This window comes from Kogia breviceps, chromosome 17 (assembly GCF_026419965.1).
Source record: "Kogia breviceps isolate mKogBre1 chromosome 17, mKogBre1 haplotype 1, whole genome shotgun sequence".
NCBI classification, from domain to species: domain Eukaryota; kingdom Metazoa; phylum Chordata; class Mammalia; order Artiodactyla; family Physeteridae; genus Kogia; species Kogia breviceps.
This window is the reverse complement of record NC_081326.1, coordinates 36,408,840-36,480,928: the sequence shown is the minus strand read 5'-3', so window position 1 is coordinate 36,480,928 and position 72,089 is coordinate 36,408,840.

The following is a 72,089-nucleotide window of genomic DNA, read 5'->3' as shown; positions in this document are numbered from 1 at the left end:
GACTTCCACCAAAAAAAGGAAAAGTGTGATAGACTTTTTTAGACCAGCTGGGCTCTGAGTTGATTTTCTCTGCAGAGTTTGACATCGAAACAGGACAGGTACAGTTTCTTTATTAATACCTTTCTCTCTGAGTAATAAACTATAAATGAATAATGCATCTCTAAAAAGTCTACTTAGAAGACAGAAAATAATACTTTAAATTCCTAGGTCTACATGGAATTGAAATTTCCCTTAAAGTAAGCAACTGTATAAGAATACCATATATGTGTATGCAGTATTAATCTGCAGCCTGTAAAATATTGCACTTCTCTGAAAGTAACCATTCTCATGTTTAGACTTTACAGTCATTGTGTGATGTCATTGCTAGGATAATTTCACCATTAATTCAGATTCTAATGCCTTTACAATGGAAGTGTCTCCAGCAAATTACCCCTCTTCATCTTTACTTTCTTGGCCTTTAGACACAGTCTAAATATATTTTATTCCATTTCATGCATAGCCTTATATATTACACAGCTCTCCTTATACAGAATGTTATTATGTAATAAGCTGAACAGAAAGAAGCCAAGTCAGCAATTTATACCCGTTTACTGCCAGTCCAGGCTGTGAAATATGAAGAAATGCCTTTTTCTTAAGGACTGTGAAAAGCATCTTACTGCTCTTCCACTCCTAATTTCATTTTACCTTAGAATGTTATAAAAATGAATGACAGTCATTTTGAAATGGATGTCTGAGTCACTTTTCCATTGCTGTGTGCTTCGATGGGGTCTGCGTGACTGCAAGTCTGGCTCTCCCCCCTCCCCTCCAGTGTCCTCAACACATCCATACAATGAGTGGCACCGCAGAGAATGACATAATAGCTAAACATAATACTCAGAGGAACTGAAGGACTCACTAATATGACAGCTGATGAAAAGCCTTGCTTCAAACTGATTGAAGATAAGTCATGATGGTGGATGCGTAAGGAGACTGGGCATACCTAAAATCTGGGGAGAACATCACTGTCCAGGTTAGAATGGCCACATCCTGCCCTCCACCATTGCTCCCTCACAGTGACAGAAGCTCAGCTAGTCAGTCTCTGAGGGAGACCCTGTGTATTCATTTGGGACCATTCTGTGCTGTGACTAGCTTAATTCTGTGTCTCCAACCACTTCTCAGCCTGCCAAGCACTTATTTGAGGGCTGGGTCCCCCTTCCATACCTCTCGCCCATCTGTTATTGATTGTAAAGTTCCAGAGGGCAGGCTTATTCACCCACCTGAAAAGAGAGCGGAAGTGTTTGAACAACAGCGGATGTTAATGAGGATGACAAGGTTCCCTCTTCTTCCCGAGGTACAAACTGTGGAAGGGGCAGCCGGGATAGGCACAGTTTTATTCAGCAGAGGTAGATTCGAATTCCTGCTCTGGCAGTTGTTGCCTGTGTGACCTTGGGCAAATTACTTCATCTCTCTGAACCTCAGTTTCCTTCGAGGTAAAGCACTCAGATTGCCCAGGGCTGCTGAGAGGATGAAACAGACATCACACTTCGCTCAGGATCTGCCACATAAAGGTGTTCCGTAAATGGTAGCTCCACCCAAACTATGCTTAGGAGAGAATGAAGTCCAATTCCTTGCTCTTCTAATCCTGAGCGCCCGTGGTGCTCCTCTGTCTGTGGTCTCCTCTATTTCCTTTTTGCGTTGGTCTTTATTTTAATCCAATTTTCACTTTCATGCTTTGCTTATACCAATTGCTCCCCGAAGATATAATCCAAATGTAATCTAGAACAACAAATCTAATACGAAATGCGATAGGCAAATATCATCAGGTTGGGGAGAACATTACTGTTTCTCCTCTACTACATATATTTTAATATTTTTTTTTTTAGTTTATTGCAAATATTACCATATTTTTATTTGTCTCATTTATGGATGTTCCTTTGTTGCGGTGACTGCTAGGGGAAAGAGAAAGAAAAAGGGGAAATTTTCTACATACACGCACAAAGGTGGTGATATTGACCGAAGATGATGGCGAAATTTCTCGATGTGCTCACTCCGGCTCAGGCCTGCCTGCGGTGAGCCTTGGATAGAAGCGAATTCCTATGCCTGGAACCGGCCTGGCATGGGGAGTGAGGAATCCGTCCCCTCACCGGCAGTCGTACCTCGCCCAGGGACGTTCAAGAAAAACGTTGCCGCGTCCCCGGTCCGCATTATGCGGCCCGGACTGAGCAGAGAAACGTGCACCAGGAAGATTAGGTCCGGCAGAGTTCCTGCCGCCCAGCGATCCCGATGCGTCCTGCTCGCTCGACTGCCAGTTGTCCTAGAAAATATTAAAATTTAATTGATACTGTTTGTTGCCTGGATTTCTTTCACTGGGACTCTCCCTGGGGTACCAGGCAGCAGACAGAGCTAAGAGATGAGAGCCAAGGGTCCAGCCAAAGCAGGGTGTACTGGCCAAAAGACTCTAACCTGAAGTGAAAAGAGCCACAGAGATGAGTCTTAACTACAATTTAAAAAAACAAAAAATTAAAAGCAAGGGAAGCCAAAAGCAAAGTCGAAGGTATGAGAGTTGGGGGCTAATGTGCTGGTGGACATGGTAATGGGAAAGAAAGGAGGCAGAGAGTCCTGGATATGTGACTCTGCCTTTACAGAAAGCAACTTGGAGGTGGTCCTGGATGATGAGATTCCCTGTTTCCTATGTGGGTCAAAGAGGTCCTTCAGTGAAGGGAAGTGCCCGACCCTCTCGTACCTCTTGACAATCCCAGGATCTAGCACAGATGCCATGGTAGTCAGAGAAGTAGTCTACTGTGTCTTCTATCGAGTCTTCTAGCTCTGTAGATTCTATGTATTTCCAAATTGACTGCCCATGACAGCAGTTTTCTGAAAGTCCATATTTCTCAGTATTTCTTGGGAGAGTATACCTCTGTCCACAGAGAATTTGGGGAAAAACTCTTTAGATATTCTGACATCAATGGTTGTAATATTCTTGCATACAGAGTAACACTGGCCCCATTCTCCTAGATTTGTTGTAACCACTGGTGAATATCACAACATGAATGTTAAAGTGAGAATATATTTTTATATTTAACAGTAAACTGAAGTTTTACCCGTTTTCTGTGAATCACATTGTTGGTGGTATTTCCATCACTGAGTCAAGGGCATTCACACCGCATCAGGAAAGGACAAATATCAACAAGGTCACAGAAGACAGGGGTGTAATAGGGCTACATCCGCAGTCATGATAAGTTATAAACACTCTAATTGTAACCAGATGCCATTTTTTAAATGAAGAAAGAGAGGTCATTGAGAGAAAACCACTTTAGTAGGGAATAAATTTTAAATTATTTGACTAAAAATTTATCAAAGGTGGCTGTCAGTAATCAAGACAGTATGGTACTGGCACAAAAACAGAAATATAGATCAATGGAACAGGATAGAAAGCCCAGAGATAAACCCACACACATACGGTAACCTTATCTTTGATAAAGGAGGGAAGGATATACAGTGGAGAAAAGACAGCCTCTTCAATAAGTGGTGCTGGGAAAACTGGACAGCTACATGTAAAAGTATGAAATTAGAACACTCCCTAACACCACACACAAAAATAAACTCAAAATGGGTTAAAGACCTAAATATAAGGCCAGACACTATCAAACTCTTAGAGGAAAACATAGGCAGAACACTCTGTGACATAAATCACAGCAAGATCCTTTTTGACCCATCTCCTAGAGAAATGGAAATAAAAACAAAAATAAACAAATGGGACCTAATGAAACTTAAAAGCTTTTGCACATCAAAGGATATCATAAACAAGACCAAAAGACAACCCTCAGAATGGGAGAAAATATTTGCAAATGAAGCAACTGACAAAGGATTAATTTCCAAAATTTATAAGCAACTCATGAAGCTCAATAACAAAAAAACAAACAACCCAATCCAAAAATGGGCAGAAGAACTAAATAGACATTTCTCCAAAGAAGATATACAGATTGCTAACAAACACATGAAAGAATGCTCAACATCATTAATCATTAGAGAAATGCAAATCAAAACTACAGTGAGATACCATCTCACACCGGTCACATTGGCCATCATCAAAAACTCTAGAAACAATAAATGCTGGAGAGGGTGTGGAGAAAAGGGAACCCTCTTGCACTGCTGGTGGGAATGTAAATTGATACAGCCACTATGGAGAACAGTATGGAAGTTCCTTAAAAAAACTACAAATAGAACTACCATACAACCCAGCAATCCCACTACTGGGCATATACCCTGAGAAAACCATAATTCAAAAAGAGTCATGTACCAAAATGTTTATTGCAGCTCTATTTATGATAGCCAGGACATGGAAGCAACCTAAGTGTCCATCAACAGATGAATGGATAAAGAAGATGTGGCACATATATACAATGGAATATTACTCAGCCATAAAAAGAAATGAAACTGAGTTATTTATAATGAGGTGGATGGACCTGGAGTCTGTCATACAGAGTGAAGTAAGTCAGAAGGATAAAAACAAATACCGTATGCTAACACATATATATGGACTCTAAGGAAAAAAAAATGTCATGAAGAGATTAGTGGTAGGACGGGAATAAAACACAGACTTACTAGAGCATGGACTTGAGGATATGGGGAGGGGGAAGGGTAAGCTGTGACGAAGTGAGAGAGTGGCAGGGACATGTATACACTATCAAATGTAAATTAGATAGCTAGTGGGAAGCTCCCGCATAGCACAGGGAGTTCACCTCTGTGCTTTGTGACCACCTAGAGGGGTGGGATAGGGAGGGTGGGAGAGAGGGTGATGCAAGAGGGAAGAGATATGGGAACAGATGTATATGTATAACTGATTCACTTTGTTGTAACGGAAAAACTAACACACTATTGTAAAACAGTTATACTCCAATAAAGATGTTTAAAAAAAAAAAGGTGGCTGTCATTTTAACTGCCCACTTTGTCATCATCCCACATCAAACAATATCAACCATTCCTCACACTAACCATCCATTTCCACCACAACCGACAAGAACAGGGACTGAAGAACAGGAGACGCAGCCTCAAAAGTGAGGAAGTTACTTTTCCCACAATTCTGAGTCATAATGAATACACTTCATTTTTACAATAAAGGCCAGTCAGTGGCAGATCTACAGAAAGAATTGCCCTTTCTCTCTTACTTTAATTCTGGCCCCGATAGGATACTCTAACTCATATTCCAACAGAAAGGAAGGGAAAGGATCTAAACCAGCATTTAATGATCACTTAGCATGTCCAAAAGATAATTAAATATGCATATATGTTACACATACACCTATGTGTATGTATGTAGGTATATGTGTATATTCTCTGACTTAAGTTCCTTTCAAAGCTATGAGATAGATGTTATTACATTCACATTATTGATGGGAAACTGAAGCTCAGAGAGAGGCTAAGTGACTTCCCTGAGGTTACACAGCTAGTAAGGGATAGATGCATGATTTACACCCAGGGTGGTTTACTTCAAAACCTTGTCTTTCACCCTTCTTCTTACTGCCTTGTATTACCAGTAAGTGGTGAAGGTGTGATTCAAAATGGGTGCTTGAGCTCTAGATCATTTGAGAACTTCTTTGTGGGTCTGATTCCTGAGTATGATAAATATGTCTGCTATGTAAGTCTTGGACATACTGGTGTGGACACATCCTGAAAGGATTTGCCTCAATTGTTCTCTGCTGTGACCTGCTCTCTGCGTTGTCATGTGGAACTCCCATCTTGGCATGAATCAAGTACAGTTTGGACATTCTGGACTTTGCATATTTAGGGGAAAAATATCTATTTATAAAAAGTTTTTAAAATATTCTATATACAATTACAGAAGACCTAGTATTCAGATATTACTCAGAGAATAGTTTCATTCCAAACACGCTCACCTCAATTTTTAAATTTAAAAAGTTTATTATACATGGACATAACACATCTGATACAAAGCACATATATTTAATGTTAATTAAATATTTTGAAATTCTTTTCACAATAACTTAAACATTGCCCCCAGTTCTTGAAAAATGTCTTCTTTCCTCAAATCAAAGAATTCAAACTTTTTTAAAAATTAAGATGATATGTTTTTTATTTGGGTTGAATGTCTTGAAGGTGGTTTCAGCCTTCTGCAACCCATGGGTTGACAGAGTCATACTGCCTTCAAATTGGTGGTGAGAGTATTTGCTCAAACTTTGGTTTCTGAAAACATCATGTCCTTGAGTCAGTTACCCTGGTGGCACATTCATCCCAATTGTGGAAACTTAACCTGACTGAAACTCAAACAGTCTTCATGAAGGGCTATTAAAAATATGTTGTCATGGCAGAGGAGACCTTCAAGATGGCAGAGGAGTAAGACATGGAGATCACCTTCCTCCCCACAAATACATCAGAAATACATCTACGTGTGGAACAACTCCTAGAGAACACCTACTGAATGCTGGCAGAAGACCTCAGACTTCCCAAAAGTCAAGAAACTCCCCACGTACCTGGGTAGGGCAAAAGAAAAAAGAGAGACAAAAGAATAAGGACAGGATCTGCACCTCTGGGAGGGAGCTGTGAAGGAGAAAAAGTTCCCACACACTAGGAAGCCCCTTCACTGGTGGAGACACGGGGTGGGGGGTGGCAGGAGGGAAGCTTCAGAGCCACAGAGGAGAGCACAGCAACAGGTGTGCAGAGGGCAAAGCAGAGAGATTCCCGCAGAGAGAATCAGTCTGCACTCACCAGCCTGAGAGGCTTGTCTGCTCACCCGCCGGGGCGGGAGGGGACTGAGAGCTGAGGCTCAGGCTTCGGAGGTCAGATCCCAGGGAGAGGACTGGAGTTGGCTGTGTGAACACAGTCTGAAGGGGGCTAGTGTGCCACAGCTAGCTGGGAGGGAATCCAGGAAAAAGTATGGAACTGCCAAAGAAGCAAGAGACCATTGTTTCACGGTGTACAAGGAGAGGGGATTCAGAGCACCACCTAAACAAGCTCCAGAGACAGGCACAAGCCATGGCTATTAGTGCAGACACCAGAGAAGCGTGTGAGACATTAAGGCTTCTGCTGCAGCCACCAAAAAGCCTGTATGCCAGAACAGGTCACTATCCACACCTACCCTCCCAGGAGCTTGTGCAACCCGCCACTGCCAGGATGCCGTGATCCAGAGACCACTTCCATGGGAGAACACACAGTGTGCCTCAGGCTGTTGCAATGTCATGCCGGCCTCTACTACCACAGGCTCACCCAGCATTCCATACCCCTCCCTTGCCCTGGCCTGAGTGAGCCAGAGTCCCCTAATCAGTGGCTCATTTAACCCTGTCCTGTCTGAGCAAAGAACAGATGCCCTCAGGCAACCTACACACAGAGGCAGGGTCAAATTTAAAGCTGAAACCCAGGAGCTGTGAGAACAAAGAAGAGAAAGGAAAAGTTCTCCCAGCAGCCTTAGGAGCAGCAGATTAAATCTCCACAATCAACTTGATGTACCCTGCATCTGTGGAATACCTGTATAGACAACAAATCATCCCAAAATTGAGGTGGTAGACTTTGTGTGATTATGTCTGTATAGCTTTGCTTTTACCTAGGGTCCTAGGGTGCTGTCTCTCTGGTTTTTGTTTGTTTCTTTGTTTCTTTTTTTAGTATAGTTCTTAGCACTGTGATCATTGGTGGATTTGTTTTTTGGCTTGATGCTCTCTTCTTTCTTTTTTCTTTTATTACTTAATTTTTTTTAAATTTTTAATTATTTTTTAATAAATTTATTTTTTTCATTCTTTCTTTTTTTCTCCCTTGTCTTCTGAGCTGTGTGGCTGACAGGTGCTCTGGCTGGGTGTCAGCCCTGTTCCTCTGAGGTGGGAGACATGAGTTCAGGTCACTGGTCCACCAGAGACATCCTGGATCCACGAACTATCAAACAGCAAAAGCTATCCCAGAAATCTCCATCTCAATGCTAAGACCCAGCTCCACTCAATGACCAGCAAGCTACAGTGCTGGACACCCTATGCCAAACAACTAGCAGGACAGGAACACAACCCCACCCATTAGCAGAGAGGCTGCTAAAATCATAATAACGTCACAGACACCCTGAAACACACCACCAGATGCTGTCCTGCCCACCAGATAGACAAGATCCAGCCTCATCCACCAGAACACAGGCACTAGTCCCCTCCACCAGAAAGCCTACACAACCAACAGAACAAAACTGACCAACTGCGGGCAGACACCAAAAACAACGGGAACTACGAACCTGCATCCTGCTAAAAGGAGACCCCAAACACAGTAAGTTAAGCAAAATGAGAAGACAGAGAAACACACAGCAGACGAAGGAGCAAGGTAAAAACCCAGCAGATCAAACAAATGAAGAGGAAATAGGCAGTCTACCTGAAAAAGAATTCAGAGTAATGATAGTAAAGATGATCCAAAATCTTGGAAATAAAATGGAGAAAATACAAGAAACTTTTAACCAGTACCTAGAAGAACTAAAGAGCAAACCAACAATGATGAACAACACAATAAATGAAATTAAAAATTTGCTAGAAGGAATCAATAGCAGAATAACTGAGGCAGATGAATGGATAAGTAACCTGGAAGATAAAATAGTGGAAATAACTACTGCAGAGCAGAATAAAGAAAAAAGAATGAGAAAAAATGAATTGAATTGAGGATGGTGTCAGAGAACTCTGGGACAATATTAAACGTGCTGACATTTGAATAATAGGGGTCCCAGAAGAAGAAGAGAGAAAGAAAGGGACTGAGAAAATATTTGAAGAGATTATAGTTGAAAACGTCCCAAATATGGGAAAGGAAAGAGTAAATCAAGTGCAGGAAGTGCAAAGAGTCCCATAGAGGATAAATCCAAGGAGAAACACGCCAAGACACACATTAAGCAAACTATCAAAAATTAAATAAAAAGAAAAAATATTAAAAGCAGCATGGGAAAAATAATAAATAAATACAAGGGAATCCCCAAAATGTTAACAGCTTATCTTTCAGCAGAAACTCTGCAAGCCAGAAGGGAGGGTCAGGACATACTTAGAGTGATGAAAGGGAAAAACCTACAACCAAAATTACTCTACCCAGCAAGGATCTCATTCAGATTCAGTGGAGAAAATAAAACCTTTAAAGACAAGCAAAAGCTAAGAGAATTCAGCATGACCAAACCAACTTTACAACAAATGCTAAAGGAACTTCTCTAGGCAGGAAACACAAGAAAAGGAAAAGACCTACAATAACAACCCCCCAAAGTTAAGAAAATAGCAATAGAAACATACATATTGATAACTACTTTAAGTGTAAATAGATTAAATGCTCCAACCAAAAGACATAGACTGGCTGAATGGATAAAAAAACAAGACCCGTACATATGCTGTCTACAAGAGACCCACTTCAGACCTAGGGAGACATACAGACTGAAAGTGAGGGGATGGAAAAAGATATTCCATGCAAATGGAAATCAAAAGAAAGCTGGAGTAGCAATTCTCATATCACACAAGATAGACTTTAAAACAAAGACTATTACAAGAGACAAAAAGGACACTACATAATGATCAAGGGATCAATCCAAGAAGAAGATGTAACAATTTTAAATATATATGCACCCAATATAGGAGCACCACAATACATACGACAAATGCTAACAGCCATAAAAGGGGAAATCAACTGTCACACTATCATAGAAAGGGACTTTAACACTCCACTTTCACGAAGGGACACATCATCCAAAATGAAAATAAATAAGGAAACACAGCTTTAAATGACACACTAAACAGAATGGACTTAATTGATATATATAGGACATTCCATCCAAAAAGAACAGAATACACTTTCTTCTTAAGTGCTCATGGAACATTCTCCAGGATAGATCATATCTTGGGTCACAAATCAAGCATTGGTACATTTAAAAATATTGAAATATTATCAAGGATCTTTTCCAACCACAAAGCTATGAGACTAGATATCAATTACAGAAAAATATCTGTAAAAATGAAAACACATGGAGGCTAAGCAATACACTACTAAATAACCAAGAGATCATTGAAGAAATCAAAGAGGAAATAAAAATCCACCTAGAAACGAATGACAATGAAAACACAACAACCCAAAACCTATGGGATGCAGCAAAAGCAGTTCTAAGAGGGAAGTTCATAGCACTACAACCCTACCTCAAGAAACAAGAAACATCTCAAATAAAGAACCTAACCATATACCTAAAGCAATTAGAGAAAGAAGAACAAAAAAACCCCTAAGTTAGTGAAGGAAAGAACTCATAAACATCAGATCAGAAATAAATGAAAAAGTAACAAATGAAACAATAGCAAAGAACAATAAAACTAAGAGCTGGTTCTTTGAGAAGGCAAACAAAATTTATAAACCATTAGCCAGACTCATCAAGAAAAAAAGGGAGAAGACTTAAATCAATAGAATGAGAAATGAAAAAGGAGAAGTAACAACTGACACTGCAGAAACACAAAGGATCATGAGACATTACTACAAGCAATTAAATGCCAATTAAATGGACCATCTGGTAGAAATGGACAAATGCTTAGAAAAGCACAACTTTCTGAGACTGTACCAGGAAGAAATAGAAAATATAAATAGACCAATCACAAGAACTGAAACTGAGACTGATTAAAATTTCCAACAAACAAAAGCCCAGGACCAGGTGGCTTCAAATTTGCTTCAAAGGCAAATTCTATCAAACATTTACAGAAGAGCTAACACATATCTTTCTCAAACTCTTTTAAAATATAGAAGAGGGAGGAGCACTCCCAAACTCATTCTACGAAACCACCATCACCATGATACCAAAACCAAACAAAGATATCACAAAGAAAGAAAACTACAGGCGAATATCACTGATGAGCATAGGTGCAAAAATTCTCAACAAAATACTAGCAAACAGAATCCAACAGCATATTAAAAGGATCATACACAATGATCAAGTGGGGTTTATCCCAGGCATGCTAGGGTTCTTGAATATACACAAATCAATCAATGTGATACACCGTATTAACAAATTGAAGGATAAGAACCATATGATCATCTCAAGAGATACAGAAGAAGCTGTCAAAAAAATCCAACACTGATTTATGATTTAAACTCTCCAGAAAGTAGGCACAGAGAGTACTTACCTCAACATAATAAAGGCAATATATGACAAACCCACAGCCAACATCATTCTCAATGGTGAAAACTGAAACCATTTCTACTAAGACCAGGAACAAGACAAGGTTGCCCACTCTCACCATTATTATTCAACATATTTTCAGAAGTTTAGGCCACAGCAATCAGAGAAGAAAAAGAAATAAAAGGAATCCAAATCAGAAAAGAAGAAATAAATCTGTCACTGTTTGCAGATGACATGATTCTATACATAGAGAATCCTAAGGATGCCACCCGAAAACTTCTAGAGCTAATCAGTGAATTTGGTAAAGTAGCAGGAAACAAAATTAATGCACAGAAATCTCTTGCATTCCTATACAATAATGATGAAAAATCTGAAAGAGAAGTTAGAAAACACTCCCATTTACCACTGGAACAAAAAGAATAAAATACCTAGGAATAAACCTACCTAAGGAGACAAAAGACCTGTATGCACAAAACTCTAAGACACTGATAAAAGAAATTGAAAATGATACAAACAGATTGAGAGATATACCATGTTCTTCTATTGGAAGAATCAACACTGTGAAAATGACTATACTACCCAAAGCAATCTACAGATTCAATGCAATCCCTATCAAACTACCAATGGCATTTTTCACAGAACAAGAACAAAAAATTTCACAATTTGTATGGAAACACAAAAGACTGAATAGAGAAAGCAATCTTGAGAAAGAAAAATGGAACTGGAGGAATCAGGCTCACAGACTTCAGACTATACTACAAAGCTACAGTAATCAAGACAGTATGGTACTGACACAAAAACAGAAATATATATCAATGGAACAGGATAGAAAGCTTGGAGATAAAGCCACGCACATATGGTCACCTTATTTTTGATAAAGAATATGCAATGGAGAAAATAAAGCCCATTCAGTAAGTTGTGCTGGGAAAACTGGAGAGGTACATGTAAAAGAATGGAAACAGAACACTCCCTAACACCATACACAAAAATAAACTCAAAATGGATTAAACACCTAAATGTAAGGCCAGACACTATAAAACACTTAGAGGAAAACATAGACAGAACATACTATGACATAAAGTACACCAAGATTCTTTTTGACCCACCTCATAGAGAAATGGAAATAAAAACAAAAATATACAAATGGGACCTAATGAAACTTTAAAACTTTTGCACCACAAAGGAAACCATAAACAAGATGAAAAGACAACCCTCAGATTGGGAGAAAATATTTGCAAACAAAGCAACTGACAAAGGATTAATCTCCAAAATTTACAAGCAGCTCATGCAGCTCAAGATAAAAAATACAAAAAACTTTATCCAAAAATGGGCCGAAGACCTAAATAGATATTTCTCCAAAGAAGATATACAGATTGCCAACAAACACATGAAAGGATGCTCAACATAACTAATCATTAGAGAAATGTAAGTCAAAATAACAATGAGGTATGACCTCACACCAGTCAGAATGGCCATCATCAAAAAATCTACAAACAATAAATACTGGAGAGGCTATGGAGAAAGGGGAAACTTCTTGCACTGTTGGTGGGAATGTAAATTGATACAGCCATTATGGAAGACAGTATGGAGGTTCCTTAAAAAACTCAAAATGAAACTACCATACAATCCAGCAATCCCACTACTGGGCATATACCCTTTGAATATGGGAAAACCATAATTCAAAGAGTCATGTACCATAGTGTTTATTGCAGCTCTGTTTACAATAGCTAGGACATGGAAGCAACCTAAGTGTCCATCGACAGATGAATGGATAAAGAAGATTTTGCACATATATACAATGGAATATTACTCAGCCATAAAAAGAAATGAAATTGAGTTATTTGTAGTGAGGTGGATGGACCTAGAGTCTGTCATACAGAGTGAAGTAAGTCAGAAAGAGAAAAGCAAATACTATATGCTAACACATATATATGGAATCTAAAAAAAAAGAAAAAAAGTAGTTTTGAAGAACCTAGAAGCAGGACAGGAATAAAGATGCATACGTTCTCTACACAGAGGTAGAGAATGGACTTGAGGACACGGAAAGAGGGTAGGGTAATCTGGGACGAAGTGAGAGCATGTCACGGGCATATATGCACTACCAAATGTAAAATAGATAGTGAGTGGGAAGCAGCCACATAGCACAGGGAGATCAACTCAGTGCTTTGTGACCACCTAGAGGGGTGGGACTGGGAGTGTGGGAGGGAGACGTAAGAAGGATGAGTTATGTGGATATATGTATATATATATAGCTGATTCACTTTGTTATAAAGTGGAAACTAACACACCATTGTAAAGCAATTTACTCCAATAAAGTTGTTTAAAAAAAGTATGTTTTCATGGCAATCTTAACCAATGCTTTCATAAACTAATTTGTTCATAATGCAATGGCCATTTTAATACAATAGAATTTTTAGACAAAAATAATGTCTGTGATTGGGGGTCATTTGTTGGATACTTTAGAAATAAAAAGGAAACGTTTGATTTATCTGCACTTGCATCTTTCAAGTAAATATTAGTATGTTAGCTCTATATTTCACTTAGTGTATTTTATCAAAGTCTAAAATGATACTTATATGCTTAAACTCACTTATTAGTGAGCAGCTCTTTGAAAAATGCTGCCTTTATAGAAAAAAATTCTATTTTTTTAATACCAATAACATCTTTTTAAAAACAATCCCAGTTTTTAAAAAGTTTTTATTTTATTTTTTTAACATCTTTATTGGAGTATAATTGCTTTACAATGGTGTGTTAGTTTCCACTTTATAATAAAGTGAATCCTCTATACGTATACATATATCCCCATATCTCCTCCCTCTTCCATCTCCCTCCCACCCTCCCTATCCCATCCTTCTAGATGGTCACAAAGCAGCGAGCTGATCTCCCTGTGCTATGCAGCTGCTTCCCACTCGCTATCTATTTTACATTTGGTGGTATATATATGTCCAGGCCACTCTTCATTTTGTCCCAGCTTACCATTCCCCCTCCCTGTGTCCTCAAGTCCATTCTCTACCTCTCTGTCTTAATTCCTGTCCTGCCCCTAGGTTCTTCAGAACCTGTTTTTTTTTTTTTTTTTAATACTCTCTATATATGTGTTAGCGTATGGTATTTGTTTTTCTCTTTCTGACTTACTTCACTCTGTATGACAGACTCTAGGTCCATCCACCTCACTACAAATAACTCAATTTGGTTTCTTTTTATGACTGAGTAATATTCCATTGTATATATGTGCAGAATCTTCTTTATCCATTCATCTGTCGATGGACACTTAAGTTGCTTCCATGTCCTGGCCATTGTAAATAGAGCTGCAATGAACATTGTTGTGGTACATGACTTTTTTTGAATTATGGTTTTCCCAGGGTATAGGCCCAGTAGTGGGATTGCTGGGGTGTATGGTAGTTCTATTTTTAGTTTTTTAAGGAACTTCCATACTGTTCTTCATAGTGGCTCCAAGTATCAATTTACATTTCCACCAGGGTTTACTATTCTTTCAGTTTGCCAGTCTGTCTTGTTTGTGCTAAGTCAGCAGTCTTTAATTGTAAGGAGCATTTTTTAAGTTTTTTTCCCACATAGATTGGACTGAATGGAAAGTTGATAATTGTAAGTCTATGTGGACATCCCATATATTCTGACTTAAAGACCTGTGTTGAAAATGAATCTTGGAGGGTTGGCTGTACATCAGCTATATCATCAGGGAAACTGTGCTCATATGGTCAATGTTCTCGTGGATTCTAGCCTTGTTAAATGTACTCCCCCAACATTGTTTGTGGTCCCAATTTGGGACTTTTCAATCAGTTTCAATTTCCACGTCCCTCTGCATGTCCAGATTCTGGATGCGCCTTACAGAGGAAGTGCCAAAATTCCATGAGAAAAACAATCCCTATGGAAATTTTGGTTTGACCAGAAGCAGGAAGGACAGTAAACATTTTTCTTAAAATCCCATTTCTCACATTGTTGATGTCTGGAGAGTCAAGATAAGCTTTGAGCCTACTTCCAAATCTTTGGGTGCCCCTCCAAGCATGCTCTAAATGGGGTGTGAAACTTAGCTTGCTGGGGGGTGGGAATTGGACAGCAAGCAAGATGAGACAGAATTGGCAGTAGGTCTTTTCTCCGTTTAGTTTCCAGGATGATGGAGGTGAAGCTGGAGGTTTCCCATCCTTAATGCCTTATCTAGGAGACAGCTCTGTGAATACTGGCCCAAAATGTTACTTTTCTTTTTCGTAAATATTATACTTTGAGTTTTAGTGAGCCAGAGAGCACAGAAATAGTCTTTATTCTTGAAATATTTATACATAGAAACATTACTGAAATAAGAATGTATGATTCCTTGGATTACATTACAAAGTTGTGACATAATTACTTTATTTTTAGCTCTTAGTGCTTAATGGAAACACAACATAGAAGGGGCTGTTGGGGCAGAAACCAAATTGTGGAAGTGACTGTGAATGGTTAAGAAACTGTTATTGACTTCCCCAAGGTTCTACATCCTTTTGTTTCATCAAAGTATCAACTAATGTCTTAATTTTACCTGTGAATTTGGAAAAGATGTAAATCATTGCATGTTTGGCAAGTGCCTGTGATAAAGTACTATAGTAAGCTCTACAGAGATTTTTATTTAATACTTGAGTATTTCCAAACCTGAAACTATATTGTATATATCTTAGAGCTGTTAAAAATCTATCATATATATATATATATATATATATATATATATATATATATATATATATATACACACACACACACGTATGAGGAGGGTAAAATGTTCTTCCAAGTTTGGTAAAGAAAAACATCACATACATAGCTCAGTTTTAAACTGGAATATTATCCTTTATAATAGGACACATGTATTTACCTATTTTATAACCAATGTTCTTTAAGCAAAATGGAGAGAAGTACATTACTCCAGAAATGTGCAATTCTGCAAATAATGCTGGAAATGGTCATTTACTTTCTCTAAAAAACAGACTGGATTTATGAACATTTTATTTTCAATTGTCTAGAAATTCATGAGAAAAGAGAAGACTCAAGAAGGATTTGAGACATTGGACACTGTTGCATGGCAATAGTTAAGAACAAATTTCATCCACCTCTGCTAATATCCAATGCTACTCACAATTGAATTAGCAAGTGGAGTGATTGAGTAATTCAATGATAACATTTACTAAGTGTAATCTTCACAGATGCCCATGCTTAGGGCTAAAATAAAAGATAATTTCTTACCATGGGCAATGGGAAATTGAATACTGTTTTTAATTTTCTCCTACTTTTTCTACTCTTCAATCAAAAGGATAGATTTCTTTAGTGTTTCCTTAGTATGTCCAGTCTCTGGGCTTTAACTTGGTTATCTATAATACTCTCTCTTATATTTTCTCTGAATTCTCAAGTCATATTATGATAGATGATAGATAGTTAGATAGATAGATAGATAGATAGATAGATTGATTGATTGATATGTGTGTTGGGGAGAGAGAGAGAGAGAAGGAGCTGATAATATTGCATCTTAATAAATCAGGAAACAATAAAACACATAAGGTCAGTTTTTCTATGGATTTATTACCATAGTTGAAGAAGATAGTTTCTGTAAGCAGAGGCTTAAGCTTTATCTACTTAATGCTTTCACGGTAAAGTCGTTTAGGAATAGTCTGTATTGAGGTCACCTTGTCCATTACTTGAAAAGAAAAATGTTTAGAATCCAAGTAAAACTACAAAGTTTGCCTAAATATTTGATGGCAAAGTCCTGATTTTCAGAAGCAAAGAAATGCTAAAGGTACAGGTTATTGAGGAGGTCTCCTTCCCTGCAAATGCAATCACGTCAGCACCATCAGCCTGGTTTACTCAATGACTCACATAGCATTTCCCTTCTTTGTGAATATTAAATGTACCAATGTTATTTAATAAACAAGTTTGTGATCATGGACAATATGCAAGATAGAGAATAATGAACACAGAATTAATTTCTTATAGGACAAAATGAGTGCATGAGAGGTCCTATTTCTGCAGCTGGACATTAGCATGGTATATTTGGGAAGAAATCTTTCCAATCAACTATAACTTGAAATACCATGTGATTTGAGACATAAATACATAAATGCATAAACAAGATGGCCTTATAGTTTTTGAAGTGTTTTATAATCTTTAACATGCTTTCACATGTATGTGCCTCAAATGTACTAAAGGGAAGAGTAAAGTTTATAGAAAACAGAGTCTGAGAAGTAATTAACAGAGCTGGGTCTAGAGTCAAAATTTTTTTAACTAGTTATTTTCCTGTTTCCATTTCACCATAGACCTTCTCATTTGAGAATGACTAGGATAAAAACATGATTCCGAATTTCTCAAGGGCAACAGAAGCAGTATTAGCCTAAGAACTGCATATATTTTTTAAAAAAAGAAATGATTGATTCCTTTGGTTTCATAGCAGTACCACTTTTAGGTAAACCCACACAAGAGTGCACCCTTGAAGGGTTAAAAATGAGTTACTGCATTTATTCGTTTACCTTGGCATCAGTTGCAACATGACTTAAATGCAGTGACCTGTGGCAGAGAGAAATCAATAACTAGAAAGAGTTAGCTATGCCATGGCTTTAGTTTGAAAGGTCCATCATTTCATTTTTCTTTGGTATTTCATGGACTTTGTCACTCTAAATTAAAAGAAAGAAGAAATCAAAGTGGATCTTAAAGTTTAATATATATTTGAGAACTTCTTATTAGAGTAGCTAGCAGTCTTCCCTGTCTCTTGTTTTCAGTCTATTGTGTCCAGTTGTATCATGTACATTTCACAAGAACTAATTTCTGTCATTTAGGAAGAACTGTTAGGTTTATTTGCTTGGCCTTGATTAGATTAGACCTGGCCATATCGGCTAGGTCATTGTGCTTAACTCCTTATACTTATGTTTTATAACATTATAATAAAAGAATGAGCACTGCCCATCAGTGCCTGTTCACAATCATTTATCCTTAATGTGCCTGAAAGAAACAGAGAGAAATGAAAGGAGACACTTTCTCATTCATGATTCTTTTAAAAACTGTTCTCTCGTCTTCCCCTCTCCCATCCTGATATCGCATGCATGGCTTGTTCTCAGCCTGCTCTGAGACAAGCTAGGGCAGACCCTGTAATATGATTCAAATTGCAATCTCATGTCTTGCATCCCCCAAACACCTCATCTCCGATGCAACCTGGAACCTTCATTCCAGTCCCCAATTAGACTAATATATCTGCCCAGCTCCGATTGGGGGTGATGGATCGGCTGGGAAAGTGGGGGGAGACAAGGAGATTTTCTCAGCTCCTCTGCATTCCCATAGGCACGCAGCGTTTGACAGATTGAGCAGAACTGCCACGAAAGAGTCTGACACAGATGGTGTAATTAGAAAATGCGAAGTGCGAGTGTGAAATTTATCTTTGATCAGCACCTCCTTGCCAGATTGTCATCTATGTTAATATGATGATGGCTTCTTGGAGATGGATAGAAGGAAACAGCAGCCTTGAAGAGGAAAGGGAGACTGTTCACTCCATAGAGAAGATTTTATATTTACTTCTGAAATCCAATCAATTTCAACAGGCCAGAAAGAAATAGTACTTATTTAATTCATATGGAAAACGAGACTAACCTGATTCACACACTTTATTAAACCTATGATCAATGTGGTAAAACTTGAACTTTAGTTGGAAGGGAGGCGTTAATTTTTTATGTAGTAATAAATAACAAAATACAATCTATGACTGTAGGAGCTGTTAAAGACAATGTTCATCTCTGTTTATCAAGACTCTATGAAAAATGTACAGAAGAAAATCACTACATTCCATAGCATGAAAACTTCACACATTGCCAGCAAAGTTTTATTTTCCATCTTTCCTCTACTCATTCTGCCCCCAAAATAATACCTATGATTTTTATTCAGTGCAAAGTACACAAGGTTTATCTTCTTTGATGTTTTAGATTTTATACTTATTTTTCTGTATTTAGCAATTTGAAAAAATTAATAAATTCATTGCTAGTCAGGACTTGAAGAAATTGCTTCCTCTGAATACTATTTTTCTGAAAAATCAGGATATTTACCCTGAGGGGGACCAAGTGTAGCCATAACCCATTTCTTAAGTTTGCTGTATCCAAGAACAGTAATATTCTCTTTGGATGGCTCAGAAGGTTCAGGCTTACAAGCAAACTATGATAGACTACATTTTGCCATAATCTGCTCAAATGTTCACATTGATGGTGCTAATTTTCAGTAAGGTAAATTAGCATAATTAATGACCAGCCAAATTTGGGGGTAATACAGTATGTAATTAACATTAGAGAGTTCTGTTGTACCACCTGCCCTCACATTTCATTGTTGCAGGGATCGAACTGTACAGGAGGAAATTTTCCCCTTTGCTGCACTGAGCAGAAAGCAGCTTTCTTCATCAGAATAAGCCATTAGCTGTAATGGCATGTAGGTGTAATGGAATGTGCTCGAAACATCTGTGCTGAGAGCAGGGGAGAAATTGCTGCATGCAGTCGTAGGCCTTTGGGGAGCTTGATTAAGGGTTGCTTCAAAGAACTTGAGATCTGGCTTGGGATGAAATAAAAAAAAAGGAGAGAGAGAGAGAGAGAAAGGAAAATAATGCTAATAGATTTACGGATGTACTGCAGGGAGAACAAAGGATTTTTAATTTTTTTCTTCCTTTATTGCTCTTACATTACATCTGTTCTCTGTTGGGTTTTCACTTATTGAAGTGATCTGGAAAAAATGTAACTCTAAATACAGTTTAGAGGGAAAGATCATAGCTGTAGAAATAAAATAATTTGATGATTTTCCCTTTTGGGCAGCTAATGGAAAGTTTCTCAAAACCTGTGAAGAAAAATTCTAAATATTATTTATGCTAAGTGTTATCTTAAAATTCATCTCAGATAATGAAACAAAAATCCAGATTTAGTGTTGGAAATAAATTTTTGGTTTTCATCAATCTACATACAGCAGTTCTTACACTGTATCAACTAACTGTCTGATTCATTTCAAACTGCTTAAGTCAGTATTTCAAAGAGTGCCCTGAACTGCTTTTTTAACTAACCTTTTCCACAAAATTTTCATAAATATATGTATTATAAAAAATAATATTTTAACTTCTGAGGACAATGGGGAAATTTTTTGAGTCATTTGTTGTTTTAGCAAATACTTATTGAGCACTTGCTATGTGAAAAACACAGCTTCTGTACCTGGTGTTTGGTCACCATTGCTGGGAATATAATAAATTACATTTGACAACCAGCATGGTCAATTGTATCACCTCAGCCATCTCCTTATTCCATGCTGACTGCTGAAGTTAAAGCCATCGTGCAGTGATACACATTGACTGCTAAAATAACTCAACTGAATGCATTGATTCTGAAGACCTTTGGCCATTTAGAAGTGTTAAAAACAAACAAACAAACAAACAAAAGCTAGCTTTTAACTACAGCCTTCATGGTAAAGATTAGCCAGAAGAGAGTTATATTTAGATAATGGGTAAGAAAAGGGTTAAACATTTGTGAGACTAATGCAACCAAAAGGGAATTAGCATTCTGCATGGGACAGATGTGAATGTATTGCTTAGAAAATTAGAAACAAAACTGAAAATATTGGGTGATTTTGTGATTAGGTAAATCTTATACTTTCTAATTATAAATGACAATGAACCACTCTATTCGCTGGAATCTATCTTCCTTATGAAATAAGAAGCTTGCTGAGCTGGTGCCAAAAATTCCTTACACTGAAGTTTAAAATATGTAGGGAGGCAAGAATGTAATAAAAATTCAAAAGCTAATAATATTCTGGTGACTGGCATTGTTTACAATGTAGAGCACCTGCTGTTTGGGGAAAAAAAAGGAAGAAGAAAAAGTGAAATCATCAAACTGTTCCTAAATGGAAAATCTGGGCTCTCTGCCAATTACACAATGTGTTTCAGGTGCACTGTAAACAGGAACAATAAAAGGTGCAGAGGAAAGAATATGAAATGTTAAATCTCAAAGACACGAGAATATTAATATGATGTTTCTTGAAAGAAAATCTTAGGGCTCTTCCAGTGTTCTCCTGTGGAAGGAGGGGGTTTAAAAATTTTACACAGCATTATGTAAAGTTCTAGAACTTTAAATTTCCTGTATCTTAAAAAGAATATATATGAATGCAAGACCATTTGCTTCAGCAGCATTGCCTTCAATTGTTTCAGGCAGAAAGGTCCATCTAGACCTGCAAACATGAATTGCATTTCTTCCAACCTCTCTTTATTACTTTGTGTGCGTGTGTGTGCGTGCATGTTTTGTGGCTGGTAGTGTGGAGAATTAAATCCTGAGAGTAAGAAGATAGGAAAAAGTAGCTTCTGTTGCTTATTGTTGAATACCAACTTTCTACATCAAAATTAGCATTATGAGCCACTGCAAAATATCAGACACAAATGGTGGTGGGATGTTGTATTTCTATTTTCTCACTATGAAGCACTTAATAATGTATTCCTCCAGAATTAGACACCTATTTTTACCAGCTAACAACTCACACATGCCAAATTTCCCTTTCTAGTTCAAATGTTTTTCCTTTCTCAATGAGGCATTTTAAAATCAAGTCATCTTTGGAATGTCTATTACATTTTCAAATGCCAATCCTTCACGAATCAAACTGAAACATCATCTTAATGCATATCTTTAAAAAATAATTTCTAAGGTGACACAATTATTTTACGGTGATAACTGGAAACTAATCTTCAAGAACCAAACAACTTTCAAATATCCAATGTTTTAGAAATTAGAAATAAAATGTGTTTCTCAGAAACTGAAAATTGCTAAGAACTAAAGAGTTGCAGAATATTTGAAATAAATTTTGTTTCTTTTGAGTGGGGAAATAAATGAAACCACGGGAGACCTCCCAAATGTCCTTAGCAGGGGTAACTATTAATACAAAAAGATGGGTCCTCCAATGAGAGAAAACATGTAAGAACAATCTTTGCCTTTTTACAACAGTTCCACATGGAAACATATTTACTCTTCACCATTTACTGGGTCATCCTGATGAATTTACTTAAGCTCAGTTTCTCATCCTTAAAAATGTGTTAAAATAGTAACTAACTTGTGTGATTTTTATGAAGATTAAATGAGATGATTAAGGTAAAGCACTTAGTCTAATGACTTACATACAGTAAGGGTTTTAAAGATTTAGCTAGTTTAGCCAGTATTATTACTATTATTATTTCTTAAATATTCTGAGTTTTCTGTAGCACAGCTGTCAAGATCGACCATTTGCAGGTGGCACTGTTTCAAAGATCTCCAGCAATGGAATATTACGGAGAAATAGAGATCAACTCTATAGAGAGTTCCTTGCAGAATATGAATCAGAACTGTTAAGAAGGTGAAGGAACAAGCAGAATAGGAAATGCACATACTGGCCACAAGAATCTGGAAGTGCAGATTAATATGCAGTGTAATATGGTAGAAGATTAGAAAGGAGAAAGATTAGAAAAAATTAGAAGGTTAGAAATAAGATTAGAAAGTGAGCTTTGTTTTAGAGAGACTTCCATTTGATTCCTGATTCTATTTCTTCTATCTATGGGCCTTTGGGTAAGTAATTTATCTTCTTTTTAGCCTCAGTTTTTCATTTGTAAGATGGGACTTTTGATACACACCTCACTGTGAGAACTAAAGGGCAAAATGGCTGATAAATTGCATGACAAAATATGCACATGAATAGTCATTCCTTTACATTAAATTATCTGTGACCACACCTTCTTTTATAGATTAAGTTTCACAACTCTACATGCATATACTACCTGCACAAATATGTACACAAAGGACTTTTGATAAAGGGTCTTCAGCTCTTCTGATGAAAACCAATCAGGAAATTTATTTCAAAATTAGTTTCATGACTAAGGTTTCAAATATCAGGACTTCACCATATTCAATCAATATACTCTGATTCTACAATCTGCAACAATTACACTGCATCTACATATTTCATCATGTGAAATGTTAATATAACTTGACAATTGACTTCTTCCAGACTTGGAATTAGTAAAACAACAACAACAAAAAGATATTCAAAACAGAAATATTTTATAAAATATACAGTAACAACCATGGCATTAAACTTCTCAGTATAGACTTCTAAGTGGGCACGTATTTTTTAAACATTTTTATTGGAGTATAATTGCTTTACAATGGTGTCTTAGTTTCTGCTTTATAATAAAATGAATCAGCTATACATATACATATATCCCCATATCTCCTCCATCTTGCATCTCCCTCCCACCCCTCTAGGTAGTCACAAAGAACTGTGCTGATCTCCCTGTGCATGTGGCTGCTTCCCACTAGCTACCTATTTTACATTTGGTAGTGTATATAAATCCATGCCACTCTCTCACTTCATCCCAGCTTACCCTTCCTCCTCCCTGTATCCTCAAGTCCATTCTCTACATCTGTGTCTTTGTTCCTGTCCTACCCCTAGGTTCTTCATAAACTTTTTCTTTTTAGATTCCATACATATGTGTTAGCATATGGTATTTGTTTTTCTCTTTCTAACTTACTTCACTCTGTATGACAGACTCTAGGTCCATCCACCTCATTATAAATAACTCAATTTCCTTTCTTTTTATGGCTGAGTAATATTCTATTGTATATATGTGCAAAATCTTTATCCATTCATCTGTGGATGGACACTTAGTTTGCATCCATGTCCTGGCTATTGTAAATAGAGCTGCAATGAACATTATGGTACATGAGTCTTTTTGAACTATGGTTTTCTCAGGGTACATGCCCAGCAGTGGGATTGCTGGGTCATATGGTAGTTCTATTTTTAGTTTCTTAAGAAATCTCCATACTGTTCTCCATAGCGGCTGTATCAATTTACATTCCCACCAACAGTGCAAAAGGGTTCCCCTTTCTCCACACCCTCTCCAGCATTTATTGTTGTTTGTAGATTTTTTGATGACAGCCATTCTGATTTGTGTGAGGAGATACCTCAAGGTAGTTTTGATTTGCATTTATCTAATGATTAGTGGTGTTGAGCATTCTTTCATTTGTTTGTTGGCAATCTGTATATCTTCTTTGGAGAAATATCTGTTTAGGTGTTTGGCCCATTTTTGGATATGGTTGTTTGTATTTTTGATCTTGAGCTGCATGAGCTGCTTGTAAATTTTGGAGATTAATCCTTTGTCAGTTGCTTTGTTTACAAATATTTTCTCCCATTCAGAGGGTTGTCTTTTCGTCTGGTTTATGGTTTTCTTTGCTGTGCAAAAGATTTTAAGTTTCATTAAGTCCATTTGTTTATTTTTGTTTTTCTTTTCATTTCTCTACTAGTTGGGTCAAAAAAGATCTTGCTTTATGTCATAGAGTGTTCTGCCTATGTTTTTCTCTAAGAGTTTTATAGTGTCTGGCCTTACATTTAGGTCTTTAATCTATTTTAAGTTTATTTTGTGTATGGTATTAGGGAGTGTTCTAATTTCATTCTTTTACATGTAGCTGTCCAGTTTTCCCAGCACAACTTATTGAACAGGCTGTCTTTTGTCCATTGTATATTCTTGACTCCTTTATCAAAAATAAGGTGATCATATGTGCATGGGTTTATCTCTGGGCTTTCTATCCTGTTCCATTGATATATTTTTCTATTTGTCTGCCACTACCATATTTTCTTGATTACTGTAGCTTTGTAGTATATTCTGAAGTCAGGGAGTCTGATTCCTCCAGCTCTGTTTTTCTTTCTCAAAATTGTTTTGGCTATTCAGATTTTTAAGCAAAGTCTCAATTTCAGTGTTTGTGATTGGTCTGTTTGTATTTTCTATTTCTTCCTGGTTCAGTCTCAGAAACTTGTGCTTTCCTAAGAATTTGTCCATTTCTTCCAGAGTCTCCATTTTATTGGCATATAGTTACTTGTGGAAATCTCTCATGATCCTTTGTATTTCTGCAGTGTCAGTTGTTACTTCTCCTTTTTCATTTCTCATTCTTTTGATTTGAGTCTTCTCCCTTTTTTTCTTCATGAGTCTGGCTAATGGTTTATTAATATTGTTTATCTTCTCAAAGAAACAGCTTTTAATTTTTTTGATCCTTGCTATTGTTTCCTTCATTTCTTTTCCATTTATTTCTGATATCAACTTTATTACTTCTTTCCTTCTGCCAACTTTGGGATTTTTTTTTCTTCTTTCTCTAATTGCTTTAGTGTAATGTTAGGTTTTCTATTTGAGATGTTTCTTGTTTCTTGAGGTAAGATTGTATTGCTATACACTTCCCTCTTAGAGCTGCTTTTGCTTCATCCCATAGGTTTTGGGTCATCTTGTTCTCATTGGCATTTGTTTCTCAGTATTTTTTGACTTCCTCTTTGATATCTTCAGTAATCTCTTGGTTATTAAGTAGTATATCATTTAACCTCCATGTGTTTGTATTTTTTACAGAATTTTTCCTGTGATTGATATCTAGTGTCATAGTGTTGTGGTCAGAAAAGATACTTGATACAATTTCAATTTTCTTAAATTTACCATGGCTTGATTTATGACTGAAGACATGATCTATCTTGGAGAATGTTCCATGAGCACTTGAGAAAAATGTGTATTCTGCTGTTTTTGGATGGAATGTCCTATAAATATCAATTAAGTCCCTCTTGTTTAATGTATCCTTTAAAGCTTGTGTTTCCTTATTCATTTTCATTTTTCATGATCTGTCCATTGGTGAAAGAAGTGTGGTAAAGTCCCCTTGTATGACTGTGTTACTGTTGATTTCTGCTTTTATGACTGTTAGCATTTGCCTTATGTGCTCCTTAGGTGCTTCTGTTGGGTGCATAAAAATTTACAATTGTTATGTCATCTTCTTGGATTGATCCCTTGATCATTTTGTAGTGTTCTTCTTTGTCTCTTGTAACAGTCTTTATTTTAATGTCTATTTTGTCTGATATGAGAATTGTTATTCCAGCTTTCTTTTGATTTCATTTACATGGAATATCTTTTTCCATCCCCTCACCTTCAGCCTGTATGTGTCCCTAGATCTGAAGTGGGTCTCTTGAAGACAGCATATATATGGGTCTTGTTTTTGTGTCTATTCAGCCAGGCTACATCTTTTGGTTGGAGCATTTAATCCATTTACATTTATGGTAGTTATCGATATGTATGTTCCTATTACCATTTTCTGAATTGTTTTCGATTTGTTATTGTAGGTCTTTACCTTACCTTGTGTTTCCTGCCTAGAGAAGTTCCTTTAGCATTTGTTGTAAAGCTGTTTTGTTGGTACTGAATTCTTTTAGCTTTTGCTTGTTTATAAAGCTTTTAATTTCTCTGTCGAATCTGAATGAGATTCTTGCTGGGTAGAGTAATCATGGTTGTAGGTTTTCCCCTTTCATCACTTTAAATATGTCCTGCCACTCCCTTCTGGCTTGCAGAGTTTCTGCTGAAAGATCAGCTGTTAACCTTATGGGGATTCCCTTTTATGTTATTTGTTGCTTTTCCCTTGCTGCTTTTATAATTTTTCTTTGTATTTAATTTTTGATAGTTTGCTTAATATGTGTCTTGGTGTATTTCTCCTTGGATTTATCCTGTATGGAACTCTGTGTGCTTCCTGCACTTGATTATTTCCTTTCCCATAGTAGGGAATTGTCTACTATAATCTCTTCAAATATTTTCTCAGTCCCTTTCTTTTTCTCTTCTTCTTCCGGGACCTCTTTAATTCGAATGTTGGTGCTTTTAATGCTGTTTCATAGGTCTCTGAGACTGTCCTCAATTTTTTTCATTATTTTTCTTTATTCTGCTCTGCAGTAGTTATTTCCATGATTTTATCTTCCCAGTCACTTATCCGTTTTTCTGCCTCAGTTATTCTGCTATTGATTCCTTCTAGAGAATTTTAACTTTCATTTATTGTGCTGTTCATCATTGTTGGTTTGCTCTTTAGTTCTCCTACATCCTTGTTAAACATTTCTTGTATTTTCTCCATTCTATTTCCAAGATTTTGGATCATCTTTACTATCATTACTCTGAATTCTTTTTGCAGGTAGACTGCCTATTTCCTCTTCATTTGTTTGGTCTGCTGGGTTTTTACCTTGCTCCTTCATCTGCTATGTGTTTCTCTGTCTTCTCATTTTGCTTAACTTACTGTGTTTGGGGTCTCCTTTTCGCAGGTTGCAGGTTCGTAGTTCCCGTTGTTTATGGTGTCTGCCCCCCGTGGCTAAGGTTGGTTCAGAGGGCTCTGTAGGCTTCCTGGTGGAGGGGACTAGTGCCTGTGTTCTGGTGGATGAGGCTGGATCTTGTCTTTTTGGTGGGCAGGAACGCATCTGGTGGTGTGTTTCAGGGTATCTGTGATGTTATTATGATTTTAGCAGCCTCTCTGCTAATGGATGGGGTTGTGTTCTCTTGCTAGTTGTTTGGCATAGGGTGTCCAGCACTGTAGCTTGCTGGTCATTGAGTAAAACTGGGTCTTAGCATTGAGATATAGATCTCTGGGAGAGCTTTTGCCAGATGATGTTATGTGGACCCGGGAGGTCTCTGGTGCATCAATGTCCTGCACTCGTCCCTCCCACCTCAGAGTCACAGGCCTGACGCCCAGCCAGAGCACCAAGATCCTGTCAGCCACACAACTCAGAAGAAAAGGGCGAAAAAGAAAGAAAGAAAGAAAGAAAGAAAGAAAGAAAGAAAGAAAGAAAGAAAGAAAGAAAGAAAGAAAGGAAGGAAGGAAGGAAGGAAGGAAGGAAGGAAGGAAGGAAGGAAGGAAAGAAGGAAGGAAGAAGGGAGGGAAGGAAGAAAAGAAAATTATTAGAATAAAAAATAATTATTAAAAATAAAAAAAAGGGGCTTCCCTGGTGGCGCAGTGGTTGAGAATCCGCCTGCCGATGCAGGAGACACGGGTTCGTGCCCTGGTCAGGGAGGATCCCACGTGCTGCGGAGCAACTGAGCCCGTGAGCCATGGCCGCTGGGCCTGCGCGTCCGGAGCCTGTGCTCCGCAACGGGAGAGGCCACAACAGTGAGAGGCCCGCATACCGCAAAAAAAATAAATTAATTAATTAATTTAAAAAAAAACAAACTAACAAAAAATAAATAAATGGACAGACAGAACCATTGGGCAAATGGTAAAACAAAGCTATACAGACAAAATCACACAAAGAAGCAGGCACATACAAACTCACAAAAATATAAAAAGGAAAATATATGTATATCATTTCTCCCAAAGTCTACTGCCTCAATTTTGGGATGATTCGTTGTCTATTCAGGTATTCCACAGATGCAGGGTACATCAAGTTGATTGTGGAGATTTAGACTGCTGTTCCTGAGGCTGCTGGGAGAAATTTCCCTTTTTCTTCTTTGTTCACATAGCTCCTGGGGTTCAGCTTCAGATTTGGCCATGTCTCTGCTTGTAGGTCACCTGAGAATATCTGTACCCTGCCCAGACAGGACAGGGTTAAAGGAGCAGCTGATTAAGGTGCTCTGGCTCACTCAGAGCAGGGGGAGGGAGGGGTACAGAATGCGGGTCGAGCCTGAGACGGCAGAGGTCGACATGACGTTGCACCAGCCTGAGGTGTGGTGTGTGTTTTCCTCGGGGAAGTTGTCCCTGGATCACGGGACCCTGGCGGTGGTGGGTTGCACAGGCTCCCGGGAGGGGGGTTATGGAGAGTGACCTGTGCTTGCACACAGGCTTCTTGGTGGCTGCAGCAGCCTTAGCATCTCATGCCTATCTGTGGGGTTCGCGCTGATACCCGCGGTTCACACCCGTCTTTGGAGCTCGTTTAGCCAGTGCTCTGAATCCCCTCTCCTCGCACCCCAAAACAATAGTCCCTTGCCTCTTAGGCAGTTCCGGACTTTTTCTTGACTCCCTCCTGGCTAGCTGTGGCACACTAGCTCCCTTCAGTCTGTGTTCACGCAGCCAACCCCAGGCAGGGATCTGACCTCCGAAGACTGAGCCTCAGCTCCCAGGCCCCACCCGTCCTGGCGCGGGGAGCAGACAATCCTCTCGGGCTGGTGAGTGCTGGTCGGTACCGGTCCTCTGTGCAGGAATCTCTCCGCTTTGCCCTCCGCACCCTTGTGGCTGCATTCTCCTCCGTGGTTCCAAAGTTTCTCCCTCTGCTCACCCTCAGTCTCCGCCAGTGGAGGGGCTTCCTATTGTGTGGAAACCTTTCCTCCTCACAGCTCCCTCCTAATGGTGCAGGTCCCATCCCTATTCTTTTGTCTTTGGTTTGTTTTTTTGTTTGTTTGTTTGTTTGTTTATCCCTACCCAGGTACGTGGGAGTTTCTTTTGGGAAGTCTGAGGTCTTCTGTCAGAGTTCAGTAGGTGTTCTGTCAAAGCTGTTCCACATGTAGACGTATTTATTTCTGATGTATTTTGGGGGAGGAAGGTGATCTCCCCGTCTTACTCTTCCGCTGTGTCTTGAAGCACCTTTCCTATGGGCACATATTTTGGGTCAAGTTTTTCAATTTTGTCAAATCATCTAAACAAGCTGTGGCTTTAGACACCACCTAAATACTTGGTAGGTACACCAGATGGGGCCCCAGTCATCTTAGACTCGATTATTAAAATTATATTCTTATTAGCTTTCATCCCCTCCTCCAAATACCTTTCAAAATCATCCTTAGAAGAGAGTGATGTTATAATTGTCCTTCCTCTTAAATGATCTTCTCTCTTAAATTCTGAAAGTCACCTCATTAATCATAATCACAAAGGATGAACACAGTTAAATATTTCTTTATTAATATGAGGTATCATTTGACTACACTTTTCTACAGATATTAGCCCATTTACATTAGTGCAGCTTACTGAAATTATCCTCAGTATGCAATATTGCTTTTTAAGTACACAGCATAAGTTCTCAGAAGACAATGATAGCATTCAACACCTTGAGTGAATATGATCTCGTATTGATTATACAGATGGTGATTACTTTGATGATGGTACTAAATATGTTCCATGTGCAGAGTAGGAACAAACACTCAAGATGAGTGAGTGATGAATGCCGCCTGTGGTCAAAAGAAAACAGCCCTCTCAACTCTACAGCCTGGACCTATCCCTAAGTATTAGTCCTGTTTTTGTTGGACTGCCTTACTAATGATATCGGAATAAAGATTATTAGGACAACGAGCAATCATTAACCATTTATACCAATGATTATTGTGGTCACAGTAAGAACCAAGGGATATTTCTTTGAATTATAAAGGCATATCTGAGCCTATCTCCATTGAAAGACACTTGACACATCTTCTGCATACAGGAAACAATAAATATTTGCATTCATTAAAAAAAAGGCTTTTTGATTAAGAGTTAAAACTCTTTCAAGGTTTTCTTAACTATTCGTGGCAATTTCCCTAGATTTTTGTGAATATAGGCATTAGAAAAATTAGAGCTAATTTTAATTCCTTGCCAGATGCTTAAAGAAATGGCACAATCTACTACTTTAAACAATCTAAGTTAAATCTAAGTTAGTCCCAGTATTGGAACTCTGGGAATCAAATCACACACTTACAAAAATAACAAATCTGCTTTAGCAAATAAGGAAATCTATTGAATCATTAATGCAAAACCCCTGAGGCATTATTGGCTTCAGGTGTGACTTGGTTCAGGGCCTCATACAGTAACTAGGGTGCAGGTTCTCTCTCTGTCTTGACATTCTTCTCTCCTTCATGTTGGCTTTATACTCAAATTTCACCTAGTGGCCCATTGGCAGCTTCAGGCTTAAATTCCCCTAAGTTCAAATCCAATGGAAAAGCAAAAAAGCTTTCCTGTGTCTCCATTATAAATCCTGGGTTTAGGCCTGATTTTCTTGGCTTGGGTCCCATGTTCATCTTTGACTATCACTGCACCTAGGGGCATATGATGTCCCAATTGTCCAATACTACTCCAATGCCTCCCACCTTCCAGGTTCAGGTATGGAAAAAATTTACCCAGACATGTAGTCTAAAAGTAGATTTCCAACCCCCAGAGGAAAATATGATTGCCAAAGGAAAGGAAAAAGAGTAAAGCAGGCAATAGTACAAAAAAGCAGAAATCCTATTCACTATTATCACTCAGACTCTAGAACAGAGTCTGGCACATAGAAAGTTCACAATTCTTACATGTTGCCATTCCAGATAGTCATGCATCAAAATAACTACACGAATAAGACAGGGCTTTAATATTGATGTTTTTACTCAAATAACAATTATCAAATGCCTAGATTTTAATGAGGCATTTATCTTTTAATAATAATTAAAATAATAATTATTAAATAGGCTATAATAGTGGAATAAACAAGGGAAAGTGATGTGGATGACAATTCCATATAAAGTTTATGGTATAAGAGGAAATGCCTTGTGTGAGAAGGTTTTGAAATTCAATCAGGCTCCGTCACAGGTTGCATGGAGTTTTACCAAATTACAGCAGTGAGATCCCAGAATACAGGAGTAAGCATTGTATAGATAACAAAATGCCTACAAAAAATTGTATCATTTGCCTATATATTTATTCATTACTTCTCTGAAATCTTTTCTGTACTCATCATGTATCCCTTAATCAGATCTAGAGTATGAGTGGTCTTGAACACCTTATTAAGGACCTTAGCTCTTCTCAGTAGGCAAAAAGGGACTTCAAAAAATTTAAAGAGGGTCAAATATAATCTGACTCAGAATTATTTTTGAAAAACAGCAAAGTAAACTATGAGGAAGGGAGGGTGGTAGGGAAAGAAGGAGAAAAAATTTTTCAAAGGAGTGTTGAGAATCTCATATTTGCCTAGTCTTTTAAATTTTTGCCAATATTATTGGAGAAAATGAAATTAAATTTTGATTTACTTTTCCCTTATTATCTCATTTAATCCTCATTATAGTCATGTAAGGTATGTATTATCATTCCCCTCAACTTGCAGATTTGAAGACAAGATTCAAAGAAGCTTTTGTTTTTGTTCAGGTCATTTGGTTTTATGGCTTCTAGTGTTCAAAGGCTGGGGAAGCTACTGCCCAAAATACATCTACAACTGATGGGGTAGGTCAGAAAAGGTGGCGAGTTCAATCAAGAAAAAATTTTTTGTCAACTTTTCACCTAACTCTATTCTGTCTGCTGTGGTTGATGCCATTGAAGTTAAAAAAGCATTATTCTAAATCTTATATTTGGGTCTTCTTCACAACTACGAATAACTTGTGAGGCAACTTAGGTAATTCTCTTGTGAGCCTAGGTGGGGAAAAGCCAGCTATTGAGTTTTATCTCCCTCACAGGAGGCTCCTGAATATTAATGAGAGGCAATCACTAGTATTTTCATATTTTTAGCAATTTGCAAAGTAATACCAATTAGAATAGATGTGTCAAGTGAACAGGTTAGATTAAAACACAACTAAAGGATTCGGGTTCTCCTAAGGAAATTGACACACACCTTGCCCAATTCCTGGGGTCCAGATTAAAAGAACAAGTGGTTTTCTCTGGCATTCCACCTGCCCGTGTTCCCAGGTGTCATCCCCAGGCCCCATAGGCATGCCTTAATTGCCAATTAAAACACATGCCACCTTTAGATAAGTATGATAATAAGCCTTTTTAAAAATTCGATTGCAGAGATTCTATTTTGACTCCAGTTGGTAGTTACTGAAAATCATTTCTGGATTTTGAGTTAATTCCTTCTGCTTGGGTAGCAGGCAATGCCCACTTCCTAAATGTGACTACATTCCTACCACCAAATGACTAAGCGTGTCAGATACCCAACACTATACCTGTCACATATTAAACAGTCAGTATATATATAACTGTTCATCTTCCATTTGCCTTGCCTTTTCTCTTTCTAGAAAGTGAGCACAAAAACTAAATGGATCTTTGAAGCTTAACTGGGCTTTCACATTTCTATCCTGTCCACATATGTTTAGGGCAGTCTGATAGAACAATATTCTAAGTTTTTAGCTGCCACTACCAGCATTACAACAAAAATAAGATCTAGGTTCCAAGCTGAGCTTCAACTTTATTTTTTTCTCGGAAAGACCTTTATTGTGCTTTCTAATAATAAAATAATTCATGTTCATTGGACTAAATAAGGAAAATGTAGACCGCAATAGAATGCAATAAAACCTTTACATAACACCACTGTACAAAGGAAACCACTGGGAACATTATAGAGTACATCACAGTTACTATATTCTAAACAGGAATCAAATCACCACTATTTTCTTCTTTCTTTTATTATATTCTTTTCATGACTATTAAGTTATTATTCCTGCTTGTCTATTGTTTAATTTAAACATTTTTCTAATCTTTAATTGAAGTACATTTATTCATATTTTTGATATTAAAAGCTAAGTTTAAGTTAAGAGAAACTGACTACTATGTGTAAAATAAATAATCAACAAGGATATATTGTATAGCACAGAGAAATATAGCCATTATTTTGTAATAACCTTAAATGTAGTATAATCTATAAAAATATTGAATCTCTAAGTTGTTCACCTGAAGCTAATATAGTAATTGTAAATCAATTATACTTCAATGAAAAAAAGCTAAGTTTGATCAATATTCTTGTGCATATATTTTTGTTCACTTAACCAGTTATTTTTAGGTAAATTCCTATAAATAAAATTGCATGATCAAAGATTGATATGTCTTAACTTTTTTTTTTTTTTTTTTTTTTTTTTTTTGTGGTACGTGGGCCTCTCACTGTTGTGGAGCACAGGCTCCGGACGCGCAGGCCCAGCCGCTCTGCGGCACACGGGATCTTCCCGGACCAGGGCACGAACCCGCGTCCCCTGCACCGGCAGGCAGACGCTCAACCACTGCGCCACCAGGGAAGCCCGATATGTCTTAACTTTTGATGTGTAATGTCTAATTGTCCTTAAGAGAGGTTGTATCAATTTACATGTCCACCGAAAGATTACAACAATTGACAGTTGCTTGTACACAGGTCTACTGTCCCATTGTTTTATCTTTGTCAATTTGATAAATAAATATTACATCATTTGTAATATTTTTCCTATCCGACTATATATTTTGCATATTCTACTCCTCACATATTTCTGTTACCAACCAGGGTTCTTGGACTCCTTAATCAATAGAAATTGATCAGAGGCAAGAAATTCAAGCAAGGCTTTATTGGGGTGCCTGCTGAAGCAGGGGGTAGCAAGAACAAACAACAGGTTCCCTTGCTTGCTCACTCCCTGAGTGGGGGCGAGCTTGTTCCTTATATGGGGTGAGGGTAGGAGTGTGTCCAGGGGTCACGCCAGAGGATGGCTTAGGTGGTTTGCCCACCCCTTAGGTGGCATTGTGTGCAGGGGGCATGCGCAGTACCCTGCCTTTGCTCCCAACTTCCTGCTTTTGCTCCAGGCTCTCTAAAATTGGCTGCTGGGTTTTTTGGTCTCTTTGAATCTTTTGTCCAGAATTTGTCCCAACTGCACACACACATAGTTAATTTTAGTCCTATATAGTTTCTTTGTATTTTGTTGCTCAAGGAGAGGTGTGTCCAGGTGCAAGCATTTCAGCACTACAGCAAAGGATCCCAGGTCCCAGCCTGTCTCATTTCTATTGTGATCTACATGTTTTCCATATATGAGCTCTTTTTATCTTAAAGAGCATAGTCATATATGTTAAGTGTTTACAAGCCTATTGTTTTATTGCTGAATGATTTTCATTAAGTAAAAGGTTTTGTTTTAATTTTTATGTGGTCAAATTTATCTGCTCTTTACCTTAAGACTCTTGAATTTAGTATCATTCTTTAAAGAACTTTCCCAGCCCAGAAGAGCTATATTTAATTTTTAGAATTTTTGTCAAGTTTATATATTTAATTCATGTGAAATATTTTTACAGTATAGAGTATGAGAGGAATATGATTTAAAATTTTTGCCAAATGCTTAACCATTTATCCCAACATCAGGTATTGAATAAGCCATCACCTCCAAATTAATTTTAGTGGCTCATTTATCATATATAAAATTTTATATATATACTTGGCCTAAGAATCTGATATTTTCAAAAGCAATGAATTGACTTATTTTAGAAAGAAAGCATAGAAACATTCTAATTCTCAATTTTAAAAAATGTATACAGCTTTGTGAACAAAGTATATAACAGGTGAGATTATGGGTGAATTTTTTTCCCCATAAATGTTACAAATTTCCTGTGAGGTTATTGTTACTTATGAATTACATCACATTGTGAATAACATTCGAGTCTAAATTGTTAACTTACTGGATGGATTATAGTGCCATTTATTGACACTGAGAATATAGAAAAGACAGAAGATTAGATGGAGGGGAGATTTCATGTAATGTGTGAGCATCTTTCTGAGCATGTAAGGCAGCTGTGGGTGTAAGAATGGAACTCGGGAGAAGGATCACAGAGAAAACCAAGGCTGTAAATGTGACTTGGGTCTCTACTGGTGCTGGAGGAAAACAAGCACAGTTTGAGACCACCCAAAGGAACTGTGCCCCCAAAGAAACTCTATAGAGCACAGTAGATAATTTAGATTATCATTCAGACAAGCATGGGGAAAGTTTTTGTAAAAAGTAAATATCCAATTGTTCTGAATCAGAATTTCTAGGTAGAACCCTGGCACCTGTATTTATATAAAACACAGATGAGCTTGATTACAGACAAGATTGAGAGCCACCAATATAGAGAAAGGGACCCTGGTTGACATAAAATTTGAGGGTTGAGGTGAAGAAATAAAAAATTTTCCATAAAAAATCATATATATATATATATATATATACATACATATGTGTGTGTGTGTGTATATATATATATATATATAATTACACACACACACACACACACACACACACATATATATATATATATATATATATATATATATATATATATATATATATACCCTGGATGTAAAGCAGCTTGTCATGGACCAGAAGTTGGGTGAAAGCAGGGGTTTAGATATGAATAATAGCAAACTATAACCTGCTGCTATTTATTTATTTATTTACTATTTATTATGCCAAATATTACATATCTATATTTATTTACCTACATGGATATGTAGATAGCTATACAGATAGATAAATATAGATGTATAAGCTTACCTAAATTCTTAAAATAAGCCTGAGAGGTAGATGTAATTATAACCACTTACAGAAGAGTAAATTGAAGCTCAAAGAGATTAAAGATCCTGACCAAAGTTATACATTTAATTAGTGATGAAGACAAAACTTAAAATCAATATTCTTAAGCACTAAGGTATTACTTTAAAATCCTCACTCTGGCAGTGTTATGGATGGAAGTAGGAACCAACCTGACAGCAGAGAGACCCAGTAACTAAGGTGAGAAGTATTGGTCCATTATATTTCCTGTCTTCCAGGGACTTCCATCTGCCTTATATTACCCCTACTCAGTTAAACCTCTATGCCTCATACTTTTGTCATTGTATTTTCCATCCATTTTTCTCTCATTTTCTTCTGCCATATATTCCAGTCTACTAATTCTCCCTCTAGCTGAATCTGCTGTTAAATCTAATCATTGAATTCTTAATTTTAAGTACTTTAATTTTTAGTTTTATTTCTTTTTTTAATAGTTTCCCATTCTCTAGTGAAGTTTTTAATCTTTTCTTATGTCTTTGAACATAGAAAATTTATTTTAAAGTCTGTGTCTCATACTCAGATACCTGGAACTCTTGTGAATCTTTTTCTATTGTCTGTTTCACCTTATTGATTTTCATTCTTGTTATCATGTCTCTTTATGTCCCTGGTTACTTTTTATTGATGAATGAAATTGTATTCAAAAAAATTGTTCAGAGAAATATTTTGAAGCCTAGGATAATATCTTTCTCCAGATCAGATTTACATTTGTGTCTACAGAACACTTATAGGCACTAACAATGACCTCAATTCAATTTCAGTGATAAAGCTGTCTTAAAGCTGAACTGTTGTCTCTTCCATTTCACACTTACTCCTGTTGTGCAGTTTTCAGAGCTCCAACACAAAGCAAGGGGATTCTCTCTGTTTCTGTGACTCACAGACTGGCAGAGTTTTTGTCAAACCTCTCAAACTCTCAGCTGGCTTCTCAGGTATGAGCAAATGTCCCAGGAAAGCAGCCCCAAACATGAAGCTCATTTTCTATACCTGTCTTAGGTAATTCTTCACTACCTTTTCACCTCTTCAAAAATTTTGTTCTGGAAGAAGGAATCAAAAAGTAAATAAGACAAATTCAAGTATTAAGAGTATAGAAGAAATAAAATAATATAGACAATTACTGAAGCAGGGAGGAAAAATACTTTGCTGATCAGGAAAGTATCTTCATGGAGCTGGCATTCAGTTTTAGATCAGAATGGTGATACAGAAACAGTCACTTGAAGATCTAAAGAAAGAACATTTTTAAAAGAGATGAGAATGAGCTTGGCACGTGTGAGACACAGAAGGAGGCTGCAAAGTGAAGGACCGTGAGCACAGCAAAGCAGTGTTATAGAGGTAGAAATGGGCCAGGCCATGCAAATTAGGAACTGAGGTTCATGCATTCTGGTTTCTATTGGGGAACCACTGGAAGATACTCAGCTAGAGATATATACCTTAGAAATATTACATGGTCTGTGATGTGGGGATTGGACTGTGAGGAGTTAAGAGCAGAGTCAGGAGATCAGAGAAGAGGATGCTTCAGAAATCCACTGAGTGATTATGTGGTTTGAAAAAGGGGGCAGCAAAGGACATGGTAATAAATGGTAGGAATCAGGATATATTTCATCTCCCTTTTGAAACGTCTGTTTGCTCCCTAGTTCTGTGTGCATCAATACGAATTCCAATATCTTTCTGGCTCAGATCTGCTCAATAAAATAAATAGCTTGACTTTTGTCTATGTAAAACTCAGCAGGGACAATGTTCCCATTAAAAATAAATAAGTGAATATTAAAGCGAATGCAGATGTGGCCAAACACTGTTCTATGTGCTTCATAGTTATTGACTTACATAATCTTCTTAATTACTCTGTAAAGAAGGTACACATATCATTATGTTCACTTTAGAGATGAAGAAACAGGGACAAGGTCTGGACAGTTTGCCCAAGATCACCCAACTAGTGAACAGACACTTGCCTGCTGCTATTGTTGGTATTTTGCTTCATCATGTTCATTCCCTCATTTTGTTAACAGCACCCTGATTTCCTTCTGAGAAATCACTCTTCCCACCTCTTAGTCTATGCATTTCCTACATTGCTGATATCACTCACAGCTCCAGGGGAGGCCAGGAGACTCTAGCCCAGGCAGTCAACACTGCCATCTTCTAGACAGAAGTAATGGTCCAGGATGAGTCAGTCAGAAGGAATGACACTGCTGTGGAGTGGGAGGTCTGGTGTCTTGGTTGTCACCATAAAGTGAGAATTGTCTAAGTATGATCGGCATAGAGAGAGTGAAACTAACAGAAAGAAATTATATTCCATTCCCCACGTTTGAGCACCTGGGACCATGTACTGCTTCAGCTCTACAATTACATTACTCATTAAATTCCTTATTTTACTAGTTTTTTCTGTTACTTGCAACTGAAAAAGAGTTAAAACAAAAATACTCATCATTTGAAAAAAAAAAAAATACTCATCATTTGAGGACTCCTATGCACCATGTAAGGAATCTGCAAATAGGGAAAATCATAATATCAGAAAAAGTTCATATTTCCCCAGAGCACTGAGACTCTTGCTACACCACAAAAGGTTGCTCTTTCTCTCCCACAAATTACACAGCTGGACTGAGAAGGAGTCAGTCTCAGTAGCCCTACCTAAGACTTTGCAATTTAGGCTTCCAAAGGAAACTATTTCAGACACTGCTGTGTGGTGTATGTGAAAGTTGTTAAGGGAGGAGATCCTAAGAGTTCTCCTCACAAGGAAAACACATTTTTTTCTTTTTCTTTGTTTTTTTTTTTTTTGATATTTATTTTAGATGATGGATGCTAACTAAACTTATTGTAGTAATCATTTCATGAGGTATTAAGTCAAACTATTATGCTGTACAGCTTAAACTCATACAGTGCTCTTTGTCAATTATATCTCAATTAAACTGGAAGGAAAACCTAACTTTCAAAACTGTACAAAAACAGAATATCTTTGTGTCCTTGGAGTAGGTAAAATTCTTAAACAGGACCCCAAAATAATGCTAAGCATAAAAAATATAAGTAAGTTAGACTATATCAAAATATAGAACTTCTGTTTTAAAAAAGAAAGAAAATAAATGCTTCAATTCCACATTTAATTCCCAGTTATAAATCCCACCTTTGTTTCTGTGCCTCTGGAAAAGGCTTGCAAATTAAGAAAGACAAGTTTTGGTCCATACTATTTAATTAATGGATAGGGTTTTTTTCTTTCCTTCCTCTTCTAAAGGAAGCTACCCATGGGTACTATTGGAAATGCTTCCACAGGAAGAAAGTAAAAACTAGACAAGATTTAATTTTTAGTTAGAAAAAGGGGGGGGGGGCTTTTATCCTGTCTATGGCTATCTTGTGGCAGATAGGAAATGAACACAGGAGACACCAAAGCCTACCAGAAGGGCAATGTGGTACAAAAAGAAGCCAGAGTTCCACAGTCTTTTGTGGTGGAGCATTGAGATAGATGGAAATTCGGTGTAGGAAGGGGCAGGCCCTAATATGTGTGGGGCAGAAAAGCAGCAAGTTTGAGTGCTCAGTGCAACCTCACCCAGAGGAAAATGAGGCCTGATGGGGCCCATGAGTGGGGCAATAAAGAGCATAAAAATGAAAAGGTCTGACTGATTTCCAGCCAAAGACCTGACATCTGTGTAATGTTAGACCAGCTATATCTGGGCCTGATATTCTGCCTGGGTACCACTGCCCTCACTTCAACCCAGACATGTCTCTCACATTGCCTTGACACTAACACCCTGGCCCAGCTCTCAATTCAGACTTTCCAGCCACTCCTGCTTCCACATAGAAGGGACAATCTCCAAGCACCTCATCTTTCACTGCCAGGATCTTCTAGCCTTCTCACCCAGAAAGGTATAAATCTTTTGTCATTCCTCTGCATAACACTCTCTAATGGCTTTCCATTGCAAATAGAGTGTAGCAGGTTGAATGGTGCTCCCCTCCCACAAAATATGTCTCCTGAGATTTGTGAATATAAATTTATTTGGAAGAAAGTTCTTTGTAGATGTAACTAAGTTAAGAATAACTAGATAAGATCATCCTAGATTATCTGATTATCCAGGTGGACCATAAATCCAATGACAAATATCTTACAAGATGAGGAGAAGATGGAGAGAGAAGAAACATGGAGAAGACTGTATGAAGATAGAGGCAGAGACTGGAGTTATGTGTGTGCAAGGCAAAGGACACCAAGGATTACCAAAAGCCACTAGAACCTAGGACAGAGGTTCAGGACAGATTTTCCCTCAGAGCCTCCAGAATGAACCAACCCTGCCAACACCTTGATTTCAGACTTCTGGCCTCTAGAATTGTGAGAAAATGGATTTCTGTTGTTTTAAGCCATCTGGTTTGATGTAAGTTGTTCACAGCCCTGGCAGACTAATACATCAAGTACAACCTAACATGATTAGGATACTCTATTTCATATGCTCCTTTCTGCCACCGAGATTAAATCTTTCACCACTCCCGACCTCACTAATAGTCTCTCTTCACATTCACCCTCCTGTTTCTGTAACACACACGTATTTCCTTCCTCAGGGACTTTACCTATTGCTGTTGTCTGCTTGGAAATCTCCTCTCCAACCCCACAGTCTTCTCCCAGAGGGCTCCTCCTTGTTATGTGTCTCTCAACTCAAATACAACTTTCAGAGAGGCTTTCCTGAATCTCTCACCACCTCCCCTCCCAGTTCAGTCTCTATCACATGACATCATAACACTTCTTTCCTTCACAGAACTCATCACAAACGATAAACATCTTGTTCATGTACTTACTAGATTGTGAGCTCAATGACGGTAGAGTTTTTGTCCGCTCGTTTATTCAAAAATTATTAACTGATCATCAATTATACATGAGGCAGCATTCTAGGAATTTGGGAAATGCAGTGAACCCAACAAAAACTGTCTCTATTCTGACATTCTAGCCCATTTTCCAAGGCTATCTCCTCATATCTGAAGCACTCTGCTATCTATTGGTCATTCATTCAATATTAATTGAATTATTGATGAAAACACTAAGTTCTAGTCACTAATTCTCTCCCCTTTTCCAGTAAAAGCTTGGTTCTACTCATTAAAGAATTTAATAAGGCCAGACAATTTTGAGAGAACTTCAAACTTGCCACTTCCAAGATTTTTTTTGTTACAAAGATCTTGGAACTTCCTCAGCAGTCTTGTCTCATCCCCAGGTTTTTGCCATTTCTACTAGTGTGATTGGAAGTAAGATTTCCCTTTGAAAGATATACTGGGAAACCAAACAAAAGATCGAGCCGCATTGGACTTGCAAGGCTTTGCCAAAGATGGCAGACCCCAGGGCATTTGGCTCAATTAACCACTGCCATGTCTAAAGGTCAGCCTCTGGGACTGTTTAATTGTGGCCATTAAATGGCTTGAGCAGCTGTTTCATAGCAGTAATTTGGAACCCAGGAGAAACCAGAGGCAGCATCAACATACCAGGTCATTTGAAATAAAGCCGGCTGGGCTCCACATACAGCTTGATAACAGTTGGGAATTTCCACAAGTGCTTAACCTGGCTTAGAGGTCATGACCTAACTAAAAAAAGACCTCACCTCATCCCAAAATGAAATTGTAAAGTGGTTCTTTGCCACTCTCCTCCCCTGACCAGCATTCATGGCTCCACGTTTTTCATGCTTGACACTGAATTCCAGAAACCTTGTTATTCAATTTATCACTTAATGAATCAACATGTAGTAACTTAGCAACTGTTAGACACAAAGCAAAGGCAAGGATGCTACCACATCTCCAACCCCTCCAGCCCAGGCCTGCACCTCAAAGATGTGGCTGCACATCGAAGATATGGTAGCTTATCATGGGCATGCTCTCCCACTGAGCCTAGTTACTGGCTCGCAATTTTTCTCAGCACCACTCTCCAGGCAGTCACTACCCATTGCTCAGACCTGGCATTCATTTTTGTCCAAACTCCTCCTTTAACCAATGAGCTTCAGTGACTCACTGAAGCTATACAGCTGGTTTGTGGTAGACTTGGAACCCAGGTACCCTGTCTTCTTGTCCAGGGGTCTTTACAGGGTTCAATATAAACAAGTTAAATAACAGGTCAAAGCTAACTAGAGCCAAAACAAAAATGTAATCTATGTTAATAAGAAGTGCAAAATAAAGTAATATATGGCATTATATTTAAAATTTAGAGTATAATATTATACATTACCCATTTAATATACATATGTAATCATAGTTACCATGTACTATGCAGACAAACTTATTTAATTCTTATACTATCTCTACATGATAAATAATATCCTTTCTATTTCATTGATGAGAAAACTGAAATTCTGGGAATTTAAATAATTTCCTTGAAATATGCTAAATAATAATGGTGGTGCTGGATTTGGCCCGAGGTTGATTCACCTACTCTCCATGTGCCTTCTTTCTAGTACACATTGCCACCATTGTTAGGAAATAATTCTCCATGTATCTCTGGAATTTCTGCACATCTGGCAAACAGAAACATTGACCATCTTTTGTTCTAGGCTAACTTTTCAAGGATGCCAGTGAACAGCTTTGACGGGTACAGCTAGTGTCTCACTCCAGAGAAGAGAACAGATTTGTCTGCTGTCCAGGATAATAAAGATAATATCTCCTCTGGGGCAAAGTTTAGACAGGTTTCCTTAAAACTTATTACAGAAGATAGGAATTTGCTAACTTCAGGGTCACTCAGCTATGACCCAAACCCACTTGCATGTGTATTGTCCCCATGAAACCTGGGTGACAAGAAGAAACAATGCAAACCCAACAGCTCCTGCTGTTCCATGAGTCAGAAAGTCCTTTGTCTCTCACTCAGGAATCACATGTCTCTTGATAGCTTACAAGTAGGGCAAAATCTCAGACTCTTCACAATTCTTAACAACCCTGAGGTCGGTGGTATGAAAGATTGCAGAATGTTGAGTCGCTCTCGGATGCCTATTCCACGAGGGCCCCAAGTTTTTTGTTCATCCTATTTTCCACTGAGTTTAGTCACTCAGGGTCCCAAGCCCTCAATGACTGAATAAATATGCCTGAAGGTTAGTCTGAAGTAATATCAGTCATTGTTATATTTACCTCTCATAGATAAAATGACATTTTCAGAGTGCTTATCCTTATATATTAATATAAAGGTATATTATATTATTATATAATAAATGTGGCTCTTTCAGGTACCATCGTTCAGAAATAATAATGAGAAGCCAGAAGTAAAGGGTGTTATCAACAAGAGAGCCTTCTCCCTGTATGAAGTAAATCAGAGCACATCTGGACTGCACTATTCCTCCCCACCTTTGCCACTGCCCATGCATCCGAGAGGTCAAGGATTAGCGTTGTTCACCTAAGCCTCCCAGGCCAGCTTCATTGGTCATTCTTTCTCTTGCAATGAATTCTCAGCTTTGCTTTGACTTTGGATACCTATTTATTCTGCTTATTGTCAGAATGAAGATTTGAATATTCCTATTCTGATTTTTCCCTTCTCAGATCACATAAGTCTTTATTAGGTCAAATCATATAACAAGGTGGAGAAATTTATTCACTGAAAACGTTCTATGAGCACAGTTTACAAGAGAAGCTGTTGGAGGAAATTAGAGCCACACTTTCAAGGAGTGTGCACCTTCCTGCAAGAAGTAGGAGGCAGAGCCTGAGGTTCATGTCAGTGTGTGTGCTGTTTTGGCCAGAAATTCCATCACTTTTCTCCAACAGGGAGACAGCAATGAGCAGGAAGAGAGAGTGAAGGTTATGATGACTCTGATGGAAAAGAAACCAAGTAGATGAGCTACAGGGGAGGTTTTTAGTAGTTATCATGTGTGTGAAACTGGAGGAGAGAGTCTGATGTCTAGAAAGTATTTCTAAGATACTTTTTTCAGCATACTTGTGTAAAATCCCCATGGCATCCCCTTTGAGAAAAGTAGGAAGGATCAATATCAACCTTCAGAGCTTCTAGAGTCCTCTTTAAGGGTTTTTTCTGTTAATGTGACTCTGCTCAGAGGGTAACCCCAAAGGGTCCCAGCATCTATCTTACAGTGAATTAAGAATGCACAACAGTTTGACACGCCATCCTAGGAATGGCTTATTTAGAGTCTTGGTTCTTTTTCGACAATTTTTCTCTAACTAGCATGCAGAATTTGTATCAGAGAATGAGAACTAGAATATTTTTTTCTACTGTAATAAGGAAAAATATAAGTACATGAAAGAGGAGGAAAGTAACTGGAAGACAAGAAAAAGGAACCACTGGAGGGTCCTCATATCAACCTTAAAAGGTAGGTGTGCTAGCCCCACTTTACAGGTGAAACTAAAGCAGAGGTTAGTCATCTTATTAAATGTGGAAGAGTACATTAGCTCCTACATCAACCTCAAAACTTCATTTTTATCTCATTTGCATTCCAGTGTAGTTAGGCCATGAGGCAGGGTAGAGGTCATCACTGGGAAGATCTCAGTCATGTGACGCCCACCTAAGCGCAAGGGAGCCTGGGAAATATGATCTGGCTATGTGCCCAGGAAGAAAAGAAGATGAGTACTGAGGACTCCTGACAGGTTGTACCACCGAGGTAACACAATGAGTACATAGCGGGGGCAGCCCTCAGATCTAGGTCTAATTGTCTCCAAAACTAATACACTCAGCCAAATTGCTGAATCATTTCCTCTTCTGAAGCTTTATTTACTTTTCAATTAGGGCAGGTTTGGATAAACAGTGAATCTGGCTTTTCTCATTACACTATTTTAGTGCCCTTTTCACATATCCCCCACCCCCCATTTAAAAAATCAACTTCAGAGCTTTTTATTCATGGAATGAATCTTAGAATTTAGCTTCCTATGCACCTTTCTTGAAGGAAGATTTGGCATTCATTAAAAGGAAAACAATAAAAATACATTTCATACTCTTATCATCTCCCTGCAATAGGGAAATGGGAAGGGGATGTTCAGCTAGAACAAACCCCATTCCTGACAGAGGGCCAGGGACAGGAAAGAAAGGGAAATCCAAAAGGATGGCCTTCAGAAGCTCTTCCAGAAACGTGCTCAAAAACTTGCCCAGAAATATTATATGATTGCTTAAGTGGCTCGTGTTAAGCATTATACCCCCCCAAAATCCCATTTTTATATGCAGATACTTTTTCTTCTCTACAACTGAAAGCCACATGTGATTTCCAATCCACCAGCACAAACAGACTGACAGACAACATCCCTTAGGAAATGCTTGATATGCCATCAGGTTTCAACACGCTTCTCCTTCCCTCTCTGGAGCAAGCCTATATAATTCTGCATTTATATAAATACATATGTGTGGCATATTTATTCACATGCTGCTGGGTAGAACAAACATCCTTGCATTCTTTCCTGGTTATGCACTCATGAAGTGACTGCGTGTTCCCTGTGTTGTGTTATTGCCCACAGTGGGGAATCCACAGGTGCTCACAAAATATCAAGTAGCCCAAGGCTAGAGCCTGCCTTGCAAGGGTCATGAACATTTCCCGGCCACCCATGCCCACTCCCAAGGAGAGTTGGGATAGGTGCTTCTTTCTCCATACTCCCTCTTCAGTGTTCCCATGGTTCTGGATTCATAGCTTTTGCCATTCATTGTACTGTAAACGCTGTTTACATCTGTTCTCAAGTCTGGTCAATCCATCCATTTTAGAACCTAGCCCAAACTATTACATATAATAATTCTGTAAAATTTTCTTGGATAAATGAATGAATTAAAGAAGAAAAAGTTAGAAGCCTGAACAACAGATTGTGTTAACAATTCAGGAGCCTAAAATTTTACATATAATGATCACTAAGTGTTTTGGTTCCACCTAAAACCTTAAGCATTTTATAAACTTACGTAGTTACTGAAATGCTTTTCAGCTTGAATCATGGTTAGAAATGTAAATGTAATTCTTTAAATTGTGAGCTGACTTTTCTGAGTGGATATGATGTTCCACATATGCACTGTCCCTCTCTATCGCATTCATGAACTTATTTAATCTTGACAACAACCCTATAAAGTAGGTGCTATTAGTATCCCCATTTTACAGATGAGGAAACTGAGTCACAAAAAGAATAAGTGTCTTGCCCACAGATACATAGATGCCAAATGTCAGAGCTGAGATTCACTCAAGAAGACTGGCTCCAGAGCTTGAGTCTTAATCACTATGCTAAATTCATTCATTTAACAGCAATTTCTTGATATCTAATGATGTGCTCAATTAAAATAAGTTAATTTCAGATAAGTTTAAGTGGTCTGAGGAAAATGGTCTGATATGGTCAGAGAGAGGAACATTAGCTAACAGAGCCAGGGAAGTTCTCTGAGAGGTGACCTATGAGTTGAGCCTTGTTTGCTGAGAAGTGAGCAACCAGGTGAAGCTGCAAGAGGAATGTGTTCCCAGCAGAAGATACTGTGAGTGCAAAGTCCACAAAAAAAGAGAGCTTGCAATCTTGAGGAACAGGCCAGTGTGGCTGGAGGATAGTGGGCAGATGGAGGGAAGTATAAGATGAAATCAGAGAAACTGGTAGAAGCTAGATCATGAGAGTTATCATTAGATTCATGATCAGTGCAATGGGAAGCCATACGTAGGTTTTAATTATTCTGATTCTTTTGTGTGGAATTAACTGGGCTGGGGGATTATAATGGAAGAAGAGGGACTAGTAGGGAGGCTGCTGCAGTAGTTCAGATAAGTTCAGGTAGGAGCTGATGGTGGCTAGGACTAAGATTGTAGAGGTTGGGGAAGTGTAGCTGGTACCCAGATACAGTGGAGATGATGAGAGGAAGCATTCAGAAGATATTTTGGTGATAGCTCACCCACAGAACTTCATAAATGGAAGCACCTATCAGGAAAGGGCTATGCCTGGGAATCAACCCTTACTTAGTCCACCTGGAGTAGGTATCGGGGACGCAGAATATGGGATAACTTTTCTTGATCAGTAGGCATCTTCAGTCCTCTGGTTTCTACCTTGAAGTTGTGCTGTATAGAGTTTCTTCAGTGAGAGAACATTATTCAAAATCTATTAGACTGATATCCAGGAGCTGTCAAGACTGTTTACCTTCCCTGCCATCAGGGGATCTGTGTATTCACATTACACTGAAGGGCATTCACTCATGCAGAGTGGATGGGAATTTGATAGGTAGATATATCCCCAAGCAGAGGGAACAGGTGGAGCAGAATGTAAGGTCAGAAAAATACAGGGACAATTCAGGGCAAGTGTGGAGAGAGAGAAACCTGGAAAGAGTACATTTATGGTGTCGAATCTTTGTGTACTTAAAAAAAAAAAAATTATTTATTTTTTTATACAGCAGGTTCTTATTAGTCATCCATTTTATACACATCAGTGTATACATGTCAATCCCAATCTCCCAGTTCATCACACCACCATCTCCACCCCCCACCGCTTTCCCCCTTTGGTGTCCATACGTTTGTTCTCTACATCTGTGTCTCTACTTCTGCCTTGCAAACCCGTTCATCTGTACCATTTTTCTAGATTCCAAATATATGTGTTAATATACAATATTTGTTTTTCTCCTTCTGACTTACTTCACTCTGTATGACAGTCTCTCAGTCCATCCACATCTCTACAAATGGCCTAATTTCGTTCTTTTTATGGCTGAGTAATATCCCAATATGAACCACCTCTTCTTTATCCATTCATCTGTTGATGGGCATTTAGGTTGCTTCCATGACCGAGCTATTGTAAATAGTGCTGCAATGAACATTGGGGAGCATGTATCTTTTTGAATTATGGTTTTCTCTGGGTATATGCCTAGTAGTGGGATTGTTGGATCATATGGTAATTCTATTTTTAGTTTTTTAAGGAACCTCCATTCTGTTTTCCATGGTGGCTGTATCAATTTACATTCCCACCAACAGTGCAAGAGGGTTCCCTTTTCTCCACACCCTCTCCAGCAATTTTTGTTTGTAAATTTTCTGATGATGCCCATTCTAACTGGTGTGAGGTGATACCTCATTGTAGTTTTGATTTTCACTTCACTAATAATTAGTGAAGTTGAGCAGTTTTTCATGTGGCTCTTGGCCATCTGTATGTCTTCTTTGGAAAAATATCTATTTAGGTCTTCTGCCCATTTTATGATTGGGTTGTTTGTTTTTTGTAATATTGAGCTCCATGGGGTGGTTATATATTTTGGAGACAAATACTTTGTCCATTGATTCGTTTGCAAATATTTTCTCTGAGGGTTGTCTTTTCATCTTGTTTATAGTTTCCTTTGCTGTGCAAAATCTTTTAACTTTCATTAGGTCCCATTTGTTTATTTTTGTTTTATTTCCATTACTCTGGGAGGTGGTTCAAAAAAGATCTTGCTGTGATTTATCTCAGAGTGTTCTTCCTACCTATTTTTTTTCCTCTGTTTTATAGTGTCTGGTCTTACTTTTAGGTTTTTAACCAATTTTGAGTTTATTTTTGTATATGGTGTAGGGAGTGTTCTAATTTCATTCTTTTACATGAAGCTGTCCACTTTTCCCAGCATCACTTATTGAAGAGGCTGTCTTTTCTCCATTGAATATCCTTGCCTCCTTTGTCATAGATTAGTTGACCATAGGTGTGTGGGTTTATCTCTAGGCTTTCTCTACTGTTCCATTGATCTATATTTCTGTTTCTGTGCCAGTACCATACTGTCTTGATTACTGTAGCTTTGTAATATCGTCTGAAGTCTGTGAGCCTGATTCCTCCAGCTCCATTTTTTCCCTCAAGTTTGCTTTGGCTATTAAGGGTCATTTGTGTCTCCATACAAATTTTAAGATTTTCTGTTCTAGTTCTATAAAAAATGTCATTGGTAATTTGATAGGCATTCCATTGAATCTGTAGATTTTGGGGGTAGTATAGTCATTTTCACAATATTGATTCTTCCAATCCAAGAACATGGTATATCTCTCCATCTGTTTGTGTCACCTTTGATTTCTTTCATAAGTGTCTTATAATTTTCTGAGCACAGGTCTTTTACCTCCGTAAGTAGGTTTATTCCTAGGTATTTTATTCTTTTTGTTGCATTGATGGATGGGATTGTTTCCTTTTTTCTCTTTCTGGACTTTTGTTTTTAGTGTATAGGAATGCAGAAGATTTCTGTGCATTAATTTTATATCCTGCAACTTTACCAAATGTATGGATTAGCTCTAGTAGTTTTCTCATGGCATCTTTAAGATTCTCTATGTAGGGCTTTCCTGGTGGTGCAGTGGTTGAGAGTCCGCCTGCCAATGCAGGGGACACAGGTTCGTGCCCCAGTCCGGGAATATCCCACATGCTGCAGAGTAGCTGGGCCTGTGAGCTGTGGCCACTGAGCCTGTGCATCCGGAGCCTGTGTTCCACAACAGGAGAGGCCACAACAGCGAGAGGCCTGTGTACCGCAAAAAAAAAAAAAAAAAGATTCTCTATGTATAGTATCATGTAATCTGGAAACAGTGACAGATTTACTTCTTCTTTTCCAATTTGGATTCCTTTTATTTCTTTTTCTTCTCTGATTGCCATGGTTAGGACTTCCAAAACTATGTTGAAAAATAGTGGCAACACTGGACATCCTTGTCCTTTTCCTGATCTTAGAGGAAATGCTTTCAGCTTTTCACCATTGAGAACTATGTTGGCTGTGGGTTTGTTGTATATTGCGTTTATTATGTTGAGGTAGGTTCCCTCTATGCCCACTTTCTGGAGAGTTTTTATCATAAATGGTGTTGAATTTTCTCAAAAGCTCTTTTGGCATCTATTGGGATGATCATATGGTTTTTGTTTTTCAAATTTGTTAATATGCTGTATCACGTTGATTGATTTGTGTATATTGAAGAAGACTTGCATACCTGGGATAAATCCCACTTGGTCATGGTGTATGGTCCTTTTAATGTGTTGTTGGATTCTGTCTGACAGTATTTTGTTGAGGATTTTTGCATCTATATTCATGAGTGATATTGGTCTGTAATTTTCTTTTTTTGTTGAATCTTTGTCTGGTTTTGGTATCAGGGTGAAGGTGGTCTCATAGAATGAGTTTTGGAGTGTTCCTCCCCTGCTATATTTTGGAAGAGTTTGAGAAGAATGGGTGGTAGCTTTTCTCTAAATGTTTGATAGAATTCACCTGTGAAGCCATCTGGTCCTCAACTTTTCTTTGTTGGAAGATTTTTAATCACAGTTTCAATTTCATTACTTGTAATTTGTCTCTTCATATCTTCTATTTCTTCCTGGTTCAATCTTGGAAGCTTATACCTTTGTAAGAATTTCTCCATTTCTTCCAGGTTGCCCATTTTATTGGCATAGAGTTACTTGTAGTAGTCTCTTAGGATGCTTTGTATTTCTGTGTTTTCTGTTGTAAAATCTCCTTTTTCATTTCTAATTTTATTGATTTGAGTCTTCTCCCTCTTTTTCTTCATGAGTCTGTCTAAAGGTTTATCAATTTTGTTTACCTTCTCAAAGACCAGCTTTTAGTTTTATTGATCTTTTCTATTCTTTTCTTTGTTTCCATTTCATTTATTCCTCCTCTGATCTTTATGATTACTGTCCTTCTACTAACTTTGGGTTTTGTTTGTTCTTATTTCTCTAGTTCCTTTAGGTGTAAGTTTAGACTGTTTATTTGAGATTTTTCTTGTTTCTTGTGGTAGGATTGTATTGCTATAAACTTCCCTCTTAGAACTGCTTTTGCTGCATCCCTTAGATTTTGGATCATCATGTTTTCATTGCCATTTGTCTCTAGGTATTTTTTTATTTCCTCTTTTATATCTTCAGTGATCTCTTGGTTATTTAGTGATGTATTATTTAGCCTCCATGTGTTTGTGTTTTTACCTTTTTTTCTCCTGTATTTGATTTCTAATCTCAGAGTGTTGTGGTCAGAAAAGATACTTGATATATTTCAACTTTCTTAAATTTACTGAGGATTTATTTGTGACCCAAAATGTGGTCTATCTTGGAGAATGTTCTGTGTGCACTTGAGAAGAAAGTGTAATCTGCTGTTTTTGGATGGAATGTCTTATAAATATCAATTAAATTTATCTGGTCTATTGTGTCATTTAAAGCTTGTGTTTCCTTATAAATTTTTTGTTTAGATGATCTGTCCATTAGTGTAAGTGAGGTGATAAAGTCCCCCATTATTATTGTATTGCTGTTGATTTCCTCTTTTATAGCTGTTAGCAGTTGCCTTATGTATTGAGGTGCTCCTATGTGGTGTGCATATACATTTATAATTGTTATATATTCTTCTTGGATTGATCCCTTGATCATTATGTCATGTCCTTCCTAGTCTCTTGTAACATTCTTTATTTTAAAGTTTATTTTATCTGATATGAGTATTGCTACTCCAGCTTTCTTTTTCTTTTTTTAAAACATCTTTATTAGAGTATAATTGCATTACAAAGGTGTGTTTGTTTCTGCTTTATAACAAAGTGAATCAATTATACATATACATATGTCCCCAAATCTCTTGGCTCTTCCATCTCCCTCCCTCCCTATCCCACCCCTCTAGGTGTTCACAAAGCACAGAGCTGATCTCCCTGTGCTATGCAACTGCTTCCCACTAACTATCTATTTTACATTTGGTAGTGTATATAAGTACATGCCACTCTCTCACTTTGTCTCAACGTACCCATCCCCCTCGCTGTATACTCAAGTCCATTCTCTAGTAGGTCTGCATGCATCTTTATTCCCATCTTGCCCCTGGTTCTTCATAACATTGTTTTTTTTAGATTCCATATATATGTGTTAGCATACAGTACTTGTTTTTCTCTTTCTGACTTAATTCACTCTGTATGACAGTCTCTATGTCCATCCACCTCACTACAAATAACTAAGTTTCGTTCCTTTTTATGGCTGAGTAATGTTCCATTGTATATATGTGCCACATCTTCTTTAACCATTCACCTGTGGATGGATCCTTAGGTTGCTTCCATGTCCTGGCTATTGTAAATAGAGCTGCAGTGAGCATTTTGTTACATGATTCCTTTTGAATATGGTTTTCTAAGGGTGTATGGCCAGCAGTGGGATTGCTGGGTTGTATGGTAGTTCTATTTTTAGTTTTTTAAGGAACCTTCTTACTGTTCTCCATAATGGCTGTATCAATCTACATTCCCACCAAGAGTGCAAGAGGGTTCCCTTTTCTCCACACCCTCTCCAGCATTTATTGTTTCTAGAGTTTTTGGTGATGGCCATTGTGACTGGTGCGAGATGATACCTCATTGTAGATTTGATTTGCATTTCTCTAAGATTAACGATGTTGAGCATTCTTTCATGTGTCTGTTATACACAGACAATCTGTATATCTTCTTTGGAGAAATGTCTATTTAGATCTTCTGCCCATTTTTGGATTGGGTTGTTTGTTTATTTGATATTAAATGGCATGAGCTGCTTATAAATTTTGGAGATTAATCCTTTGTCAGTTGCTTCATTTGCAAATAATTTCTCCCATTCTGAGGTTTGTCTTTTCATCTTGTTTATGTTTTCCTTTGCTGTGCAAAAGCTTTTAAGTTTCATTAGGACCCATTTGTTTATTTTTGTTTTTATTTCCATTTGTCTAGGAGGTGGGTCCAAAAGGATCTTTCTGTGATGTATGTCACAGAGTGTTCTGCCTGTGTTTTCCTCTGGCCTTACATTTAGGTCTTTAATCCATTTTGAGTTTATTTTTGTATACGGTGTTAAGGAGTGTTTTAATTTCATTCTTTCACATGTAGCTGTCCAGTTTTCCCAGCACCACTTATTGAAGAGGCTGTCTTTCCTCCACTGTATATTCTTGCCTCCTTTATCAAAGATAAGGTGACCATATCTATGTGGGTTTATCTTTGGGCTTTCAATCATGTTCCATTGATCTATATTTCTGTTTCTGTGCCAGTACCATACTGTCTTGATTACTGTAGTTTTGTAGTATAGTCTGAAGTCATGGAGCCTGATTCCTACAGCTCCGTTTTTCTTTCTCAAGATTGCTTTGTCTATTCACGATCTTTTGTGTTTCCATACAAATTGATAAATTTTTTGTTCTAGTTATATGAAACATGCCAGTGGTAGTTTCATAGGGATTGTATTGTATCTGTAGATTGCTTTGGGTAGTAGAATCATTTTCACAATGTTTTTCTTCCAATCCAAGAACATGATATATCTCTCCATCTATTTGAATCATCTTTAATTTATTTCATCAGTGTCTTATAATTTTCTGCATACAGGACTTTTGTCTCCTTAGTTAGGTTTATCCCTGGGTATTTTATTCTTATTGTTGCAATGGTAAATGGGAGTGTTTTCTTAATTTCACTTTCAGATTTTTCATCATTAGTGTATAGGAATGCAAGAGATTTTTGTGCAATAATTTTGTATCCTGCTACTTTACCAAATTCATTGATTAACTCTAGTAGTTTTCTGGTAGCATCTTTAGGGTTCTCTATGTATAGTATCATGTAATCTGCAAACAGTGACAGCTTTATTTCTTGTTTTCCGATTTGAATTCCTTTTATTTCTTTTTCTTCTCTGATGGCTGTGGCTAAAACTTCCAAAACTATGTTGAATAATAGTGATGAGAGTGGGCAACCTTGTCTTGTTCCTGATCTTAGGGGAAATGGTTTCACTTTTTCAACATTAAGAATGATGCTGGCTGTGGGTTTTTCATATATGGACTTTATCATGTTGAGGAAAGTTCCCTCTATTCCTACATTCTGCAGGGTTTTTATTATAAATGGGTGTTGAATTTTGTCAAAAGCTTTCTCTGCATCTATTGAGATGATCATATGGTTTTTCTCCTTTAATCTCTTAATATGTTGTATCATGTTGATTGATTTGCATATATTGAGGACTTCTTGCATTCCTAGGATAAACGCCACTTGATCATAGTGTATGATCCTTTTAATGTGCTGTTGGATTCTGTTTGCTAGTATTTTGTTGAGGATTTTGCATCTATGTTCATCAGCGATATTGGCGTGTAGTTTTCTTTCTTTGTGACATCTTTGTCTGGTTTTGGTATCAGTGTTATGGTGGCCACGTAGAATGCTTTTAGGAGTGTTCCTCCCTCTGCTATATTTTGGAAGAGTTTGAGAAGAATAGAAGTTATCCCTTCTCTAAATATTTGATAGAATTCTCCTGTGAAGCCATCTGCTCCTGGACTTTTGTTTGTTGGAAGATTTTTAATCACAATTTCAATTTCAGTACTCATGATTTGTCTGTTCATATTTTCTATTTTTTTCCTGGTTCAGTCTCAGGAGGTTGTTCATTTCTTAGAATTTGTCCATTTCTTCCAGGTTGTCCGTTTTATTGGCATATAGTTGCTTGTAGTAATCTCTCATGACCCTTTGTATTTCTGCAGTGTCAGTTGTTACTTCTCCTTTTTCATTTCTAATTCTATAGATTTGAGTCTTCTCCCTTTTTTTCTTGATAAGTCTAGCTAATGGTTTATCAATTTTGTTTATCTTCTCAAAGAACCATCTTTTAGTTTTATTGATCTTTATCATTTCCTTCTTTCCTTTTTCATTTATTTCTGATCTGATCTTTATGATTTCATTCCTTCTGCTAACTTTGGGGTTTTTTTGTTCTTTTTTCTCTAATTGCTTTAGGTGTAAGTTTAGGCTGCTTGAGATGTTTCTTGTTTCTTAAAGTAGGATTGTATTCCTATAAATTTCCCTCTTAGAACTGCTTTTGCTGCATCCCATAGGTTTTGGGTCATCGTGTTTTCATTGTCATTTTCTTCTAGGTATTTTTTGATTTCCTCTTTGATTTCTTCAGCGATCTCTTGGTTATTTAGTAGTGTGTTGTTTAGCCTCCATGTGTTTGTATTTCTTACATATTTTTTCCTGTATTTGGTATGTAGTCTCAAAGCGTTTTCATCAGAAAAGATACTTGATATGATTTCAATTTTCTTAAATTACCAACACTTGATTTGTGACCCAAATTATGATCTATCCTGGAGAATGTTCCATGTTGGAACATTGGATGGAATGTCTTATAAATTTAAATTAAGTCCATCTTGTTTAATGTATCATTTATCTTTTTGTGTGTGTGTGTGCTAGGTGGGCCTCTCAGTGTTGTGGCATCTCCCGTCGTGGAGCACAGGCTCTGGACGCACAGGCTCAGCGGCCATGGCCCACAGGCCCAGCCACTCCGCGGCACGTGGAATCCTCCCAGACCGGGGCATGAATCCACGTCCCCTGCATCAGCAGGCGGACTCTCAACCACTGAGCCACCAGGGAAGCCCTAATGTATCATTTAAAGCTTGTGTTTCCTTATTTACTTTGATTTTGGATGATCTGTCCATTGGTGAAACTGGGGTGTTAAAGTCCCCTACTATGATTCTGTTACTGTTGATTTCCCCTTTTATGGCTGTTAGTATTTGCCTTATGTATTGAGGTGCTACTATGTTAGGTGCTTAAATATTTACAATTGTTATATCTTCCTCTTGGAATAATCCCTTGATCATTATGTAGTGTCCTTCTTTGTCTCTTGTAATAGTCTTTGTTTTAAAGTCTATCTTGTGTGATATGAGAATTGCTACTCCAGCTTTCTTTTGATTTCCATTTGCATGGAATATCTTTTTCCATCCCCTCACTTTCAGTCTGTTTGTTTCCCTAGGTCTGAAGTGGGTCTCTTGTAGACAGCATATATACGGGTCTTTTTTCTGTATCCATTCAGCCATTCTATGTCTTTTGGTTGGAGCATTTAATCCATTTACATTTAAGATAGTTATTGATATGTATGTTTGTGTTACCATTTCTTAATTGTTTTGGGTTTATTATTGTAGGTCTTTTCCTTCTGTTGTATTTCCTGCTTAGAGAAGTTCCTTTAGCATTTGTTTTAAAGCTGGTTTGGTGGTGCTGAATTCTCTTAACTTTTGCTTGTTTGTAAAGGTTTTAATTTCTCTGTCAAATCTGAATGAGATCCTTGTTGGGTAGAGTAATCTTGCTTGTAGGTTTTTCTCTTTCATCACTTTAAATATGTCCTGCCACACCCTTCTGGCTTGCAGATTTTCTGCTGAATGATCAGCTGTTAACCTTATGTGGATTCCTTTATATGTTATTTGCTGTTTTTCGCTTGCTGCTTTTAATATTTGTTCTTTGTATTTAATTTTTGATAGTTTGATTAATATGTATCTTGGTGTGTTTATCCTTGGATTTATCCTGTATGGGACCCTCTGTGCTTCCTGAACTTGATTAACTATTTCCTTTCCCATATTAGGGAAGTTTTCCACTATAATCTCTTCAAATATTTTCTCAGTCCCTTTCTTTTTCTCTTCTTCTTCTGGAACCCCTATAATTTGAATGTTGATGTGTTTCATGTTGTCTCACAGGTCTCTGAGACTGTCCTCAATTCTTCTTTCTTTTTTCTTTATTCTGCTGTGTCGTAGCTATTTCCACTATTTTATCTGCCAGTTTACTTATCCGTTTTTCTGACTCATTTATTCTGCTATTGATCCCCTCTAGAGCATTTTTTTTTTTTTAGAGCATTTTTAATTTCATTTATTGTGTTGTTCATCATTGTTCGTTTGCCCTTTAGTTCCTCTAGGTCCTTGTTAAACTTTTCTTTTATTTTCTCCATTCTATTTCCATGATTTTGGATCAAATTTACTATCATTATTCTGAATTCTTTTTCAGGTAGACTGCCTATTTCCTCTTCATTTGTTAGGTCTGGTGGGTTTTGCCTTGCTCCTTCATCTGCTATGTGTTTCTCTGTGTTCTCATTTTGCTTAACTTACTGTGTTTGGGGTCTCCTTTTCATAAGCTGCTGGTTCATAGTTTCCATTTTTTTTTAGTTTCTGTCTCCAGTGGCTAAGGTTGGTTCAGTGGGCTGTGTAGGCTTCCTGGTGGAGGGTACTAGAGCCTGTATTCTGGTGGACGAGCCTGGATCTTGTCTTTCTGGTGGGCAGGTACATGTCTGGTGGTGTGTTTGGGGATGTCTGTGGCCTTATCATGGTTTTAGGCAGCCTCTGTCTAATAGATGGCATTGTGTTCCTGTCTTGCTGGTTGTTTGGCATAGGGTGTCCAGCACTGTAGCTTGCTGGTCATTGAGTGGGGCTGGGTCTTGGCGTTTGGATGGAGATCTCTGGGAGATTTTCGCCATTTGATATTATGTGGTGCTGGGAGGTCTCTTTTTGACCAGTGTCCTGAACTTGGCTCTCCCACCTCAGAGGCACAGCCCTGATGCCAGCTGCAAGCACCAAGATCCTGTCCTCCACATGACTCAAAATAAAAGGGTGAAAAAATGAAGAAAGAAAGAAGATAAAATAAAATAAAATAAACTTATTAAATTAAAAAAATAAATATTAAGAAAAAAATTTTAAGTAATAAAAAAACGAATAAAAAAACAAAAATGGACAGACAGAACCCTAGGACAAATGGTAAAATGGAAGCTATACATAAAAAATTACACACAGAGACATACACACTCACAAAAAGAGAAAAAGGGAAAAAATATATATATATATATATCGTTGCTCTCAAAGTACACCTCCTCAATTTAGGATGATTTGTTGTCTATTCAGGTATTCCACAGATGCAGGATACATCAAGTTGTCTGTGGAGATTTAATCCACTGCTCCTGAGGCTGATCGGAGAAATTTCCCTTTCTCTTCTTTATTCGCACAGCTCCCAAGCTTCAGCCTTGGATTTGGATCCTCTTCTGCATGTAGGTCTCCTGTGGGCATCTGTTCTTCGCTCAGACAGGACGGGGTTAAAGGAGCAACTGACTCGGGGGCTCTGGCTCACTCAGTCCAGGGGAAGGGAGTGGTCTGGATGCAAGGCGAGCCTTCGGCAGCAGAAGCCGGTGTGACGTCGCACCAGCCTGAGGCATTCAGTGCGTTCTCCCAGGGAAGTTGTCCCTGGATCACAGGACCCTGGCAGTGATGTGCTGCACAGGCTACCAGGAGGGACAGTGTGGAGAGTGACCTGTGCTTGCACACAGGCTTCTTGGTGGCTGCAGCAGCAGCCTTAGTGTCTCATGCCCGTCTCTGGGGTCCGCATTTATTTCCACTGCTCACTCCCATCTCTCGAGCTCCTTTAAGCGTGCTCTTAATCCTCTCTCCTCGCGCACAAGGAAACAAAGAGACAAGAAAAAGTATCTTGTCTCTTTGGCAGCTATAGACTTTTTCCCCAACTCCCTCCTGGGTAGCTTTGCTGCACTAGCCCCCTTGGCTGTGTTCGCACAGGCAGCCCCAGTCCTCTCCCTGGGATCTGGCAGAAGTCGGAACCTCAGCTCCCAGCCCCCACCTGTCCCAGTGGGTGAACAGAAAAGCCTCTGGGCCTGGTGAGTGCTAGTCGGCACCGATCCTCTGTGCGGGAATCTCTCTGCTTTGCCCTCTGCACCCCTGTTGCTGTGCTCTCCTCCATGGCTCCAGAGCTTCCCCACTCCATCACCTGCAGTCTCCACCCATGAAGGGGTTTCCTAGTGTGTGGAAACCTTTCCTCCTTCACAGCTCCCTCCCACTGGTTCAGGTTCCGTCCCTATTCTTTTGTCTCTGTTTTTTCTGTTTTCTTTTGCCCTACCAAGTTACGTGGGGAGTTTCTTGCATTTTGGGAGATGTGAGGTCATCTGCCAGCATTCAGTAGGTGTTCTGTAGGAGTTGTTCTACATGTAGACCTATTTATGATGTATTTGTGGGGAGGAAGGTGATCTCCGCCTCTTACTCTTCCGCCAACTTGAAGCTCCCCCCCTCCACCTTTCTTCTGATTTCCATTTACATGGAATACCTTTTTCCTTCCCCTCACTTTCAGTCTGTATGTGTCCCTAGGTCTGAAGTCAGTCTCTTGTAAGCAGCATATATATGGGTCTTGTTTTTGTATCCATTCAGCGATCCTGTGTCTTTTTGTTGGAGCATTTAATCCATTTGCAATTAAGGTAATTATTGATATGTATGTTCCTATTAAGATTTTCTTAATTGTTTTGGGTTTGTCTTTTCTTCTCTTGTGTTTTCCACTTAGAGAAGTTCCTTTAGCATTTGTTGTAGAGCTGGTTTGGTGGTGCTGAATTCTCTTAGCTTTTGCTTGTCTGTAAAGCTCTTGATTTCTCCATCAAATCTGAATGAGATCCTTGCTGGGTAGAGTAATCTTGGTTGTAGGTTCTTCCCTTTCATCACTTTAAATATATCGTGCCACTCCCTTCTGGTTTGTAGAGTTTCTGCTGAGAAATAGTTTCAGCTGTTAACCTTATGGGAGTTCCCTTGTATGTTATTTGTCATTTTTCCCTTGCTGCTTTCAATAATTTTTCTTTGTCTTTATTTTTGTTTTTCAATTTGATTACTATGTGACTTGGCTTGTTTCTCCTTAGCTTTATCCTGCCTGGGAGTCTCTGTGCTTCCTAGACTTGCGTGGCTATTTCCTTTCCCATGTTAAGGAAGTTTTCAACTATAATCTCTTCAAATATTTTCTCAGGTCCTTTCTCTCTCTCTTCTCCTTCTTGGACCCCTAAAATGTGAATGTTGGTGCATTTAATGTTGTCTCAGAGGTCTCTTAGGCTGTCTTCATTTCTTTTCATTCTTTTCTCTTTATTCTGTTCCACATCAGTGAATTCCACTTTTCTGTCTTCCAGGTCACTTATCCGTTCTTCTGCCTCAGTTATTCTGCTATTGATTCCTCCTAGTGTATTTTTCATTTCAGTTATTGTATTGTTCATCTCTCAGTTTGTATGTTCTTTAATTCTCCTAGTTGTTTGTTCTTTAATTCTTCTAGGCCTTTTTTAAACATTTCTTGTATCTCCTCCATCTTTGCCTCCATTCTTTTTCTGAGGTCCTGGATCATCTTCACTATCATTGCTCTGAAATCTTTTTCTGAAAATTTGCCTATCTCCACTTCATTTAGTGGTTTTCTGGGCTTTTACCTTGTTCCTTCATCTGTTACATAGTCCTCTGCATTTTCATTTTGTCTATCTTTCTGTGAATGTGGTTTTCGTTCCATGGGCTGAAACATTGTATTGCTTCTGCTCTCTGCTCTCTAGTGAATGAGGCTATCTAAGAGGCTTGTGCAAGCTTCCTGATGGGAGGGACTGGTCATCTTTGTGTACTTTATTCTTAAATTAATAGAGAATCAGCAAAGGATTTGGGGGACCATGAAGTGTTAAGACTGAAAAGAGCCTAATATTGCAAACTCTCATATGTCCCTTTTATAGAAATTGCCTCACCATCAGTGTGCATTACTGATGAATAAGCCTACAGATTTCATCATATCAGAGTCCAGCCTTCGCAGGAGTCTTTTGCTGAGGATAAATCAACAGATAGTTGGGAATACTTCCTTTGTGCTTGGTTCTCTGGAGAAATCAAATATGATGAAGACCAATCTTGTGGTCTCAATTCATTCATACCTGTGATCTCAAACTTACCTAGCCTAAAAATGTAAACCCATGCCATACAAAACTATATTCTCTATGCTACCTCCTCTACAAGATTTTATGTCAGTATTTCCCTCTGATCAAATCTTCAGGCTTTTCAAATTGAACACCTTATTGCCCAGAAGAGCAGAGAGACCCAGGTCTTAAGCTCTGGGAAGTAAATGTGTCCAGAAAAGAAGCAACCTTAGAAATTGAGATATTCAAAAGCTGTTTGCCTGAGTTTCTGAACATTGAGTCTTTTTAAGCAAGTGTATTGATTAAGATACTGGCAGAGAACAAAACATCAATAAGTGAAATAAGTTTATTTCTGTAATTTAAGAACCTGAGCTGGTAAGCAGTCCATGAGATTATCCAGTACCTGAAGTTCTATACAGCTGCTTTGCCAGTCCCTAGTGTTGGCCTTATCCAGCGGTCAGGAATGGCTCACCACTACCCTGTCCGAAGTCCAGCTAGTGAGAAGGAGGAAGAGAGAAATGGAAAGCAAACACTTTCTTTTAAAGACATGACCCAGAAGTAGCACACATCACTTCCATTCACATCTCACTGACCAGAAATTAATCCATGACTAAACTCAGTGGTGAGGGAGGCTGGGCAACCATATGTCTGCTAATATTCTTGGGAGATGGTACTAAAAAGGAGCAAGGGAGAATGGATCTTGGAGGCCAACAGCAACCTCTGCACCATGAGAATTTGTGATCTGCCTCTGGAATGCTCAAATATTATTATGTTGACTACAATCTGGGTAACATATCAAAGAACTGTTTCACTCAAGTTTCGTTCTCAAATTTTAGAATATAAATGGATTGTCCTGAGAATTGTTAAAAATTAATATTTTAAGCTCCAATCCTAATAAAGCCAGAAATCTGAATTTTTAAAGGACACCACATGTGATTCTTATGCCATTTCCACAATTTAGGGTGGGTGACCACTACTATGGGCTGCCTGAAATAGAATTTTGGAATGGTTTGTAAGTTTTGAATAATTGAAGCCTACTACTTGTAGCATTTAAACTTGAAATTGGGTTTAGGTCAACTTTTTAATCAGGTGTTGGTGACCTGAACTGAAGGAACTTAGATTTCCTTATCACTGATGAGATTATGTTATTCAACCTGTCTCACCCCAGATCCAGAATTCCTTGAGTACAGAGAGATAATTCCATCTTAAAAACATGAGTCATTTACCTCATGATGTTGTAATAAACACAGTAATAATAAACTATCATTTTATATGGCTCTATAAGCACTGATATGGGTCTTATCTCATTTGATCTTCTCAATAAGCAAAATTTTACAGATAAAGTATTTGAGAGATAGAATTGCCTTGTCTTTGGACCCAAACCCAAGTCCTCTTCCTATCAGACTCAGTATTCTTTCCTTTATGCTGTAGTGCTTCTTCTTTTCTTCCCATTCTAAACTGAGATCAAAATAGAAACACCTCAAAATAGAATGGAAGCAGTGAGCAGAATTAAGAGTAGACAAAAGCATTATAAAAAGCAAGAGGTGACAACATAGATGAACCTCAAAAACATTATGCTAAATGAAAGAAGCCAGACACAAAAGAGCTCATATTGTATGATTCCATTTATATGAAATGTCTAGAAAAGGCAAACCTATAGAGACAGAAATAGATTAGTGGTTGCCTAGGGCTGAGGGTAGGAATAGAGATTAACTATAAACAGGCATGATGGATCTTACTGGGGAGAAGAACACATTCTAAAACTGGATTATGGTGCTGGCTGCACAACTCAGTAAATTTACTAATAATCACTGAACTGTAACCTTAAAATGCATGAATTTTGTGGCATGTGAATTATAACCTACGTTGTTTTAAAAGAACATGAAATGTTAACATTAGAAGTATCAATTTCATTTTTGACTCTGCCACTTACAACTTGGATTAAGCTGAGAAAATAATTCAACATCCCTAAGACCCTGGATTCTCATCTCTTAAATGGGGATAAAAATAGTGTTTATCTCATGTGGCATCTAACTTCTTAGTATAATAGAAGAGTCAAATAATGCTGCACATCATCAGCATTAGGGTTAAAACTTTAAAATCACACTAAAAGTTATAGTTATTAACAATTAATACTTTTGACTGGGAATAAAACTCTCAGTGAAAGATCATTAAATGGCACTTAAAAACACTTATTTAAGACCATATTTGAGGGTTCATGATGTGATTGAGTATGACTTCAAGTTTAGTGCTCTACCCTTTATCTACATTAGACCTACATACATCTATATGAGTTTGTACATTCCATATATGTACACATATACCTCCCATATTATATTCCATATTTGTTCCATATACAGATACACACATATATATATATACACACATTCCATTTGTATTCAATATAACCTCTATCTGTGTGTGCATGTAATTATATCCCAGAGACCATGATCATTTGAATGTGACATTGAAGCAGTAGATGAAATATGAGATGTCTCATGACACCTTCTGGTTCTTAGATTCTGCAAAACAAGAGTAAGTTTGGAGGGTATCCGTCCACTTAGACTGCCATCAGATTAGTGAGCACCACCTAACATTCCCCTTTACTTCAGGCCTGAAATATAGAAGCTGCTCTCCTGTGAAAATATACACTTGAAGAATTAACTTCTGTTTCATCTTAAGATTAAGGTTTAATCATGAAGTAATGGCACATGCTGGACAGTGTGTTTGAGTGACACCCTTTGTAGTTCACTTCAGAGCACTATAGCAACAACAATAACCAAGATGACAGCTCTGATTACCAAACACTATTTCTATTAGGCCAATGCAAATACATGAGGCCTTCCCTTTCCTTAGAATTACTTTCAGACAAAAGATGACTTAAATTATTTTAAGATATTTGTTTTATCATCTTCTTCCTTCCTCATGTGATTCTTCAGCATTTAGCTTTAACACATTATGTTATTCTTATATAAGCCTTTTATGTCAACTTGTCAAAAACTAATTACATTTTCTTTTAGGTAGAAAACACTTGATGGCTGATTTTTTTGGAAATTATTAAGTCAACATTACTTTTCTACCCAGCATTCTGGGAAACCTGCTGTGTATATGCTCAACCTTCTTCAGGTCCAGGATGCACTTGTAGATAATGCAGAGTTCTAGTGGGCAAGGCTGCAATTCCCTCCTATGTTGCAGACATTTGCTGCACTGATTAATGCATCCTTAGCAGATTGGCACACTAGTTTCCTGGTATAATATAATGTTAAATAACACTCCTAAGACCGTATCAGGAAATAAGTAACTTGTAAAAATGTCACCTTTGGAAAAAAAAAGAAAACAATTATAGTTATGACATACAATTTGCATCAACCTCTTCTGAGATAATCAAAGAAAGATAACAGAATACACTAGCAATAAATGGGCTAGCAAGGAGGAAAAAAGCAGAACCTTTGTATTTCCATGGTTCCATATTTTCTTGGCACATCGAAGCCAGTCTTTTTCTGAGTCCACTGAATAAGCATTTGTCATAAGCTTTATTGTACTATGAAGTTATGATTAATATTACAGCTCAAGTACAGCGGGTTGAAAGACCGCATTCATTTTCAAAGTCACGTCGCATTGATTAGAATTCACTGCAGGTTATTCAAATAACGATCCTCTCTTTCCCCAGGAGAATCTCTGTCTGATTTTTCTTTATCCTCATTAAAGATCCCAGGTGCAGACAAAGCTTTATGTACTTCTAATTTGCATTATCCTTGGGAAGGAGGTAACTCACATGCCTTCAGTATATAGCACTTGTTTTTGTAGTTTGCTCTTTCCTATCATCTATTTAAATAAATCAAGAAATTTAGCCTTTATAAACCCTCAGACAATAGAAAATGCCAAATTTTATTATCTTTAGTAATAAATCCATGGATCCAAAACCCTCCATGATAATTCAGATAAAGTGAGGCATTTTTGTTCAGTTCTTGGCTGTACTTGGTTTTAAAGATAAAGGTATTTTTTTTTTCTTTCCTGAGGAAAAAGATTCATTTTAGGAGTAAAGAGAAGGACAGAGCATTTTCCACCTTACCAGAACTGAAAATCAAAGGTTTATCATACAATAAATGTAGTACTCAGATAATCCTCAACAAAACTTGATACCTTATTTGGCTAATCAAATAAATATCTATGCCAAGACTGATCAATTATTGCCTGTGTTGAGATAATTTATTACTACTCTTCCCAATTTAGCATTTTCATAGAATCACATATGGTTTTTATTGGCATAAGGTATGGGCCTCAAAATTATAACAAAGAATTCTGCCTTGGACTATTTTTACCTTTAGTTTTTGTGTAATGAGTTTAGCCTGAAGCAGGCTGACAGCATTGTTGACATTTCATTGAGTTTCCATTTCTCCAGAGAGGAGAAATTTTAGCTAATTAAATAATGTTAGAGTGTCTTAGAAACTACAAAGGCAACATGAAACCATGCAGCAGTCACACCATATTTGTTAAAACCACTGGTATATTTCTGAGATCTTCAGAAAAATTGAAGTCTCTATAACAAACTTTCAAAGTGACTCAGAGGTTTAAAATGATGTGGCTGACATAATTGGAAAGGTAGGAGAAGAACAACTGGGAGACAATTTTCATAAAAACTATCCTTTTCCAGTGTAGGGATCAGGAGTGAATATGATTGTTTCCTGGTGGTGCAGCAGCTTAATGGTTCTGAAAGGGGTGTGTGTGTGTGTGTGTGTGTGTGTGTGTGTGTGTGTGTGTGTCATGTTGAAAAACATGTGCTATTTGCTTTTAAGCCAGTGAATCAGCATTAACCATATATTTAGTTATTAATGAAAACTCATCTCTGGCCTCCTCCTTCATTTCTCAGGGACAACATGATTTTCTGTGATCTGTGAACCTGCTCTTGGTAAGTCTTTGCATATATAACCAACACAGAAGAAAATTAAAAATTTTATTGGCATTTGTATTCATTTGTTTCTGCTAGAAGGATATGTAATTAGGCCCAGAATCTCACTGACTCTGAGTAGAATGAAATGGAGTATGCAATTGAAAAAAACCCAACTTTTTCAGTTCAGTGAGGGACTATTTAACATAGAGTAAAATTTTAATGAAAAATAACTGGAGATTTTACTCAGTTAAGTCTTTTCAGTTGAACTTGACAGAGTAACACTCTGGATTCAATAAAAATATGAGTCAATGACAGAACTCAAGAGCAAGACAGAAATATTACCATGTCCACTTTGAGAAATATGCTAAATCATTCTGATTATAAAATTATAATATAGCTATGACATTCTGGAGCCACGTTAAAAATTATGGTAAAGTGATGTGTGACCTACTTTGCAATAAATAAAATATTTAAAAGAGCACTTCATAATGAAATAGTTAACTACTGTGTGTGTGTGCATGTTTGGTGTGTATGCATAAGCACACATGTTCACATCTGGGGTTTGTGTATGTATATACATGTGTATGTGTCCAGTCTGAGTATCTCAGAGAGGAAGGCATGGAGAACCCAATGAGATTTATTTTCCCTTTAAGCCTCAGGGAAGCTTTGAAATTTCATTGACATTAATTAAGCCCACCCCAGGATCATGGGCTTGGTGGGCTTGGTGGACTTTTGTTTTAAAAAGCAATCTTGCTTGCCCGAGAAGTTTTTTCCCAAGCTCGCATTTTATTGTGGTTTCCAGCAGGGGATCTTGTTTCAAGGGATATGATCAAAGTAAAGGACATTTCTTCTGGGACATATTTTACATAGATTAAATCTCATTATGCAACTTACTCTTTAGTCTATATTCTTTTTGATAAGCTCCTATTGTATGAATGAATTTAACATAGAAAAGTGTGAATTTATTACATCAGATATATTAAGCTCCAATAAAGATAAGGTCCAATAGAGTCAAACATTTTTGTTTTTCTTATCAACAGTGAATTTCAGCTCCCAGAAATTTAGTGTAATCTTAAAGCAGGTTGCTATATGTATATGACTGTGGACTTAAGATTTCCATAGCCTTTGCATAATTTCATTTTTAAATATTAAGTAATTCCTTTTAGGAACATGTTGCTATCTTTTGGGTTTTCTTCCCTGTTTTCAAACTATTTCCTCCACACCTTTTTTAGTGATCATAGGAAGTTATGTTTTATCAATCACTGAACACTAGAACTTGGAAATTTGAAATAGTGCCCAGAAAATCTTATACTAGAGAATAAACATTGAAAATAGGTATTGGTAAATCCTTAGAGCTAATTCAAGCTCACACCAAAATTTACAGTTCAGAAGAATGATCATCCAATAGCAAACTCTTTCATACCAAACATCATGCTTTTAGTGTAATATCTTAAGAATCTGAAAAACACAATGATATTGAGTACCAAATCTGCTTTTCCGGAGCCTCAAAATAGGGGAAAATGTCACAAAATGCAATGTGAGATTCAGTAGCCCCTGCCCAGAATGCTGACATTTAGACCAAATAAAAATTTAGTTTTTCAATGACCTCCTGTAAAAACTACAATATGTTTGCTATAGATAGTGCACACGTATTTCAGAATATGTAAAAATGCATGCTTAGCATACAAGTGAAAATGAAGCTGTATTTTCAATAGTTTTGTTGTTGTTTGATTGCCAAAGTAAATTACATATTTTCAAATCTAATCTTATGTTTGCTTTTCTGTGATTTCATCAGCCTTGCAATTAAAATTGCAAGAGTAAGCTGAGGAATTGATTTTCTTAGCTGGACAGAAGGATATGATGCACAGTCAAGTTTCAGGTTAAATTGTCCTGCTCATTCTAGTAATTTTCTTCACCATTTGGTCTCTGAAGTCACAGTTTCCTTCAGTGGAGTGAAAGTCCTCTCCCATTTCAGTTCTCAGGCTCTCTTCTGTGCATTTAGTAAATAACTAATTTACAAGGTTATTTTTAGCTATTTCGCAGTATCTGAAGGGGTCTTCTTTCATCCTGTCTATACGTCATGTGCTTAACTCCAATGCCTATGAGACAACCATCTGAAGAAGCTAAAATGGTGGTCAGTTAAATGGTTAATCAGAATATAGACTTCTTTTTTGTTCCCTGATCAATGAAAGTCAAATTCCCTGTGTAAGTGGTTAACATCCTTAGAACTAGAAACATAATTAAACCAGAAGAAGTCTGTTATGATTAGAGGTGAGGGGCTAGTTGAGCCATAACAAAGAAAATGAATTCATATCAGGCTTTGCACAAAATGAAGTTTTCTTTTCTGGTCATATTATGTAAAATGTATTTCCTGTTGCTTTTGAAAAAGGAAGCTATTTATATAACCATTCAAAAAGTATTTTTTATGCAATGTGTCTTCACAAACACATATTCTGTTTTTTGTGGGTTTCTGACACTGAGCATTCAACCGAGTCTGTTTTCAGAATCTTTCTCCTCCCTCTCAGTGGTTTAATGTCATTATGGTGACCTTAATAATCTTCAGCATCCTCATTTAGTTTACTTCTGAATAAATATTGCTCTAGACAATTTCCACGTAGCTTGATAATATATGCACTGTCTACCTTAAACAATAATTTTTAAAAAAATCTATAGTATTTATTGTGTTCTAATTCTTTATGGCTATAATAATTTCTATTGAATTTCCACTATCTAATTAGATTTTATAGCTTTTAAGTACAGTACAGAGGATATATTTTTTTCTCCTGTGGTAAGTTAATCTTAGCTAACTTTAAATAAAATGAATATAATTATCAAATTTGTGAAAACATTTAGAAGAAAATGCATGTTTAAAATGTGCTCTTTGTCTATTTCATTATGAAATGCTCTTTTCTAATGCCACTCTATTTTCATTTAGTTATTCTCCCCTAGATAGCTATGTTGCAGTTATTTCAATATTTATATTTTATTATCTGCTTGTGCATTAATCAAGGTAATGGTGCAAGTAAAGATAATCTGAGCAAAAAGAAAAAAAATTAACATCATGTGAATTTTGGTCAAATGTGAAGAGGGCCACATTCCCTGTTAACCTGTTGACGGTACAGTTGGTGACACCAGACTGAACTGCAGCATAGAATAACGTTCTATCTACTGACAGCAATGCTCCCTTCTATAGCACTGAGAGCTACATACCTCAGTCCCGGGACCATTTAACTCTATACGCTATTTTCAAAATGAATGGGAGTGACATGCTCTGATCAAGTGTTCCCTTTATACTGCAGCAGACAATGAGATCTTCCATCAGTGCTTCCTAGGACCCAAGGACAACATAGCTGCCACACAGGCAGCTTTTGCCCTGGATCTCAGTCTGGCAGGCTCTGTTATCATTCTGGTCATTCCTGTGCAAAACACTAATGAGAAAGTAGTTGCACATGGGAATCTTGAATTTTTCTATAAAAATGTATTTGTAAAAACCAGATCCAGCAGCTTTTGGTTAACAATTAGGAGGGAGAAGTGGTGCATATGTGTGAGTGTGTGTGTGTGTGTGTGTGTGTGTGTGTGTGTGTGTTTGTAGTCTAATATATAAGGTAATTTGTAAAATGAAATACTGCAAGAACTGTGTCTCGTTCAGTGCATCAAGACTTAAAGAGTACAACAGTTTTCTTTGTTTTTTTGAGGGGTTTTATTTTAATTTAAAGATAGTTTTGTCTACGCCATTACGAAAAAACAAATATAGGAGATAGTTTGGGTCACACAACACAAGGACTAGGCTTAACACTGGCATTGGCTGGGCAACACTGAGCAAACTCTGATGGAAAGATAAATAAGGTGACCATACTAGATACCCAGTAAGGCTTCTTTCAGCTGTAAAACTGTGCCTTCTTAATATTTGCAGCCATACTTAAGGGATTTTTAGTAAAATATCTTCCTGGCTTTAATAATCTGAACCATTTTCTTACTTTACCATTTAGCTTGTTAAGACTCTCATTTGCTCGGTCTCACAAGATGAGGCCTCTTGAAACATGATTCCAATCTCCAGGACTAGGACAGTAGTAGGGATAATAGGAGGAACTAGTCTTTGAGAGATTCCTCTCTGCCTACAATGTTTAAAGTGCTCTCCATATATTAGCTCATTCACCTTCATAACTACCTTATGATTTACATGTTGTGAATAGTCCCATTTTGAAGATGAGCAAACTGAGGTACTGAGACCACAAGGTTTTCTCTCATGCAAATATATCAAACTAAAAACTGGCATGAACCCAAACCAGCTTTTAAAAGTATGTTCATCCTTAGAGTCCACCTTCACTGATGGTAGTTATTTCGTAGTCTGGACACTGTAAGGTTCTATTATAAAGAATTTTTTTTTTTTAATGTGTTGCCCAGTTACCTAAGAAAGAGTGTTATGTACATAGCCCAGAGGCCTGTGCTTGGCCCTCTGCACCAGCCAGCAACACACCCACAATCACAGGGACTGTCTGAGGGGCACAAGCCAGGAGCCAGTTTCAGGCTGTGCAACTTTGTCTTGGGAGAGGTTAGGGCCTTTGACAAAGGAAGGAGTTGATTTCCTGGTTCCTGAATGTGATGACCCCAGCTTCCAAAAGCAGCAACGATTCTTTTCAAGTATTACACAGTTTTTATTTAGCAACTAAATAATTATCAAAGTGTTGGATAATCATTTGTTACTTGTTTCAATTTTGTAGTAATAGAGGTGAATAAGTGTTCAGTAAATATGCAGTTCTCAAATTTTGAAACTCTCATTTGAGTGTGTTGTACATATTTGTTTGACAATATGAACCTACTACGTGCCGACACAAGGAAGGCAGTAGTGAGTGAAATACCACATGCACTCTTGTAGCTCACACAAAAGCCACAGCAATAAGGATGACTATCAGGGGCCAAAATATTATGAACATTGCTATAAAACTTATTGCTCTGTTCTCTTCTGAAAAGGTATGTTTCATTGTAATGGCAGAATATCTTTTGGAGCAAATGTCACAAGGTAAAAGTCGTATTGGTTTTTAAATATGCACGACTCCAGAGAGTGCATGAACCAGTGAGCTGGAACAGGACTAAGGGATCAGTGATATTTAAGCCCATTTTCAGCCCTCTCAGAAGTCACGACATCTCCATATTCAGATGTAGTTAGGCAGGAATTTTCTTTTCTCATTTGACCATTGCTGCTTTGGTGGATACAAGTATATTTAGAGGAAAGTGAAACTAAGAGAAGTTGAGTTACCCAGGGTCCCCCAGCTGATAACTCAGAGAGCTAGGATTCTAATCCAGGGTTTTTTTGACAGGCAAATCAGTATTTTTTTCTCTATCATGGTTGTTTTTGATTATTCCATCTCTCTTTCCATAAAGGTTATAAGTGCTTCTTTCCACTTGCTTTCTGTGTAGGATAACCAAAAGACAATTCTCAATCATATTTTCTAACTATTAAAAATGTTATCCATGTTACTTGTAGAAATATTTTAAAATACAAGTTAAAAATGCAAGAAACCACTCATAACATAGCTAAAAAAAAATTCTGTTAACAGTTTTTAAAAAAATAAATTTATTTATTTTATTAATTTTTGGCTGCTTTGGGTCTTGGTTGCTGTGTGGGGGCTTTTTCTAGTTGCAGTGAGTGGAGGCTACTCTTCGTTGCAGTGTGCAGGATTTTCATTGTGGTGGCTTCTCTTGTTGCAGAGCACAGTCTCTAGGCGCGCAGGCTTCAGTAGTTGTGGTGCACGGGCTTAGTTGCTTCACAGCATGTGAGATCTTCCCAGACCAGGGCTCCAATCCATGTCCCCTGCATTGGCAGATGGATTCACAACCACTGTGCCACCAGGGAAGCCTAACATTTTGTTATATATCTTTCCAGTCTATTCTTCCTCTTATATAGCTACATGTGGATGTACAGATGTTTAGGGTTTTTTTGTTTTGTTTTGTTTAAAGGCATTTTAAATCACTCTAGAATGAACACAAGTTACTTTTTTATAAGAAAAAAATTATTCTAAACAATAATTCTAATCATTTGGAATATCTTTAGAATTACTGCAGAAACTATATCTAACAACTATTTAAACATCAAATACATTATACACAGTTTGATGTGTCTTATTCAATCAACAACATATTATAAATGCCTATCCATAGCATTAAATAGTATTATGTTATTTTTAATTATTGAATGATATTCAATTATATTAGTAAATCATAATTTATTAGCTAATTCCTCATTTTAGACATTTAGGATGTTTCCAACTTTTTTACTTTCATTAAGGCTCATAGGGTCTAGATGGACAGTTTATATAGCTAAAGCTTTGCACACATTCATAATTATTTCCTGAGGTTAAATTCCCAAAAGTAGATTTAGAGTGAATACGTACACAAAACTCTCAAAATTCAAAAACACATAGGCTATAAAGGTGGTTACCTTTAGAAAAATTGTATCATTGTATATTCCACCAGTGGTATAGGTGTATGCATGATTCATTTTCCCTCACAAATATTAAATATTATTCTTTATTTGAATCTTTGCCAATGATAGGCAAAAAGAGCTAATTGTTTTAAATCAGCATTCATTGATTAATAGGGAAATTACAATTTTTATTATATTTATTAGTTATTTGTACTCTTCTTTTGTTAATTTTCTTATGTCTACAGAATGATTTTTCTTAAAACTTTTTCCAAAATAATTTTCATTATAAAATTTGCCATGTTGTGCATTTTATATCAGATCAACAGTCAAAATCAAAATAGTCAGCAAGTCAGCTCAGTATGAAAAGTAATGGCTGAAGATGGGATTTGTAAGGAGGGTGTAGACAATGGAAGACTACTCCTTTAGAAGTGGACATAACACATTTTTGAGATTTGATTCTTCACTGGGTCTAATGCAGAGTGTAGAAAAATTTAAACATGTGATGAGATGAAGTTTTAACGGTCATCCTTAT